Source organism: Elephas maximus, chromosome 7 (genome assembly GCF_024166365.1).
Source record: "Elephas maximus indicus isolate mEleMax1 chromosome 7, mEleMax1 primary haplotype, whole genome shotgun sequence".
NCBI lineage: Eukaryota > Metazoa > Chordata > Mammalia > Proboscidea > Elephantidae > Elephas > Elephas maximus.
Window position 1 is genome coordinate 117019944 of NC_064825.1, and position 60948 is coordinate 117080891.

At 37.7% G+C, this 60948-nt stretch overlaps 1 protein-coding gene and 2 pseudogenes across 2 annotated transcripts; all 3 read left to right on the forward strand.

Moving 5' to 3' along the window:
- Positions 1–7925: 7925 nt before the first annotated feature.
- LOC126079255 (olfactory receptor 8J3-like) lies at positions 7926–8872 on the forward strand (annotated as a pseudogene).
- Positions 8873–38917: 30045 nt separating this feature from the next.
- On the forward strand, positions 38918–48917 carry LOC126079301 (olfactory receptor 8J3-like). 2 transcript variants are annotated; one of them, XM_049890226.1, is made up of 2 exons: positions 38918–39805; positions 48852–48917. In XM_049890226.1, the coding sequence occupies exons 1-2, from the start codon at positions 38918–38920 to the stop codon at positions 48915–48917; spliced, it is 954 nt and encodes a 317-aa protein (XP_049746183.1). The 2 variants fall into 2 exon arrangements, with proteins under 2 accessions (XP_049746183.1, XP_049746184.1); XM_049890227.1 differs by lacking the exon at positions 48852–48917 and having other exon boundaries at positions 38918–39865.
- A 4448-nt stretch (positions 48918–53365) lies between these two features.
- LOC126079041 (phospholipase A-2-activating protein-like) lies at positions 53366–55749 on the forward strand (annotated as a pseudogene).
- The last annotated feature ends 5199 nt before the right edge of the window (positions 55750–60948 follow it).

Sequence of the window (60948 nt, forward strand, 5' to 3'; positions counted from 1 at the left end):
TCCTATTTAACATTGTGCTGAAAGTCTTAGATGGAACAATAAGGTAAGAAATAGAAATAAGAACATCTAAATTGTAAGGAGGAAGTAAAACTGTCCCTATTCACAGATGATATAATACTACACATAGAGAACCCTAAAGACTCCACAAGAAAACTACCAGAACTAATAGAAAGATTCAGGAGAGTAGAAGGACACAAGATAAATGAATCCAAAAATCAGGTAGATTTCTATACACCAAAAAAGAACTATGAAAAGGAAGTCAAGAAAGGAATACCATATATAAAACCAAAACAAATCCCATTGCCATCAAGTCGATTCCCATTCATTGAGACCTTATAGAACAGAGTAGAACTGCCTCATACAAGGAGCACCTTGTGGATTAGAAATGCCAACCTTTTGGCTAGCAGCAGTAGCTTTTAGCTCTTAACCACTGTATCACCAGGGCTTCACTTCTAAGGGCTTCTTTCCTTTCCATATAAAGTTGGTGATTAGTTTTTTTTAAAATGCTACAGATGATAACCAAAAGATTGGCAGTTCGAACCTACCAGGTGCTTTTTGGAAACTGTATTTAATTTAGGGGCTATTATAAATTAAATACCATTTATAATAGACCGTGAAAAAATAAAATACTTAGGAGTAAATCTAACTAGGGATGTAAAAGACCTATAGAAAGAAAACAACAAAACACTACTGCAAGAAATCAGAAGAGAGTTACATAAAATTGAAAAACATATCATGAATAGGAAAATGCAACATTGTGAAAATGTAAATTCTATTCAAAGCAATCTATCAGTACCATGCAAACTGGACTCAACTACCAACAGCATTATTTAATGAGATGAAAAAAACTAATTACCAACTTCATATGGAAAGTAAAGAGACCTTGAGAAGTGAAGCATTATTGAAGAAAACAAAAAAAGTAGAAGGCCTTGTGTTACCTAACCTCAGAACCTACTATACAGCTACAGTAGTCAAAAAAACTTGGACCTGGTACAACAACAGACACATTGACCAAAAAATTTAAATCCATCTACCTATGGCCACCTGACCTTTGAAAAAGGCCCAAAGTCCATGAAATGGGGAAAAGACAGTCTTTTTAACAAATGGTACCAGCAAAACTGGATATCCATCTGTAAAAAATTGAAACAGGACCCATACCTCACACTATATACAAAAACTAATTCAAAATGGATCAAAGACCTAAATATAAAACCAAAAACTATAATAATCATGGAAGAAAAATTAGGGTCAACATTAAAAAAACCCAACAACAACAACAACAAAAATTAGGGTCAACATTAGGGGCCCTTATATGCTGGGTAAACAGCATACAAACCATAATTAACAATACACAAATACCAGAATATGAGGTAGATAAATAGGATCTCCTAAAAATTAAACACTTATGCTCCCCAAAAGACTTCACCAAAAGGATAAAAAGAGAATCTACACAATGGGAAAATTTTTTAGCTATTAAATATCAGATAAAGTCTAATCTCTCAAAATCTATAGGAAAATCTAACACCTCTACAATAAAAAGACAAATGATTCAACTAAATAATGGGAAAAGAATATGAGCAGACACTTCATCAAAGAAGACACTCAGGTGACTAACGGGCACATAAGGAGATCCTCATGATCACTGGCCGTTAGAGAAATGCAAATCAAAACTGACATTGTTGTCATGAATCAAAAAAACAGAAAATAAAAAATTTTGAAGAGGCTGCAGGTTATTGGAATTCCTATGGACTGCTGGTGGGAATGCAAAATGGTACACCATTTTGGAAAACGATATGGTGCTTCCTTAAAAACCTACAAATAGAAATATTACATGATCCAGCAATCCCACTCCCAGAAATATAACCCAGAGAAATAAGAGCTGTCACATGAATAGACATATGCCTGCCCACATTCATTGCAGCATTATTCACAATAGCCAAAAATGGGAACAACCTAAGTGCCCATCAAGCGATGAGTGGATAAACAAAATATGGTACATACACACAATGGAATACTACGCAATGATACAGAACAATGATGAATGTGCAAAACATCTCACAACATGGATGAATCTGGAGGGCATTATACTGAGTGAAATGCCAATCACAAAATTATAGGTGCTATTTGAGACCACTATTATAAAAGCACATGTGTGCAAGGAAAAACACTAGCTAGATGGTAGATAAGTTGTAATGTTGGTGAAGGGTAAGACAGTACACAATACTGGGGAAGTCAGTACAACTTGACCAGGTCAAAGTCATAACAGGTTCACAGACATATCCAAATGCCCTGAGTTCAGGGCTGGGGACCATGGTCTCGGGGGACATCTGGCTCAATTGGCATAACAGAGTCTATAAACAAAATGCTCAACATCCAACTGATGTGAGTGGAGACTAGGGTCTTAAAAGCTTGAGAGCAGCCATCAAATATACAGCTACCGGTCCCATCCCAGCTGGAGCAAAGGAGAATGAAAAAGACCTAAGACACAAGGGAAAGATGAGTCCAAAAGACTAAAGAACCACAACTGCCATAACCTTACCAGACTGAGCCCAGAAGTAGATAACTCTCTGTTACCACCACCAACTGCTCCGGAAGGGATCACAACAGAGGGTCTCGGACAGAGCAGAGAAAAATGTAGAACAAAATTCAAATTCTAATTAAAAAAAAAAAAAAAAAGACATGCTCTGCGTGTTTGACAGATACTGGAGAAACACCAAGAGTATGGCCCCAGGACACCCTTTTAACTCAGTACCGAATTCACTCCTGAGGTTCATCCTTCAGCCAAAGCTTAGGGCCAAATGTGTCTGTCAGTTTGTGGTACTGCTGTGGCTTTTATGTTGCTGTGATGCTGGAAGCTTTGCCACTGGTATTTCAAACACTAGCAGGGACACACTTGGTGGGCAGTTTTCAGCTGACCTTCCAGACTAAGACAGACTAGGAAGAAGGACTTGACAGTCTACTTTTGAAGTGGCCAGTGAAAACCTTTTGAATGGCATATTTCATACTTCGTCTCTCATACTTTAAGCATGTTATCAGGAGGGACCAGTCCCTGGAAAAGGAGATCATATTTGCAGAGTTTCAGGGAAAAAAAGGAAGACCCTCAAAGAGATGGATTGACACAGTAGCCGCAACAATGAGCTCAAGCATAACAACAATTGTGAGGATGGCACAGCACCGGGCAGTGTTTCATTCTGTTGTACATAGGGCAACAATAAGTTGGAACTGGCTACATGGCACCTAACAATAATGACAACATAGGGCCAACAATAAGACACATGAGGGGCACGCTTCATAGTTTAATCATGTATGTGAGACTAATGGGCACACCAGCCCCAAAACAAAGAGAAGGCAGGAAGGGACAGGAAAACAGGACTAATGGAAAAAGAGAACCTAGGGTGGAGAAGGGGAAAGTGTTGACACATCACTGGGTTGGCATCCAGTGTCACAAAACAATTTGTGTACTACTTAATGAGAAACTAATTTGCTTTGTAAAATTTCACCTAAATCACAATTAGAAAAATAAATACCAACAAGTTATACCTTAATAAAGTTGTTTTAAAATAGAAAATTGTAGCTTGATCATCTGAATAATATTTTTATTTTGTTTCTCAGAAACTTTGTCCAAATTTCTAAACAATCTAAACAAACAGAAAAAAAAACCCTGCTGCCATTGAGTCAATTCTGACTAAAAGCGACCCTATACAACAGAGTAGAACTGCCCCATAGGGTTTCCAAGGACAGCCTGGTGGGTTCAAACTGCTGACCTTCTGTTAGCAGCTGTAGCTCTTAACCACTACGCTACCAGGATTTCCAATCTGTATAAAATTTTAAAGACTATATAACGTATATATGTTCATAATTTACTTAATAAGTTTCTATGGTATATAGTTAATATTTTCCCAGTATTTCACTATATTGAACCATGATCTTGTACAGGTTTCTATTTGTATATTTTAGTAACTCGTATTACTTCTGCAAAGCAGATTTCTAGAAGTGGATTTTATATGCTAATGAAGATACACATTTTTTCAACTGTTTTTGGACCTTAGGCAAAAGGTTTAGAATGACTATGTTCCTCAGTTCATGGCACGTTTTCATTATTAGTCCAGGCAATGCCCCTTATGCCTCTCCCTCCTTTATTTTTAATCCCACTTCAACATTATTCCTTTATCCAGTTATTTCTGCCACTACCAAGTAAACATCCCAATTACATTAAGATGGTTGTGTTTGTTTTCTTACTAAATGAACATTACTGTTCTCTTGCACATGAATTTATACTTTATATAAATGGCACAATGCCATATATCTTACCTTCCAGTTTTAAATTTAAAGCCTGCAGTGTCACAAGTGGACAATCTCATGATAAATAAAAAAAAAAAGGAATTATTGTTGTTCAGAAGACTTAAGCCAAGAAAAGAGAATTGTCTCAGTAACAATTCTATTCTCCATAATTCTATTAGCCATGACAGCAATAAAATATATTTAAAATCTTCAGTGTTAAAAAAAAAAAAAAATGAGTATCTCCAGAAATTTAATACTCAAACAGAAGAAAAAAACTTCAATTTTAAATACTGCATTTTACTCTTCTCCAGTAGTTATCTTCTGGATAACTACCTTTTTCTCACCTGAAATACAAGAGTAAAGAAAAAAGAATATTTTTATTAAATTAAGGTTGTTTTTTGGAGATTGTTTCCTCTACTTTAGTTCATTTCTTAAATTAATGATTATGATAATTGTGTTCTTTTAGGTAAAAGAGGGGCAGAAAAATAACATGGAGTGACATAATGAAAATATTATTGGTGTCAGACTGACTACATAGGTATACAGATTAAAAACAAACAAACACATCATCTTTGAGTCATTTCCAACTCATAGCAACCCTGTAGAACAGAGTATAACTGCCCCACAGCATTTCCAAAGAGCAGCTGGTAGATCTGAACTGCCCACCATTTGGTGAGCAGGGCACTATGCCACCAGGGCTCCAACATAGTGTGTTAAAACTTGACTGCTAGACCTTTCATTCCTAGACCTTCTGCACCCGATGTTTGCAATAGTCAATCTCTGAATTCAAATGAGTTACTTTGGGAAATAGACTTTAATCACTGTGTCCCTTAGATGCCATGGAGTTTCACTCACTCAATAATGTAGGCCCAGGCTACCTTTGGGGCCACTTTGTTGCAGGTCTTGTTAAGGAACCAGTCCCTGGTGGTCCCTTCCCCCAAGGAGATCTGAACATTACCTGTGCTTCAGAGATAAGGTCTCAAAGCTTATGCCCACCACTTCTCACTAAGAACCATAAGCAGGTTTTCCATTAGAGGTGGGTAGAAAATATTTATCTCATTTACACATAATGGGCTTTAAAATATCCAAAGCCTATATCTTAACATGAACCTTTTCAATTCACTTTTTGGAAAACACTGGGTATTAAGTATAATTCAATAATATAGTGTTTAAAGTAAGGTTTGTTTCCAGGCTGTGTAACTCTTCTGGGATCATAGGCTGTCAGATATGATACAGGAATACTAAAATCTCAAAAACAAAGGATTGACCCTCAGTGAAAAAGCCTTCGGATTGGTGGAAGAACATATTAGGAATTTTTGGCTATATATAACAAAAATCAAAACTTGAGATAAATGATTAAAAAAATACTGTATCATCACTGTTTTGGATTGAATTACGTCCCCCCAAAGTATGCGTACCCTAGCTGCATAGTGGTTAAGTATGTGTTGTAAAGCCTAATCTCTGTGCCTGTGGTTCTAATCCCATTGGAAATGGGTTGCCTTTGCTACTTAATGAGGCAGCATTAGTGTAATGTGTGTCTTGAGTCAATGTCTTACAAAATAAAAAAGAAGCAGATTAGCAAGCAGAAATGGGGGAAGATAGATGCCAAGGTACAGGGAGATCTCCAAGGAACCAGGCAATAAAAGATGAAGAGACAAGGATCTTCCCCCAGAGCCAATACAGAGAGAGAAAGCCCACCCCTAGAGCCAGGACCTTGAATTCGGACTTCTCAACACCTAAACTGTGAGAAAATAAATTTCTGTTTGTTACAAACTTCCACTTATGGTATTTCCGTTATAGCAGTACTAAATAACTTAGACAATGACATAGATTTAAGTTTCTAAATTATCTACAGTCTAACCACACCTGTGCACTTAAATATTAGCTTCCCTAAATGGTTGCTTGAATGTCTCATAGGCACCCAAAATGTAACATGCTTTTCATTTTGATCAACTTCACCTTAAACCAGTTTTTTCTAATATTCAGAATGTATCATGGCCATTCATCTAGTTGCAAAAGCCAAAAACACAAAAGTCTTCCTTAATCTATCCCCATCTCTCATTCCTTCATATGTCTCTCATATAATTCACTGTATGAATTATGGTAAAGAGGACGTCTTGTTTTTATGCTTCTCTGTCTGTCAAATTTACCTCCTTCTTGCTGTCATCAGCTCATCCACTTTGAACCAAGACAACACTCTTGTTGACCAGCAATCTCATAGCAGTGTCTTGCCTCTTTTTTTTCTCCAAACCTATTATCTTCCTAACTGCCAAAATAATACAGTAAAACCTGCGAAAGTCGAAACGTGTAAGGCGGAAACCTGTCAGAGAAGAAAAACTCAACACCAAAACGAGGTAAAGATTCTTAATAGAGAGCAATGCTAAGCACCCTGTCAAAGGCAGAAACCTCCAAGTCCCAGAAAAATAAGACAGTCCTTCGAGTTCTGGCTTTTGCAAGTTTTACTGTATTACTAAAACTTAAAGCTGATCATTTCACTCACCGAAATTAGAACTTAATTTTAATCATTAGGTAAGAAGGTATGGTGGGACTTCTTTGAGTCTGGTTATCACCTCTGGAACTCTCAATTGTGACTGGGAAGGGACTCTAATTGCCTTAGTTAGGGCAGGTGACCATCCCTGAAATCCACAACTCTAGGAAAGTATTTAGGGTATTATAATAACATGCTGCTTCTTCGGCACATATACGTCATGTGTGAAAAAAAGATCAAGATGCTAAAAATTAAGTTTATTCTTCATATTCATCACACTATGTTTTTATTCCTAATCACTAAATAAAAATAGCAATCCAAAATAAAAAAATAGTGGCAAAAATATAAGAAATTGCATAAACTTGAGAGCAAGAAAAAGGTCATGAAAGAGAAGGAAAAAGTAATGTTACACAGTAAACGACAATGCAAGCTTTACAGAAGTGATTTTAAAAAATTGATAGTTATCATTAAAAAATAAAACTAAGGACAGTATAAGTGATCTGAAAAATAAATCTGAAGACATACCTCCATATATTTTTGTCAGAGGTAATGAAATAAAAAATGAGAAAAAAAAAAAAACATACCATCTATGCATAACAGAATTAGCAAGATCAACATAAATCTAATAGAAATTATAAAAAGATGAAAGACTACAGAGGATGGGTCAGGGTAGTGGTTAGAGTTGTCTATTCTTAGCAAACAGCAGGAAAACTTAGATTAAACATCACAAGGAACCATTAAATTATTTGGAGATAATTTCTCAACCCTTTCTTATATACCATTGGGAGAAATATTAATCGTAGTTTAAAACATTTGCAAGTAAGTAAAATATTCAAATTTTAGTAATAGTGCATGAGTTTGGATCATCTGTTTAATTTCCCATACTAGTAGTTTCTCTGTCCCAAATGATTATGAAAAAGTATAGGATAAAAATAAGTTTATGGTCCATGGGAGAGTAAAGTTGAAACAATGCCTAGATTGTTTTTTATCAGAACTAGAGTCTTGAATTTAGTAACTGACAGAATAATACATGATTGAAGAAAATCTCAGCAAGGAATTATCCTAGCCATCTAACAACAGTCACAGAAAATAATTCCTTGAAGTTTTAACTCCTTTTCCTTTCATTCTTCCAACAGGTGAATTTCCACACTCTTACATGGCTCCTGAAAATCTCACCGGGGTGACGGAATTCATTCTCATGGGAGTCTCAGACCGTCCTGAACTTCAGCTCCCTCTTTTCTTTGTCTTTCTTGTAATCTATGGGCTGACTGTGGTAGGCAACCTGGGCATCATCACCCTCACCAGTGTGGACTCTCGCCTTCAAACCCCCATGTACTTTTTTCTCCGACAGTTGGCTATCATCAATTTTGGCAATTCTACCGTCATTGCCCCTAAAATGCTGACCAATTTCTTAGTAAAGAAGAAAACCACTTTTTATTATGAATGTGCCACCCAAATGGGTGGGTTCTTGTTTTTCATTGTAGCTGAGGTTTTCGTGCTAGCTGTGATGGCCTATGACCGCTATGTGGCCATTTGTAACCCCCTGCTCTACATGGTGGTGGTATCTCGACAGATCTGTCTTCTGCTGGTATCCATAGCATATGTCTATGGCTTTTCTACAGCTATCGTGGTTCCTTCTTGTGTATTCGCTATGTCTTACTGTTCTTCCAATGTTATCAACCATTTTTACTGTGACATGTTCCCCTGTTAGCATTGTCCTGTTCTGATACTTATTTCCCAGAAACAGTAGTCTTTATTTCTGCAGCTATAAATTTGGTTCTCTCTGTGATTATAGTTCTAATATCCTATTTCAACATTATCTTGTCCATTCTCAGGATACATTCATCAGAAGGAAGGAAAAAAGCCTTCTCCACCTGTGCTTCACATATGATGGCGGTCACAGTGTTCTATGGAATGCTGCTATTCATGTATTTGCAGCCTAAAACTGACCATTCATTAGATTCTGATAAAATGGCTTCAGTGTTCTATACACTAGTGATCCCTATGCTGAATCCTATGATCTACAGCTTGAGGAATAAGGATGTGATAGCTGCCTTCAAGAGATTCCTGTCAAACCCATGCTATTCCTTTAAACCAATGTAATTTTAGACTATTTTAGTAAATGATAAAATGTTAATGGAGGTTGCAGGTTATTAGCATAATGGAAATTTTCGTATAAATTGAATCATACAATAATAGTCATTTGTGTCTGGTTTCTTTCATTCATTTTATTTATTTTGTTGCATTTCGTTCATGTTGTAACATGTATCAGAATTTTGCTCCTTTTTAATTTTAATGGATGTACTACATTTTTATTTATTTATTTAGCATTAAATCAACACTTGGATCATTTCCAATTTTTAGCAATTAATGCTGCTCTGAACCTTTGAGTAGCAGTCTTATGTGATTATATAATTTTTCATTTTGCTTAGGTAGATACCTAGAAGCAGAATTGCTAGGAAATTGGTAAGTTTATATTAATTCTTTTAAGAATACACCAGAATATTTTCCAAAGATTCCCCCCAGCATATATGAGGGTTTCAGTGTCTTCACATATTTGTCAACCTGATATTGTTAGTTGTTTTGGTTACAGCCATTTGATTTGGTGTGTAATGATAGCTTGTTGTGGTTTTAATTTGCATTTTGCTGGTGGCTAATGATTTTTTGCATCATTTTAGGTGTTTATTAGTTATGTGCATATCTTCTTTGGTAACATATCTATTCAAATATTCTACTCTTTTCAATTGGACTATTTGTCTTCTTATTACTGAGTTGTAAATGTTCTTTACATATTCTGGATACCAGGCCTTTATCAGATATATGATTTGCTAATGCTTTCTCCCATTCTGTGACTTCTCTTTTAATTTTCTAAGTAATATTTTTGAAAATCAAAAATCTTTAATGTTGATGATGTGCAATTTTTTTTTAATATGGATACTTTTTGGCATTATATCTATAAACTCTTTGCCCAACTGAGGTCATAAAAATTTCTCTCTCACATTTACTTCTAGAAGATTTATAGTTTCAATACTTAATGTTTATGCCTATAAGCATTTTGATTAAAATTATCTGTAAAGTGAAGGCCAAGGCTTTTTTTTTTTTTTTTTTTTGCCTTTGAGTATCCAATTACCACAGGACCGTCTGATGCAAAGACTAAAAATTCCCCACAGAATTTCCTTGCCATTTCTGTCAAAAAGAAACTGCTTATAAATAGAAGGCTTTATTTCTTGACTCTCAGTTCAGTTCCCCTGATCTATTCATCTGTGTTTATGCCAATGACATGTTGTCTTATCTATTCTAATTTCATAAAAAAATTTCATAGCACATTTTAAAACAGAACAGGGTAAATTCCCTCACTTTGGTGAGGTTTACCAAGTTCGTCACCGAGTCATTCTGGAAGTACTACCTTTCCCCGCTCTGGGATATAATTAAAGTTGCCCTTCATAGGACCTTGATACTGCTACTTGAGTGGATTGTTTCCCTTTCCAGTCCTCCCTCCTTACCATCTCCATGATTGTTTTGGGAAAAATTTCTAATAAATTGCTTACACACAAATTTTTGTGTTTGGGGCCCCTGACTAGAGAACCCAAATTAAACATTATTATAATTTCTATATACTATATTATTTTATATTTTCTTGAATATGATGTTGTGATAAAAAATTTAATTCAAAGCATTAAAATATTTTATTGAACACCTGTGAGAATGGCTAAAAGCTGAAAACAAAACAATATCAATTAGTGGTGAGGATGTGGCGCAACAGGAACAATCATTCATTGCTGGCAGGAATACACGTTCATACAGCATCTTTGGAAAACAAATTGGCAGATTCTCTTAAAGCTGAACATAATCTTACTATACCCACTGCCATCAAGTTGATTCCCACTCATAGCAACCCTGCAGGACAGAGTAGAACTGCCCCGTAGAGTTTCGAAGGAGGGCCTGGTGGATTTGAAATGCTGACCTCTTGGTTAGCAGCCATAGCACTTAACCACTACGCCGCCAGGGTTTCCAGTCTTACTATACCATCCAGCAATCACACTCCTAGGTATTCACTCAATTGATTTGAAAACTATTTCCACACAAAAACCTATATGCTAATATTTATAGCAGCTTTATTCATACTTGTTAAAACACTAGAAGCAATCAAAATGTCCTCCAACAGGTGAATGAATAATCAACTGTGACACATCCATAAATGGAATACTATTCAGTGATTTTTTTTAAAAAAAAGAGCTATCAGACCATGCAAAGACATGAATAAGTCTTAAATGTATATTGATAAGTGAAAGAAGCCACACTGAAAAGGGTACATACTCTGTGATTCCTACTACATGACATTCTGGAAATGCCAAAACTAGAGAGACAATAAATTAATCAGTGTTGCCATGGGTGGTGGAAGGGAAAGGTCAAATATACGAAGCAAGAAGGATGTTTTAGGGCAGTGAATCTATTCTGCATAATACTTTCATGATGGATACGTGACACTACGCATTTGACCAAAACCCACAGAATTTTACAGCACAAAGAGTAAATCTTAATGAATTCAAACTTTTAAATAAATCATTTAGAAGGTCAGGGAATCTCAAAATGGAATGCAGAATATGACAAGAGAATCTCACTGTATTATAAACGCATGGACCAATCTCAATGAATTGGGTGGGTGAAAAGATACTGACCAAAGTAAATTTGGAAAGAAGCAGAGTATGTTAAGACTAAAGTCAAAAGTAATTGCATATAATATTGTATTCTATTTTATAAAGTTGTTTCTCATGCAGGTAGAGGTTAACAATTCTGAAACCATTATACATGTATGCTGAAATTTAATGATGAAGTAAGTGGATGGCAGAGGGTGGGGGCCAGGTTTGTCACTGTTAGAATTCTGCCTGTACTAGCTACCAATTAGTTTGAATCATGATTGCTTTGACTCTCTTGTAGGCATAAGCTTTCAGTGTTTCGGGGTGGCAAGGTTTTTTTAACATGGTTATTCTAACTTAATATTTACATATAATATCCTTTTATTCCTCACAACAACCCTTTAAGACATGTACTAGCACATTTTATAGATGGGGAGACTGAGAACTGAATATAGAACTCACCAGGGTCTAGGATTAACATAGCTAGAAAGTAATAGAAACAAATTCAATTCCTAAAGCACACTATTAATCAAGGTCTTTCTACTATGTTCTTCTTACTTTAATTTCCAATGTAGATTTGAAATTTGAGTTTTATATTTATATCCATAATTGTGTCTATATCTATCTATACAAACAGATAGATGTACATCTCTTTGCGATGAGATTGACCTTCACAGAAATGCATCTCATCCTACTAATGCCATTGCAACTATATGATTTTTGTCTACACAGAGCAGATAGGCCTAGACTTAGTCTCATGGTGTATAACAAGCTGCTTTACTCCATGTCTGGCTTGAGTTCTGTTTCCGTATTCTGGAGGCAAAAGACTCGGAATAGCCAAAGCAATCTTGAAAAAGAATAATATTAAAAACCATTTGCCATGGAGTTGATTCCAAATATATTAACCCTTTAGGAGAAAGTAGAACTGCCTCACAGAGTTTTCAAGGAATAGCTGGTGGATTCAAACTGCTGATCTTTTAGTTAGTAGCCATAGTTCTTAACTACTGAGCCACCAGTGCACCATGTATCTGTATATGCCAGGTTTAAAAGTTGCAAGATGGTACAGTTGTAAAAACAGCATGGGAGCAGTATCTGACCTCTTCTCACTTCCCAAGGGAAAAGGAGAATGACGACAAAGAACCCAAGACTGATTTCTATGAAACGGTGGTCAAACATGCCCCCTTTCTCCACCAGCCTTACAAATTCTGACAACAACCTTTCCTCCCATGGCACTTTCTGCTTTTCCAGCTGGATTTGATAATTCATTGCAATGGCCGCACAGAACTTACAGACCATTCTCATGATTATGGGGTTTTTAGGGAAGTAACATGCTACATTTCAAGCTCAGGAATACACAGGATACAGTTTTTCCATCTGGATAGCCTCTTTTCAGTTGTGCTCACAGGTGTTCCTTTCCCTGCTGTCTTATGCTGGATTCTCTAAAGAAGCAAAACTAGTAAAGTGTATAAATATGTGTACAGAGAGATTCATATCACAGAAACAGATCACACGATTGTAGGTGTTGGAATGTCCCAAGTCCATGGATCAGAACAGAGGCTTTTCCCAATTCACAGAGCTGCAGAAGCTGGTGAATGCAAGATCAGCAGGTCAGACAGGGTTCCCACTCACCGGCTGTGAAGGGTGAGGAATCCCAAGGTTGTCAGGCAAGACTGCAGGGTTTCTCCTGATTCATGTAGCTGCAGGGGCTGGTGAACCCAAAACTGGCAGATTATGGAGCAGATCTCTTGCTCGCAGGCTGTGAAGATCATCGAATCCCAGAATAGACAGGTAAGCTGCTAGCTCAAGTCCCAAGAACCAGAGGTCAGACAAGAGGCAGCTGCTGGATGCAGAACAAGCCAACAACTTTCGGAAGGTGAGCAGGAAGTGAGTAGGTGGCAGAAGGCAGGGAGAGGCTGCTGCATGCCTTGCCCCACTGGTACCACTCAGCAGATTCCATCATGGGAATTATCACATATCAAATTTCAGCAAGGAAGTGATCACAACATTGTACAACCGCCACAACCTGAGAATCATGGCCTAGCCAAGTTGACACACAATCTTAACCATCACACTGGCCCTCTGCCTCTGCCCAAAGCCACTCAGCTTTCTCTCTCTGTGGGCTGGGAAGTCTACCATGCAATCTCCTGCTGCCAGATCTCTGCTGCCACTTTTTACTGCCTTTAGTGTTACAGTTCTCTCTCTCTGACTGCTGGTTCCAGGAGCTTCTCAGCACAGGAATCCCAGGTCCAAAGGACACACTGGCTGTTTTTCCTTGTTGGTGGTGGTGTCTTCTCTTTATTGCCTCTGGGATGGCTCATTTGAAGCCCAGTATGATGGCAAAGCTGACCAATCCCCTTAGTGGGCTACCATTAACCTATCACACAGTCTGCCTAATCACTTGGATGGGAGTTTTAAGACCATGCATAAAAAAGGGCACACAGAAGTGACCCATCACCATGCAGGCCACCCCTGGCTTTTCTAGGCATGCTTCTTTAGTATTTGGAGGATAACTTCTCCCAATAGTTTTACCAGTCCAAAACAGTCATCAACAATTAGTCCTGCAGTGGGGCAAAGTATCCCAAGGGTGAGATTACCCAGGTACCAGCATTTAGGTCTGCTTCGGGTTTCCAACTGATCTGGTCAGGTTCTGCAAAAATCATCTTGTCTTCACTCTTTCTGTCCTCTGATAAAATTTAGCTAGAGATTATTCCTTTTCTCGGAGGCTCACAAGGCATCACCATAGAAAAACCTTTAAGGGACTTTATGTTTGTCCATTGTACTCGAGTCCAGTAGTGCCTCTCCCTTAGTCTGCTCTTTCACACTTACAGCTTCAACAATTACAATTTTTATAATCACAATTAATCCTTTTAACAGCCAAACACTCACAACTGAATCATATAACCCTATCAACATCTTCCCCCACCCTCTTTTCCTCAGACCCATCAGGAAAAGAAAAATGTATTCAGTGAGGATCCTCTCTTGTCCCCCTCATTTAATGTAAGTACACCCACAAAATATGTAATTGAGCCTCTTCATGCCTTTATCTCCCATCTGAGATAGCCAATGTTTAAATTGCCCATCCTATCAAGCCAGGAGACAAGCATATTCCTTGGTCTTGAAGAATCTTCTGTTCCAGTTGGAATTTTAAACATCTGCTCCCATAATCAAAGTCCAGCCCAGAGCAAGCCATCAAATTGCAGCAATCTACACCATCTCACAGTGTCAAACATCTTTCTCTTCCTTTGGTAGGACTCTGGTCAGCTCATCCCAAGCTAGGTCACAATGAATAGCAACCTTAGGCTCAAGTGTTCACACACACCTCCCAGTGCTTCAGACAGCTCCTTCACACTCTATCATCCCTAGCCCCCTTGGGCTAGGTCAATGAGTTCAACCTGTAAACTTAGGAGTCCATACACAACTCCCTTTACTTCTGACCAGGCAGACCATTATCTCTCTCATTCCTAGCCTCCATGAGATAGGTCAATGTCTGCAAATGAAACATTTCCAAGCTCAGCCCCTCTCTTCGTTGCTGTACTTCCCCCACTCCCCCTCATTAGGTGGGCCCAGGTGGTCACCACAAGTGAGCAAAGCTATCTACTCACCAGCGCCTTTTAAATTCCAGTCCTGAAAGGGGTTCCTTCTGATGGGCACTGAATTTTCCTGCCTTGATGCATTCAACACAAATTCCTTGCTTAAAATTCAAAAAGCAAAACAGTTGCTTTTTTTTTTCTGTGCAGGTTTTCTATTCTCTCAGAAGTTCTGGGTGGTGTTGCATGTCTTTTCAAATGAAAATCTGGGTAGGGTTCAAGTTTTCAACCTAAGCCCCTACTCTATACACAAGACTACCACATTCAAATGGTATGTGTTTCCCTGGGGCAAATCCTAGATTCCCTCTTAGCATATCCAGTCAAGTATTGGCTGAAGGCAGAGCTACACAATCTTTGTATACCCCAATATTCATTTCTACCATACATTTAGGTCTGCCTTACAGCACTAGGTAGGAGAAAGATTCAGTAACTATAGTACATTCAGATAAACATATTACCTTTTTAAAACACTCCAGTTGCATCTTCTCCAACCCATGACTATCTTTCCACTTATATGCATATGGCCTTGGGCCTCTGGCTGAGTGGAACCAGTAGACCCTGGCCTCCACATCAATCATCCTGCTTATCTGGCCTGGGATGGGCCCCAGGCCACTCCAGGTGGGGTTTTTCTCCCCTCAGCTGCAGCATAACCTTTCCTTCAGCCGTTACAGGCAACAACACCAAAAAACCAACCAGGAATCAAAACTTTCACTTCTCAACCCTCTTCATTCTTTCTCTTACAAAATCCCATGCTTTCATGAGTCTGGGGCCATGACAAAGAATCTCACCCCAACTGCAAAAATAACATGGGGGCAGTGTCTGACCTCCTCTCACTTCACAAGTAGGGAGGAAAAACAAGTTCTACAGCCCAAGAATGATTTTTGTGAGGCAGAGGTCAAACATGGCCCCTTTCTCTGCCATCTTTACCAATTCTGACACCAACTGTCCCTCCTATGACACTCTCTACTGCTCTGCTGGGTTTGATAATGCATTGCAATGGCTACAACAAACTCACAGACCATACTCATGATTATGGAGTTTACTAGGTAAGTAACAGGTTACAGTTCTGGCTCAGGAACACTCAGGATACAGCTCTTCCATCAGGACAACCACTCTTCAGCTGTGCTCCCAGGCACACCTCTCCCTGCCCCTGTCTCTACCCAAAGGCACTCAGCTTTCTCTCTCCATAGGCTGGAAAGCCCACCACACCATCTCCTGCTGCCAGGTCTTTGCTGCTGGCTGTCTACTGCTGGGTCTCTGCTGTCGCTTCTCACTGCCTTTAGTGTTACAATTCTTTCTCTCTCTGTCTCCTGGTTCCAGAAGCTTCTCAGCACAAGGATCCCAAGTCCAAAGGACGTGCTGGCTCTTATTCCTTGTTGATGGTGGTATATTCTCTTTACCACCTCTAGGGTGGCTCATTTCAAGTCTGGCACGATGGCAAAACTGACCAACTCCCTTGGTGGGCCACAATTATCCTAATACACAGTCCACTCAATCACTTGAATGGGAGTTACAAGACCATGCTTAGAAAGGCTACAAAAAAAATGATCCCTTGAGGCGGGGGCAAGATGGCGGACTAGGTAGACGCTACCTCGGATCCCTCTTGCAACAAAGACTTGGAAAAACAAGTGAATCGATCACATACATAACAATCTACGAGCCCTGAACAACAAACACAGATTTAGAGATGGAAAATGAACAAATACGGGGAAGCAGCAACTGTTTTCGGAGCCTGGAGCCAGTGTCCCAGTAAGCGGAATTTTTGGAAAAACAAGTTTCCCAGTGATGGCTCGGAGACAGCAGTCAATATCAAACCACATAAAGAAGCAGACCATGACAGCTTCTACAACCCCCCAAACAAAAGAATCAAAATCTTTCCCAAATGAAGATACAATCCTGGAATTATCAGATACAGAATATAAAAAACTAATTTACAGACTGCTTCAAGACATCAGAAACGAAATAAGGCAAACTGCAGAAAAAGCCAAGGAACACACTGATAAAACAGTTGAAGAACTCAAAAAGATTATTCAAGAACACAGTGGAAAAATTAATAAGTTGCAAGAATCCATAGAGAGACAGCATGTAGAAATCCAAAAGATTAACAATTAAATCACAGAATTAGACAACACAATAGGAAGTCAGAGGAGCAGACTCGAGCAATTAGAATGCAGACTGAGACATCTGGAGGACCAGGGAATTAACACCGACATAGCTGAAAAAAAAATCAGATAAAAGAATTACAAAAAAAGAAGAAACCCTAAGAATCATGTGGGACTCTATCAAGAAGGATAACTTGCGTGTGATTGGAGTCCCAGAACAGGGAGGGAGGACAGAAAACACAGAGAAAATAGTTGAAGATCTGCTGACAGAAAACTTCCCTGACATCATGAAAGACGAAAGGATATCTATCCAAGATGCTCATCAAACCCCATTTAAGATTGATCCAAAAAGAAAAACACCAAGACATATTATCATCAAACTCGCCAAAACCAAAGATAAAGAGAAAATTTTAAAAGCAGCCAGAGAGAAAAGAAAGGTCTCCTTCAAGGGAGAATCAATAAGAATAAGTTCAGACTACTCAGCAGAAACCATGCGGGCAAGAAGGGAATGGGATGACGTATACAGAGCACTGAAGGAGAAAAACTGCCAGCCAAGGATCCTATCCAGCAAAACTCTCTCTGAAATATGAAGGCGAAATTAAGATATTTACAGATAAACACAAGTTTAGAGAATTTGCAAAAACCAAACCAAAGCTACAAGAAATACTAAAGGAAATTGTTTGGTCAGAAAACCAATAATATTAGATACCAGCACAACACAAGGTCACAAAAGAGAACATCCTGATATCTACTCAAACAGGGAAATCACAAAAACAAATTAAGATTAATTTAAAAAAAAAAATGCTCATAACACGGAATCACTGAAGTCAAAATGTAAAAGATCACAATAATCAAAAAGAGGGACTAAGTACAGGTGGCATAGAACTGCCATATAGAGAGTGATACAAGGTGATATAGAACAATACAAGTTAGGTTTTTACTTAGAAAAATAGGGGTAAATATTAAGGTAACCACAAAGAGGTATAACAACTCCATAACTCAAGATAAAAGCCAAGAAAAACATAACAACTCAACAAACATAAAGTCAAACACTACGAAAATCAGGATCTCACAATTTACTAAGAAAAACGTCTCAGCACAAAAAAAGTATGTGGAAAAATGAAATTGTCAACAACACACATAAAAAGGCATCAAAATGACAACACTAAACACTTATGTATCTATAATTACGCTGAATGTAAATGGACTAAATGCACCAATAAAGAGACAGAGTCTCGGACTGGATAAAGAAACACGATCCGTCTCTATGCAGCCTACAAGAGACACACCTTAGACTTAGAGACACAAACAAACTAAAACTCAAAGGATGGAAAAAAATATATCAAGCAAACAACAAGCAAAAAAGAAGAGGAGTAGCAATATTAATTTCTGACAAAATAGACTTTAGACTTAAATTCATCACAAAGGATAAAGAAGGACACTACATAATGATAAAAGGGACAATTGATCAGGAAGACATAACCATATTAAATATTTATGCACCCAATAACAGGGCTGCAAGATACATAAATCAAATTTTAACAGAACTGAAAAGTGAGATAGACACCTCCACAATTCTAGTAGGAGACTTCAACACACCACTTTCAGAGAAGGACAGGACATCCAGTAAGAAGCTCAATAGAGACACGGAAGACCTACTTACAACAATCAACCAACTTGACCTCATGGACTTATACAGAACTCTCCACCCAACTGCTGCAAAGTATACTTTTTTTTCTAGCGCACATGGAACATTCTCTAGAATAGACCACATATTAGGTCATAAAACAAACCTTTCCAGAATCCAAAACATCGAAATATTACAAAGCATCTTCTCAGACCACAAGGCAATGAAACTAGAAATCAATAACAGAAAAACGAGGGAAAAGAAATCAAATACTTGGAAACTGAACAATACCCTCCTGAAAAAAGACTGGGTTATGGAAGACATCAAGAAGGGAATAAGGAAATTCATAGAATGCAACGAGAATGAAAATACTTCCTATCAAAACCTCTGGAACACAGCAAAAGCAGTGCTCAGAGGCCAATTTACATCGATAAATGCACACATACAAAAAGAAGAAAGAGACAAAATCAGAGAACTGTCCCTACAACTTGAACAAATAGAAAGTGAGCAACAAAAGAACCCATCAGGCACCAGAAGAAAACAAATAATAAAAAATTAGAGCTGAACTAAATGAATTAAAAAGAACAGAAAAACAATTGAAAGAATTAACAAAGCCAAAAGCTGGTTCTTTGAAAAAATCAACAAAATTGATAAACCATTGGCTAGACTGACTAAAGAAATACAGGAAAGGAAACAAATAACCCGAATAAGAAACGAGAAGGAAAACATCACAACAGACCCAACTGAAATTAAAGGAATCATATCAGATTATTACGAAAAATTGTACTCTAACAAATTTGCAAACCTAGAAGAAATGGAAAAACACTACCTACCTAAACTAACACATTCAGAAGTAGAACAACTAAATAGACCCATAACAAAAAAAGAGATTGAAACGGTAATCAAAAAACTCCCAACAACAAGAAGCCCTGGCCCGGACGGCTTCACTGCAGAGTTCTACCAAACTTTCAGAAAAGAGTTAACACCACTACTACTAAAGGTATTTCAAAGCATAGAAAATGACGGAATACTACCCAACTCATTCTATGAAGCCACCATCTCCCTGATACCAAAACCAGGTAAAGACATTACAAAAAAAGAAAATTACAGACCTATATCCCTCATGAACATAGATGCAAAAATCCTCAACAAAATTCTAGCCAACAGAATTCAACAACATATCAAAAAAATAATTCACCACGATCAAGTGGGATTTATACCAGGTATGCAAGGCTGGTTTAATATCAGAAAAACCATTAATGTAATCCACCACATAAATAAAACAAAAGACAAAAACCACATGATCTTATCAATTGATGCAGAAAAGGCATTTGACAAAGTCCAACACCCTTTTATGATAAAAACTCTCACCAATGTAGGAATTGAAGGAAAATTCCTCAACATAATAAAGGACATCTATGCAAAGCCAACAGCCAACATCACTCTAAATGGAGAGAACCTGAAAGCATTTCCCTTGAGAACAGGAACCAGACAAGGATGCCCTTTATCACCGCTCTTATTCAACATCGTACTTGAAGTCCTAGCCAGGGCAATTAGGCTAGACAAAGAAATAAAGGGCATCCAGATTGGCAAGGAGGAAGTAAAGTTATCTCTATTTGCAGATGACATGATCTTATACACAGAAAACCCTAAGGAATCCTCCAGAAAACTACTGAAACTAATAGAAGAGTTTGGCAGAGTCTCAGGTTATAAGATAAACATACAAAAATCACTTGGATTCCTCTACATCAACAAAAAGAACATCGAAGAGGAAATAACCAAATCAATACCATTCACAGTAGCCCCCAAGAAGATAAAATACTTAGGAATAAATCTTACCAAGGATGTAAAAGACCTATACAAAGAAAACTACAAAGCTCTACTACAAGAAATTCAAAAGGACCTACTTAAGTGAAAAAACATACCTTGCTCATGGATAGGAAGACTTAACATAGTAAAAATGTCTATTCTACCAAAAGCCATCTATGCGTACAATGCACTTCCAATCCAAATTCCACTGTCATTTTTTAAGGTGATAGAGAAACAAATCACCAACTTCATATGGAAGGGAAAGAAGCCTTGGATAAGCAAAGCATTACTGAAGAAGAAGAAGAAAGTGGGAGGCCTCACTCTACCTGATTTCAGAACCTATTATACAGCCACAGTAGTCAAAACAGCCTGGTATTGGTACAACAACAGGCACATAGACCAGTGGAACAGAATTGAGAAGCCAGATATAAATCCAACCACATATGAGCAGCTGATATTTGACAAAGGCCCTGTGTCAGTTAATTGGGGAAAAGATAGTCTTTTTAACAAATGGTGCTGGCATAATTGGATATCCATTTGCAAAAAAATGAAACAGGACCCATACCTCACACCATGCACAAAAACTAACTCCAAGTGGATCAAAGACCTAAACATAAAAACTAAAACGATAAAAATCATGGAAGAAAAAATAGGGACAACCCTAGGAGCCCTAATACAGGGCATAAACAGAATACAAAACATTACCAAAAATGACAAAGAGAAACCAGATAACTGGGAGCTCCTAAAAATCAAACACCTATGCTCATCTAAAGACTTCACCAAAAGAGTAAAAAGACCACCTACAGACTGGGAAAGAATTTTCAGCTATGACATCTCCGACCAGCGCCTGATCTCTAAAATCTACATGATTCTGTCAAAACTCAACCACAAAAAGACAAACAACCCAATCAAGAAGTGGGCAAAGGAAATGAACACACACTTCACTAAAGAAGATATTCAGGCAGCTAACAGACATATGAGAAAATGTTCTCGATCATTAGCCATTAGAGAAATGCAAATTAAAACTACGATGAGATCCATCTCACTCCAACAAGGCTGGCATTAATCCAAAAAACACAAAATAATAAATGTTGGAGAGGCTGCGGAGAGATTGGAACTCTTATACACTGCTGGTGGGAATGTAAAATGGTACAACCACTTTGGAAATCTATCTGGCATTATCTTAAACAGTTAGAAATAGAACTACCATACAACCCAGAAATCCCACTCCTCGGAATATACCCTAGAGAAACAAGAGCCTTCACACAATCAGATATATGCACACCCATGTTTATTGCAGCACTGTTTACAATAGGAAAAAGCTGGAAGCAACCAAGGTGTTCATCAACGGGTGAATGGGTAAATAAACTGTGGTATATTCACACAATGGAATACTATGCATCGATAAAGAACGGTGACGAATCTGTGAAACATTTCATAACATGGAGGAACTTGGAAGGCATTATGCTGAGCGAAATGAGTCAGAGGCAAAAGGACAAATATTGTATAAGACCACTATTATAAGATCTTGAGAAATAGTATAAACTGAGGAGAACACATACTTTTGTGGTTATGAGGAGGGGAGGGAGGGAGGGTGGGAAAGGGTTTTTTACTGATTAATTAGTAGATAAGAACTGCTTTAGGTGAAGGGAAGGACAACACTCAATACATGGAAGGTCAGCCCAACTGGGCTGGACCTAAAGCAAAGAAGTTTCCAGGATAAAATGAATGCTTCAAAGGTCAGCGGAGCAAGGGTGGGGGTTTGGGAACCATGGTTTAAGGGGACTTCTAAGTCAATTGGCAAAATAATTCTGTTATGAAAACATTCTGCATCCCACTTTGAAATGTGGCGTCTGGGGTCTTAAATGCTAACAAGCGGCCATCTAAGATGCATCAATTGGTCTCAACCCACCTGGAGCAAAGGAAAATGAAGAACACCAAGGTCACACGACAACTAAGAGCCCAAGAGACCGAAAGGGCCACATGAACCAGAGATCTAAATTATCCTGAGACCAGAAGAACTAGTTGGTGGCCGGCCACAATCGATGACTGCCCTCACAGGGAGCACAATAGAGAACCCCTGAGGGAGCAGGAGGTCAGTGGGATGCAGACCCCAAATTCTCATAAAAATACCATACTTAATGGTCTGACTCTGAGTAGAGGAATCCCAGCGGGCATGGTCCCCACACCTTCTGTTGGCACAGGACAGGAACCATTCCCGAAGACAACTCATCAGACGTGAAAAGGACTGGACAGTGGGTAGGAGAGAGATGCTGAAGAAGAGTGAGCTAATTATATCAGGTGGACACTTGAGACTGTGTTGGCATCTCCTGTCTGGAGAGGGGATGGGAGGATAGAGAGAGTTGGAAGCTGGCAAAATTGTCACGAAAGGAGAGACTGGAAGGGCTGACTCATTAGGGGGAGAGCAAGTGGGAATAATGAGTAAGATGTATATAAACTTATATGTGACAGACTGACTTGATTTGTAAACGTTCACTTGAAGCTCAATAAAAGTTAATAAAAAAAAAAAAGAGGAAGTCACCAAATCAATATCATTTACAATAGCCCCCAAGAAGGCAAAATATTTAGGAATAAATCTAACCAGAGATGTAAAAGACCTGTACAAAGAAAACTGCAAGACAGTACTACAAGAAACTTAGAGACCTACATAAGTGGAAAAGCATAACTTGCTCATGGATAAGTAGACTCAACATTGTAAAAATATTTATTCTACCCAAAGCGATCTATAGATACAGCACAATTCTGATCCAAATTCCAATGACATTTTTTTTTATACTTTTTATTGTGCTTTAAGTGAAAGTTTACAAATCAGTTCAGTCTCTCACACAAAAACCCATACACACCTTTCTACACACTCCCAATTACTCTCCGCCTATTTTTTAATGAGACAGCCCGCTCTCTCCCTCCACTCTCTCTTTTTGTGTCCATTTTGCCAGCTTCTAACCACCTCCACCCTCTCATCTCCCCTCCAGCCAGGAGATGCCAACATAGTCTCAAGAGTCCACCTGATCTAAGAAGCTAACTCCTCACCAGCATTCCTCTGCAACCCACTGTCCAGTCCGATTTATGTCTGAAGAGTTGGCTTCAGGAATGGTTCCTGTCCTGGGCCAACAGAAGGTCTGAGGGCCATGACCACCACGGTCCTTCTAGTCTCAGTCAGACCATTAAATCTGGTCTTTTTACAAGAATTTGAGGTCTGCATCCCACTGCTCTCCTGCTCCCTCAGGGGTTCTCAGTTGTGTTCCCTGTCAGGGCAGTCATCGGTTGCAGCCGGGCACCGTCTAGTTCTTCTGGTCTCAGGATGATGTAGTTGTTGGTTCATGTGGCCCTTTCTGACTCTTGGGCTCGTAATTGCCTTGTGTCCTTGTGTGTTCTTCATTCTCCTTTGATCCAGGTGGGTTGAGACCAATTGATGCATCTTAGATGGCTGCTTGCTAGCGTTCAAAACCCCAGGCACCACTCTTCAAAATGGGATGCAGAATATTTTCTTAATAGATTTTATTATGCCAATTGACTTAGATGTCCCCTGAAACCATGGTCCACAGGCTCCTGCCCCTGCTACGCTGGCCTTCGAAGCATTCGGTTTATTCAGGAAACTGCTTTGCTTTTGGTTTAGTCCAGTTGTGCTGACCTCCCCTGTATTGTGTGCTGTCTTTCCCTTCACCTAAGGTAGTTCTTATCTAATATCTAATTAGTGAATACTCCTCTCCCACCCTCCCTCCCTCCCCCCTCTTGTAACCACAAAAGAATGTTTTCTTCTCAGTTTAAACTATTTCTCAAGTTTTTATAATAGTGGTCTTATACAATATTTGTCCTTTTGCAACTGACTAATTTAATTCAGCATAATGCCTTCCAGGTTCCTCCATGTTATGAAATGTTTCACAGATTCCTCACTGCTCTTTATTGATGCGTAGTATTCCATTGTGTGACTATACCATAATTTATTTATCCATTCATGCATTGATGAGCACCTTGGTTGCTTCCATTTTTTTGCTATTGTAAACAGTGCTGCAATAAACATGGGTGTGCATATATCTGTTCATGTAAAGGCTCTTACTTCTCTAGGATATATTCCAAGGAGTGGGATTGCTGGATCACATGGTAATTCTATCTCAAGCTTTTTAAGGAAGTGCCAAATCGATTTCCAAAGTGGTTGTACCATTTGATATTCCCACCAGCAGTGTAGAAGTGTTCCAATCTCTCCACAGCCTCTCCAACATTTATTATTTTGTGTTTTTTGGATTAATGCCAGCCTTGTTGGAGTGAGATGAAATCTCACTGTAGTTTTGATCTGCATTTCTCTAATTGCTAATGATCGTGAACATTTCCTCATGTATCTGTTAGCTTCCTGAATGTCTTCTTTACTGAAGTGTGTATTCATATTCTGCCCATTTTTTAATTGGGTTATTTGTCTTCATGCAGTTGAGTTTTTGCAGTACCATGTAGATTTTAGAGGGCAGGTACTGATCAGAAATGTCATAGCTAAAAACTTTTTCCCAGTCTGTAGTAGTCTTTTTAGTCTTTTGGTGAAGTCTTTCAATGACCATAGGTGTTTGCTTTTTAGGAGCTCCCAGTTATCTAGTTTTTCTTCTACATTCTTTATATGTTTTGTATACTGTTTATACCATGTATTAGGGCTCCTAACGTTGTCCCTATTTTTTCTTCCATGATCTCTATCGTTTTAGATTTGATATTTAGGTCTTTGATCCATTTTGAGTCAGTTTTTGTGCATGGGGTGAGGTATGGGTCTTGTTTCATTTTTTTGCACATGGATATCCAGTTATGCCAGCACCATTTGTTAAAAAGACTGTGTTTTCCCCATTTAACTATTTTGGGGCCTTTGTCAAATATCAACTGCTCATATGTGGATGGATTTATGTCTGGATTCTCAATTCTGTTCCATTGGCCCATGTATCTGTTGTTGGACCAGTACCAGGCTGTTTTGACTACTGTGGCAGTATAATAGCTTCTAAAATCAGGTAAAGTAAGGCCTCCCACTTTGTTCTTCTTTTTCAGTAATGTTTTATTTATCTGGGGCCTCTTTCCCTTCCATATGAAGTTGGTGATTTGTCTCTCCATCTCATTTAAGAATGTCGTTGGGATTTGGATCGGAATTGCGTTAAATGTATAGACCGCTTTTGGTAGAATAGACATTTTTACTATGTTAAGTCGTCCTATCCACGAGCAAGGCATGTCTCTTTTGGTTTCCTGCAGAAGTGTACTGCAGTTTTCTTTGTATAAGTCTTTTACAACTCTGGTAAGATTTATTCCTAAGTATTTTATCTTCTTGGGAGCTACTGTAAATGGCATTGACTTGGTGATTTTCTCTCTGATGTTCTTTTTGTTGGTGTAGAGGAATCCAACTGATTTTTGTATGTTTATCTTGTATCCCGATACTCTGCTGAAATCTTCTATTAGTTTCAGTAGTTTTCTGGTGGATTCCTTAGGGTTTTCTGTGTATAAGATCATGTCATCTGCAGATAGAGATACTTTCAATTCTTCCTAGCCAATCTGGATGCCCTTTATTTCTTTAACTAGCCTAATTGCTCTGGCTAGGACTTCCAGCACAATGTCGAATAAGAGCGGTGAAAAAGGGCATCCTTGTCTGGTTCCCGATCTCAGTGGGAATGTTTTCAGGCTCTCTCCATTTAGGGTGATGTTGGATGTTGGCTTTGTATAAATGCCTTTTATTATGTTGAGAAATTTTCCTTCTATTCCTATTTTGCTGGGAGTTTTTATCATGAATGAGTGTTGAACTTTGTCAAATGCCTTTTCTGCATCAATTGATAAAATCATGTGGTTCTTGTCTTTTGTTTTATTTATGTGGTGGATTACATTAATCGTTTCTCTAATGTTGAACCATCCCTGCATACCTGGTATGAATCCCACTTGGTCATGGTGAATTATTTTTTTGATATGTTGTTGAATTCTATTGGCTAGAATTTTGTTGAGGATTTTTGCATCTACAGTCATGAGGGATACAGGTCTATAATTTTCTTTTCTTGTGGTGTGTTCACCTGGTTTTGGTTACAGGGATACGCTGGCTTCATAGAATGAGTTTGGTAGTATTTTGTCCTTTTCTATGCTCTGAAATACCTTTAGTTGGAGTGGAGTTAACTCTTCTCTGAAAGTTTGGTAGAACTCTGCAGTGAAGCCGTCGGGACCAGGGCTTTTTTTGTTGGGAGTTTTTTGATTACCTTTTCAATCTCTTCTTTTGTTATGGGTCTATTTAGTTGTTCTACCTCTGTTTGTGTTAGTTTAGGTAGGTAGTGTGTTTCTAGGAATTCATCCATTTCTTCTAGGTTTTCAAACTTATTTGAGTATAGTTTTTCATAGTAATCCAATATCATTCTTTTAATTTCAGTTGGGTCTTTTGTAATATTGCCCATCTCATTTCTTATTTGGGTTATTTGCATGCTCTCCTGTTTTTCTTTTGTCAGTTTGGCCAGTGGTTTATCAATTTTGTTGATTTTTTTCAAAAAACCAGCTTTCAGTCTTGTTAATTCTTTCAATTGTTTTTCTATTTCATTCAGTTCAGCTCTAATTTTTATTATTTGTATTCTTCTGGTGCCTGTGGGTTTCTTTTGTTGCTCTCTTTCTATTTGTTCAAGTTGTAGGGATAATTCTTTGATTTTGGCCCTTTCTTCTTTTTGGATGTGTGCATTTATTGATATAAATTGGCCTCTGACCACCACTTTTGCTGTGTCCCAAAGGTTGTGATAGGAAGTGTTTTCATTCTCATTGGATTCTCTGAATTTCTTTATTCCATCCTTAATGTCTTCTATGATCCAGTCTTTTTCAGCAGGGTATTGTTCAGTTTCCAAGTGTTTGATTTCTTTTCCATGCTTTTCCTGTTATTAATTTCCACTTTTATGGCCTTATGGTCAGAGAAGATGCTTTGTAATATTTTGATATTTTGGATTCAGCTAAGGCTTGCTTTGTGACCTAATATGTGGTCTATTCTAGAGAATGTTGCATGTGCACTAGGAAGTACACTTGGTTGCTGTTGGGTAGAGTGTTCTGTGTATGTCTACGAGGCCACGTTGGTTGATTGTGGCATTTAGATCTTCGTGTCTATATTGGGCTTCTTTCTGAATGTTCTGTCCTTCACTGAAAGTGGTGTGTTGAAGTCTCCTGCTATTACTCTGGAGCTGTCTATCTCACTTTTCAATGCTGACAGAGTTTGTTTTATGTATCTTGCAGCCCTGTCATTGGGTGCAGAAATATTCAATATGGTAATATCTTCTTGGTGTATTCTCCCTTTAATCATTATATACTGTCCTTCCTTATCCTTTCTGATGGATTTAACTTTAAAGTCTACTTTGTCAGAAATTACTATTGCCACTCCTGCTCTTTTTTGACTGTTGTTTGCTTGATATATTTTTTTCTATCCTTTGAGTTTTGGTTTGTTTGTGTCTCTAAGTCTAAGGTGTGTCTCTTGTATGCAGCATATAGACGGATCTTCTTTTTTAATCCATTCTGCCACTCTCTGTCTCTTTATTGGTGCATTTAGTCCATTTACATTTGGGGTAATTATGGATAGGTATGAGTTTATTTTTTTTTTGATGAGTTTAGTGCTGTCATTTTGATGTGTTTTTTGTCTGCGTTGTTGACAGTTTCTTTTTCCCACTTGATTTTATGTGCTGAGTAGATTTTCTTTACATATTGTCCTTTCCTCATATTTGTTGTTGTCGATTTTGTTTCTGCTGAGTCTGTATTTTTCCCTTGTATTTTATTTTGATGAGTAGGATAGTTTGTCTCCTTTGTGGTTACCTTATTATTTACCACTATTTTTCTAAATTTAAAACTAACTTTTATTTCTTTGTATCACCGTACCTTCCTCTCCATATGGAAGGTGTATGATTACATTTCTTCTTCCCTCTTTATTATTTTAATGTTGCCTTCTTTTATATAATAACATTGCTGTTACCCTGTTTTGGGCTTTTTTTTTTTTATAATCTTGCTTTTTTTTTTTTGGATTTCCCTGCCTGGTTTGACGTCTGGCTGTTCTGCGCAGTGTTCTAGTCTTGGGATGATACATGATATTATTGATTTTCTAACCAAAGAACTCCTTTAGTATTTCTTGTAGTTTTGGTTTGTTTTTTACAAATTCCCTCAACTTGTGTTTATCTGGAAATGTCTTAATTTCACCTTCATATTTAAGAGAGAGTTTTGGTGCATATATGATTCTTGAAAGACATTTTTTTTTCCTTCAATTTTTTTAAATATGTCATCCCATTGCCTTCTTGCCTGCATGGTTTCTGCTCAGTAGTCCAATCTTATTCTTCTTGGCTCTCCTTTGTAGGTGACTTTTCATTTATCCCTTGCTGCTCTTATAATTCTGTCTTTGTCTTTGGTTTTGGCAAGCTTATTATATCTTGGTGACTGTCTTTTAAGATCTACCTTATGTGGAGTTCGATGAGCATCTTGGATAGATATCATCTCACGTTTCACAATATCACGGCAGCTTTCTGCCAACAAATCCTCAACAATTTTCTCTGTATTTTCTATTATCCCTCCCTCTTCTGGTACTCCAATCACTCATAGGTTATTTCTCTTGATAGAGTCCCACATGATTCTTAAGATTTCTTCATTTTTTTTAATTCTTTTATCTGATTTTTCTTCAAATGTATTAGTGCCAACTGATTTATCTTCAATTCAGAAATTCTAGCTTCTACTTGCTCAGTTCTGCTCTTCTGAATTTCTATTGAGTTATCTAATTCTGTAATTTTATTGTTAATCTTCTGAATTTCTGATTGTTGTCTGTCTATGGATTTTTCCAGCTTATTAAACTTTTCATTATGCTCCTGAATAATCTTTCTAATTTCTTCAATTGCTTTATCTGTGTGTTCCTTGGCTTGTTCTATGTATTGCCTCATTTCCTTCCTGATGTCTTGAAGAGTTCTGTATATTAAACTTTTGTATTCTTCATCTGGTAATTCCAGGAATGCACTTTCACCTAAAAGATCCCTGGATTCTTTGTTTTGAGAGCCTGTTGAGGTGATCATGGTCTGTTTCTTTACGTGACCTGATATTGACTGTTGTCTCCGAGCCATCTATAAGTTATTGTATTAGTTTATGCTTGCTTACTGTGTTGTAGCTGCTTGCTTTGTTTTGTTTTGGTATACCCCTATGGGTTGCTTGAGTGAGCTAGCTCAATTATTTTCACCTTTGGAGCTCTGCTGTCCTGTCCCCAGCTGGCTAGAGCTGTCATCAAGTATACCAATCTGGGTGTCCTTTCCGTTTTCTTGCATGAATTCAGCTCAGGTTTCCAGGTAGGTGATTGTCAAGTGTGTGGTACAGTCTCTGTCCTACAGACTTAGAGGGGCAGGGGTGACTGGCATATGTACCGGCATCTGACTGTAGCAGGGGGTCACACTCTGAACAAGGCAGGGGCCTGAGAACCGACCCCCAACTGTCTCCGAGGAAAATGCATCTCTGTTCCCTAGATCATGCTGGTGGATGGGTTCTGCAGAGGGACCATGGACACCCAAAGTTTTTGGTTGTAAGGACTGGGAGGTACCAGTTACCTTTCGACCCCTGTTGTGGGTGGCTGGGTGACCTGAGTGGAGCTACCAGCCCTTAGGTCCCTATGTGGGTAAGTGAGGACCTTGTTTAATAGGCAAAGCAATGGCAAAGGTCAAACACCCACCTCTCCACCGCACATCTGAAATGGTGTGACCCAACAAGGGCCTATTCTCCCGAAATAGGCCCACACAGGTCCACGCAGAAGGGAAAGGTGCTCAAGGTCCATGGATGGTTTATGCCTGGACAGGAGCCACTTCTGTCCTGAGCTCCCCCAGTTAATAGAGCTAGCAAATTATCTTTTCCCCCAGATGGCTCTAGGTGCTCACCAGTATCTATCTCAGGCCCAGGGATCCAGCCGCTGAAGCCTGCTTGGGGGTGGGGGGGGGCGCAGTAAAATATACGCAAGTACTTAGCTTTTGCCGAGAGCACCATTCCCTCAGGTTCCAGAGGTGTGTATAAGCTGTTTGGCTGGCTGATTCTCCCCGAGGAAACAGTGGTGAACATTAGTACCAGCCCACCGCTGCCACCACCACTGCTCCGGGAATGGTGCCTTAGGGGCTCCCCACGATTTGGTCTGGTAACTCATCCCCGCTTCTGAAGAGTCTCTTCCTCCCCCTGACCCTCAGTTCATTGTCTAATCTTGCCTTTGATGCTCAGGGCTCCCAGCTTGTCACAAATGTACTAGTTTTACTTGTTTTTTGGGGTCTTTGTTGTAAAGAAGGCTCACTGGAAGCATCTGTCTATTCCACCAACTTTGCTCCACCTCCCCAATGACATTTTTTAATGACTTGGAGAAGTAAATCACCAACTTCATATGGATGTGGAAGAGGCCCTAGATAAATGAAGCATTACTGAAAAGAAGAACAAAGTGGGAGGTCTCACATTATCTGATTTTAGAGCCTGTTATACCATCATGGCAGTCAAAACAGCCTCATACACATAGACCAATGGAACAGAATTGAGAATCCAGATATAAATTCATCCACCTATGGGCAGTTGATATTTGACAAAGGCCCAAAGTCTGTTAACTGGGGAGAAAAACAGTCTCTTTAACAAATGGTGCTGGCATAACTGGATATCCATCTGCAAAAAAATGAAAAAAGACCCATACCTCACACTATGCACAAAAGCTAACTGAAAATGGATCAAAGACCTAAATATAAAATCTGAAAGGATAAAGAACATGGAAGAAAAATAGGGACAACACTAGGAGCTATAATACATAGCATGAACAGAATACAAAACAATCCTAACAATTCATAAACACCAGAAGAGAAACTAGATAACTAGACCAAACCAAAAACCAAACCCAGGGCTGTTGAGTTGATTCCAACTCATAGCAACCCTATAGGACAGAGTAGAACTGCCCCATAGAGTTTCCAAGGTGCACCTGGCGGATTTGAACTGCTGACCCTTTGGTTAGCAGCCGTAGCACTTAACCACTACACCACCAGGGTTTCTATATAACTATAAGCTCCTAAAAATCAGCTACACTCATCAAAAGACTTCACCAAAAGAGTAAAAAGACAAACCAAAGGCTGGGAAAAAATTTTGGCAACAACATATCTGCTCAAGGTATAAACTCTAAAATCTACAAGGTACTGCAAAACTTCAACAACAAGAAGACAAATAACCCAATTAAAAAATGAGCAAAGAATATGAACAGTCACTTCACCAAAGAAGACATTCAGGTGACTATCAGATACATGAGGAAATCCTCAAAGTCATTATCCATTAAAAAGAGAAATGCAAATCAAAACTACAAAACTACAATGAGATACCATCTTACACCAACAAGGCTAGCATTAATCCAAAAACACAAAATAATAAATATTGGAGAGGTTGTGGAAAGACAGGAACAGTTATACACTGCTGATGGGAATGTAAAATGGTATAACCACTTTGGACATCAATTTGGCTTTTCCTTAAAAAGCTAGAAATAATACTACCACAGGATCCAGCAGTCCCACTCCTTGGTATACATCCTAGAGGAATAAGAGATATATGCACCTCCATGTTCATTGCAGCACTGTTCACAACAAAAAGATAGAAACAACCTAAATGCCCATCAGTGGATAAGTGGATAAACAAATTATGGTATATTCACCCAGTGGAATACTTAAACCCAAACACAACGATAAAAACACAGATGAATCTGCAAAACATCTCATAACATGGATGAATCTGGGAGGCATTATGCTGAGTGAAATTAGTCAGTGTCAAAATGACAAATATCACATGAGTCCACTATTATAAAAACTCAAGAAAAGGTTTAAACACAGAAGAAAACATTCTTTTGATGGTTATGGGGAGGGGAGAGGTACCCGGTAACTAGATAGTAGACAAAAGTTACCTTAGGTGAAGGGAAGGACAACACACCATAGAGGCGAAGCCAGCACAACTGGACTAAATCAAAAACTTAGAAGTTTCCTGAATACAACCAAACACTTCAAGGGACAAAGTGCAGGGGCTGGGGTTTGGGGACCATGGTTTCAGGGGACATCTAGATCAACTGGCATAATAAAATCTATTAAGAAAACTTTCTGCATCCCACTTTGGTGAGTGGCATCTGGAGTCTTAAAAGCTAGCAAGAAGCCATCTAAGATGCACCAATAGATCCCAACCCACCTGGAACAAAGAAGAATGAAGAACACCAAAGACACAGGGAAATCTTAGCCCAAGAGATAGAAAGGGCCACATAAACCAAAGACTTCATCAGCCTGAGACCGGAAGAACTAGATGGTGTCTGGATACCACCAATGACCGCCCTGACAGGGGATAAAACAGAGAGCCCCTGATGGAGCAGGAGAAAATTAGGGTGCAGAACTCAAATTCTAGTAAAAAGACCAGACTTAATGTTCTGACTGAGACTGGAGGAACCCCAGAAGACATGGCTCCTGGGCTCTCTGTTAACCAAGAACTAAAATCATCCCCAAAGGACAAAGATTAGACTGGACTGTAAGACATAAAATGATACTAGTGATGAGTGTGCCTCTCAGTCCAAGTAGATACAGGAGATTAAATGGGCAGCTCCTGTCTAGAGGTGAGATGAGAAGTAGGAAAGGTACAGGAGCTGGTTGAATGGACATGGGAAATCCAGGGTGGAAAGAGGGAGCGTGCTGTCACGTTACAGAGAGAGTAACTAGGGTTATATAACAATGTGTGATTAATTTTTGTATGAGAATCTAACTTGAGCTAAAATCTTTCACTTAAAACACATATCCACACACAAAAATTATCTCAGTAAAATGTACATAACAAAAAAAGATTACAGTCTAGGAAACCCTATGGGGCAGTTTACTCCATCACATGGGGTTGCTATGAGTGGAAATCTACACAAAAGCACCTAACAAAAACAACAGCAAATTATACTGCCATAAAGTTGTTTGAAAATAAACATTGTAGTGTCGACTTTTCTGTAATATTTTAATTTTGCTTCTCAGAACTTTTGCCCAAACTTCCATATAATCTATGTACACAAAATTTTAAAAGCAATAGGCAATGGGTTTGGTTTTGGGTTTTATATAACATGTAATTTCTTTAATACATTTTTTTTTTTTTATGATATTTAGTTAATTTTTTTCTGATATTTCACCATATTGAAGCATAATCTTGTGCAGATTTCCATTTATATATTTCAGTAACTTGTATTACTTCTGCAGGATAGATCTCTAGAAGCGGATTTTCTACAATAATGAAGATATACATGTTTTCAACTGTTTTTGTACCTAAGGCAGTAGGTTTAGAATGACTGTGCTCCTCAGTTCATGGCACATTTTCATTATTGGTCCAGGCAATGCCCCTTATCCTCCCCTGGCTTTTTTCTTAGTCCTACTTTGTCATTATTCCTTTATCCAGTTATTTCTGTCACTGCTGGGTAAGCATTCCATTTAATTTGATTGTGTTTGTTTTCCTTACAAAATGAACATTACTGTTCTCTGCACATGAATTTATACTTTATATAAATGGCACCCTGCCAGATACCTCAACTTCCAATTTTCAATTTAAGGCCTGTAGTGTTTCAAGTGGACAATCTTCTGATTAAAAAAAAGGAAGTATTGCTGTAAAGGAGACTTAAGGCCCATAGAAGAGAAATTTCTCAGTAACAATTCTTTCTAGATAATTCTATCACTCCTTACATGGAAAAAAAAAAATACATTTAAAACCTTCAATATTAAAAACAATGAATCTGTATCTCCAGAAATTTCACATTCAAATATAAGAAAAGAGCATGCCTTTTAAATACTGTATTTTACTCTTCTCCAGCAGCTATCTTCTAGATTAGCCACCTTTTTTTTTTTTTCCTAGCGTTTTCTCACCTACAAGAGTAAAGAGTAAAGAATATTTTTATTAAATTCAGGTTGTTTTTTGGAGGTTGCATCCTCCACTTTAACTCATTCCTTAAATTAATGACTATGCTAACTGTATTTTTTAGGTAAAGAGGGGTAAAAAAAACAGCAGATAGTGGCAAAACAAAAACATTGTTTACACCACACTCACAACTTAGCAATACACTGTGCTACCAGGGCTCAATAAAGATATAGTATGTTCTAATCTGACTGCTAGACCTTTGGTTCCTAGCCCTATCATGCTCCATATTTGCAATAATCAGTCTCTGAATGCAAATGAGCTACTTTGGGAGACAGACTTTAATCAGTGTCCCTTAGATGCCGTGGAGTTTAGCTCATTTCAAAAATATAGGCCCGGATTACCTTTGGGGCTACTATGTCATGGATCTTGTTAAGTACAAATCCCTGGTGGCCTCTTCCCTAAGGAGATAAAAGACAATTTGTTGATCTGAGCATCGCCTGTGCTGCAGAGATAAGGTCTCAAAGTATTATAGAGCCCACCACCTCTGACTATTGAAGTCATGGAGTGATGCTCACTAAGAACTAGAAGCAGATTTTCCATTAGAGGTGGGTAGAAAATATTTATTTCATTAATATATTAAAAAAAAATGTTTTGTCGAGTCCATTTTGACTCATAGTGACCCTATAGGAGAGAGTAGAACTGCCCCATAGGGTTTCCAAGGACTGCATGGTGGATTTCAACTGGTGACCTTTCGGTTAGAAGCCGTAGCTCTTAACCGCTATGCCACCAGGGTTTCCCATTAATATATACTGGGCTTTAAAAATCCAAAACCTATATTTTCAAATGAGCCATTCAATCTAATTTTTGGAAAACACTGGGAGTTCCATATAATCAAATAATATAATGCTTAACTAAAGTTTTTTTTAACTAAAGTTTGTTTCCAGATTTTATAGCTCTTTTGGGATCATACACTGTCAAATATGATACAGGAATGCTAGAATCTCAAAAATCAAGGGTTGATGGTCAGTGAAAAAGGCTTCAGATTGGTAAAGAACATACTAGGAATTTTTGGCTATATATATAGCAAAAATCAAAACTTGAGATAGATAGCCAAAAAACACTATATCCTCACCATTATGGGCTGAATTATGCCCCTCAACGATATGTGTCGTAAATCCTAAACTCTATGCCTGTGATTATAATCAAATTTGGGAATGAGTTGCCTTTGTTACAAAAAATGAGACAGGATTAGTGTAGGGTATGCCTTGAGTCAACCACCTGCAAAATCACGAATAGGAGGTTAAGCAAGCTGAGATGGGGGAAGATAGATTCCAAGCTACTGGGAGATCTCCAAGGGACCAGGAAACAGAAGATGAAGAGAAAAGTTCCTTCCCCCAGAGCTGATAGAGAAAGAAAGTCTTCCCCTAGAGCCAACATCCTGAATTTCGACCTCTAGCCTTCTAAACCGTAAGAAAATAATAGATTTCTGTTTGTTACAGCCATCCACTTATAGTATTTCTGTTATGGCAGCACTAAATAACTTAGGCAATCACCTAGATTGAAGTTTCTCAAATGTCTATAGCCTAACCACACCCATGTTCTCCAGACTTAAATATTAGCTTCCTTAAACGGTTGCTTAAATGTCTCCTAGGCATCCAAAACATGTTTATCATTTTGATCAACCCCACCTTCAACCAGTTTTTCTAATATTCAAAATATACCATGGCCATTCGTCCAATTACAAAAGCCAAAAACCCAAGTCTTTCTTATTCCACCCCCATCTGTCATTCCTTCATAGTCTTCGTATAATTCACTGCATGAATTATGTTAAAAAGGGCATCTTGTTTTTATGCCCATCTGTCTGTCAAATTTACCTTCTCTGTCTTCAGCTCACCCACTTTGAACCAAGACAATACTTTTGTTCACCAACAATCTTATAGCAATGTCTTGCCCCATTTCTTTAATCTTACAATTCATTCTCTTCATAACAGCCAAAAGAATATAGTAAAGCCTGTGAAAGTCAGAACTTGTATAAGGCAGAAACCTCTCAGATAAGAAAAACTCAACACTAAAATGGGGTAGAATTCTTAAAAGAGAATGACACTAAGCACCCGGCCAAAGGTAGAACTTTTGAGTCCCCCAAAAATAAGGCAATTCCCTTTAGTTCTGGCTTTGGCAGTTTTCACTGTATTTTTAAAACTTAAAACTGATCACTTTACTCCTGTAAATTAAAACTTTACAAGGGCTTGTAATTCACATAGAGTAAAATCTTTCATTTATTTGTGAAATATCTGTTGTTACTGTTAGATGTCATTGGGGTAGCCCCATCTTGGAAGGAAATGGTACCTGATCAGTTGGCATTTCAACCACTGTGATCCCTCTGGTTTTTACTGACTGTTTTTTAGAAGTAGATCACTAGGCCTTTCTTCCTAGAAAATCTTAGCTTGGAAGATCCCTTGAAATCTGATCACCATCACAACACCACACAAGCCTCCACTGACGGAAGGTTGGTGGCTATGCATGAGATCATTGGCTAGGGATCAAATTGTGATTTCCCATATGGAAGGGAAGAATTCTACCACTAAACCACCAATGCCTCGCTGCATCATCTGATCCTACTTTAGCTTTTTAGTTCTCTCAATATAATTCAGTTACCTCAAATATGTAACCATCTCCACAATGTGAAAAAAAAAAAAAATTCTACCACAGAAAATTTTTAAGAATGCACCCCTACTTTTTTTTTTCTAATTTCTTATATAGCTGGTTCCATCTCATTCTTGATTTCAGTTCAAAAGTCACCCTCTCAGAAACTCTTCGTATCACACATAAGTTGCCACAGATTCTCACAGTATATCTTCTTGTTTAATTAACTTATTGCACTATCATAGTCTTCCATTGTCCTGTTTATATATTTCCTTGCCAGCTTTATGTCTGTTGCTCAACATTGGAATGAAAGGTCTGTGAGGTGGGGAACAAGTGATTTATCTACATCTTGAACATTGCCTGTCACAGGGTAGAAACTCAACAAATATTTGATAAATACATGAAGGTGTTTCAAAGAAATCAAGTGAAAGAATGATGTCAAGTTTAAGAAACAGTTCTCAGGTACTTAAAGTATGAGATTTTTTTTTTTTTTTTTTTTGTCTTATTTCTTTTATCCCTTCACATGGCTTTTTCTGTCTTTCTCGCTTCAGAATTAATTTATGTCCAATCCTGTAGGTTGAGTCCTGCCTCACTACTACAACTTCCATCCATCCTCCCTCATTAACATCACAGAGGCAGAATTTATAAGATACAGGAAAATCACACAATACTGGGAATCATGGCCTAGCCCAATTGATAACATGCATTTTTTGGGAGACACAACTCAATCCATGACAAAGGTAATGAAATTAAAAAATGAGAAAAAAAAAATTAACACCTATGCATGATAGAATTAGCAAGATCAACATATATCTAATAGAAGTTATAAAAGAATAGACTACAGAGAATGGGTCTGGGTAGTGGCTAGGATTGTCTATTCTTAACAAACAATAGGAAAACTTAGATTAAAAATCACAAAGAGCCATTAAATTTATTGGGACAAAAATTTCTCACTTTTCTTCTATGCAGCTGGGAGACTTAAGATATCGATCATATCAAATGTTTGCAAGTATCTTAGTCATCTAGTGCTGATATAACAAAAATACCACAAGTGGTTGGCTTTAACCAAGAGAAATTTATTCTCTCACTATCTAGTCTAGTACACTACAAGTCCAAATTCAGGGAATCAGCTCCAGGAGAAGGCTTTCTCTGTCGGCTCTGGAGGAAGGTTCTTGTTGTCAGTCTTTCCTTGGTCTGAGGGCATCTCAGCGCAAGAACCTCAGGTCCAAAGGAAGCGCTCTGCTCCCAGCGCTGCTTTCTTGGTGGTATGAGATTCTCTTGTGTCTCTGCTCAATTCTCTCTTTTGTATTTCAAAAGAAGCTGGCTTAAGACACTATCTAATCTTGTAGACCTCATCAGTATAACTGCCACTAGTCCTTATTAATACATCATAGTGATAGGATTTAAAACATTTGGGGAAATTGCACCAGATGATAAAATGGTAGACAACCATACAAAGGAATCATGACCTAGCCAAACTGACATATTTTTTTTTTGGGGGGGGGGCACAATTCAACCCATGACAGCAAGTAAGTAAAATATTCAAGTTTTAATAATACTGTGAGGAAGTACACTTCTTCAAAACGGTGCATGATGTTGGATCATTTCTTTAATTTACCATACATATACTTTCTCTGTCCCAAATGATTGAGAAAAAGTATAGGCTAAGAATAAGGTTATATAGTTCATGGAAGAGTAAAGTTGAAAGAATACGTATGTTTTTTATCATAACTTGAGGCTTGGGTTCAATAACTGATTTAGAATAATACAGAATTCAAGAAAATCTCACCCAAGGAATTATCTTTGCCATCTAGAAAATAATTCCTTAAAGTCTTAACCCCTTTTCTGTTTATTCTCCAAACAGATGAATTTCAAACTCTTATATGGCTCCTGAAAATCTCACCTGGGTGACTGAGTTCATTTTCATGGGAGTCTCAGACCGTCCGGAGCTCCAGGTCCCCCTTTTCTTTGTCTTCCTGGTGATCTATGGGCTGACCGTGGTAGGAAACCTGGGCATCATCACCCTCACCAGCACGGACCCTCGTCTTCAAACCCCCATGTATTTTTTCTTCCGACATTTGGCTATCATTAATTTTGGCAATTCTACCGTCATTGCCCCTAAAATGCTGATTAATTTCTTAGTAAAGAAGAAAAATACCTTTTATTATGAATGTGCCACCCAAATGGGTGGGTTCTTGTTTTTCATTGTAGCTGAGGTTTTTGTGCTAGCTGTGATGGCCTATGACCGCTATGTGGCCATTTGTAACCCCCTGCTCTATATGGTGGTGGTATCTCAACAGATCTGCCTTCTGCTGGTATCCTTTGCATACAGCTATGGCTTTTCCACAGCTATTGTGGTTGCTTCTTCTGTATTCTCTATGTCTTATTGTTCTTCCAATATCATCAACCATTTCTACTGCGACACTGTTCCCCTGTTAGCATTGTCCTGCTCTGATACTTACTTTCCAGATACAGTAGTCTTTATTTCTGCAGCTATGAATTTGATTTTCTCCGTAATTATAGTTATAGTATCCTATTTCAACATCATCTTGTCCATTCTCAGGATACATTCATCAGAAGGAAGGAAAAAAGCCTTCTCCACCTGTGCCTCACATATGATGTCAGTCACAGTGTTCTGTGGAACGCTGCTATTCATGTATTTGCAGCCTAAAACTCACCATTCATTAGATTCTGATAAAATGGCTTCGGTGTTCTACACACTGGTGATCCCTATGCTGAATCCTATGATCTACAGCTTGAGGAATAAGGATGTGATAGCTGCCTTCAAGAGATTCCTGTTAAACCCATGCTATTCCTTTAAACCAATGTAATTTTAGTCCATTTTAGTAAATGATAAGATGGTTAATGTAGGCTGTAGGTTATTAGTGTAATGGGAGTTTTCATATAAGTTGAATCTTATAGCAGGTAGTAGTTTGTGTCTGGTTTCTTTCACTCATAATTGTGTGTGTGTGTGTGTATGTGCATTTCATTAATGTTGTAACACGTATCAGAATTTTGCCCCTTTTTAATTTAATTTAATTTAAATGGGTGTACTACAGGTCATCTACTTACTCTTTGGTCAGCAGTTGGATCACTTCCAATTTTTAGCAATTACAAATATTGCTGCTCTGAACCTTTGAGTAGCACTCTCATGTGATTATATAATTTTTCATTTCTCTTGGATAGATACCCAGAAGCTGAATTGCTGGGACAATTGGTAAGTCTGTACTAATCCTTTTATGAATATGCCTGAAAATTTTCCAAAATTTTTCCCCAGCTTATATGAGAGTTCCAGTGCCTTCACATACTTGCCATTCAGGCGTTGTCATTTGTTTTGATAAGACCCATTTGAGTGTGTGTGTACTAATACCTGTTCTGGTTTGAATTTGTATTTTCTCGGTGGCTAATGATTTTGTTCATCATTTTAGGTGTTTCGTTAGTTATTTGCATATCTTCTTTGGTAAAATATCTACTCAAATATTTTACTCTTTTTTAAATTGGGCTACTTGTCTTCTTGTTACCAAGTTATAAATCTTCTTTATATATTCTGGATACCATGCCTTTATCAGATACGTGATTTGCAAATTCTTTCTCCCACTCTGTGACTTTCCATTTTCTAAGTGGTATCTTTTAAAAACCAAAGTATTACTGATGATGTTCATTTTTTTTAATATGAGGCATTTCTGATATTATATCAATAGAACCTTTGCCTAAACTGAGTCATAAAAATTTTCTCTTATGAGTACTGACATGTCCTGGGGTTGGCAACCAATTTTACAAAACAGTATGTATATTAATTGTTTAATGAGAAGCTAATTTACTCTGCAAACATTCATATAAAGCACAATTAAATTTTTTTTTCCTGTGTTTACTTCTAGAAGTTTTGTAGCTTAAATACTTAATGTTTATGTCTATGATATTTTTTATTACATTTGTCTGTAAAGTGAAGGCCAGGGTCTAAGTCTTTTTTTTTGGCATACAAATATACAGTTGTCACAGGGCCAGCTGATGCAAAAGATTAAAAATTCCCCATAGAATTTCCTTGGCGTCTTTGTCAAAAAGAAATTGCCCCTAAATATAAAGCTTTATTTCTTGTGTCTAAATTCAGTTCCACTGATCTATATAACTATTTTTATGCCAAAGACCTGCTGACTCACTCATTCTAATTTTATAGTAAGTTGTAAAACAAGGAAAAGTAAATTCTCTCACTTTGGTGAGATTTGCCAAGTTCTTCACAGAATCATTCTGGAAGTACTACCTTTCTCCCCTCTAGGATGTAATCAAATTTACCCTTGAAAGGGCTTTGATCCTGCAACCAGCATGGACTATTTTCCTTTCCAGCCTTGCCTCTTAACCATCCTCATGATTGTTTAGTGGGAAAAAATCCTGATAAATTGCTTTCGCAAAAATTTTTGTCTTTGGGTTCCTGGATGGAGAACCCAACTTAAACAATGTTATAATTTCTACATGCTATATTTGTTTTCATATTTTTCCTGAATGTTGTTTCTTGTGATAAAAATTTATTTTAAAGCATTAAATATTTGATTTTACACCTATTAGAACATCTAATATTAAAAAAAACTGACAATATCAATTACTGGTGAGGATATGGAGCGACAGAAACAATCATTTATTGCTAGCAGGAATACACGTTGGTGCAGCATGTTTTAGAAGACAAATTGGCAGATTCTCTAAAATCTGAACATGATCTTACCATACAGTCCAGCAATCACACTCTTAGGTATTTACTCAACTGATTTGAAAACTATGTCCACACAAGAACCTGTATGCTAATATTTATAGTAGCTTTATTCATACTTGTGAAAACACTAGAAGCAATCTAGATGTCCTTCAACAGGTGAATGAATAATCAACTGTGACACATCCATAAATGGAATACCATTCAGTGATTAAAAAAAAAAAAAGAGCTATCAAACCATTCAAAGACATGAGTAGGTCTTAAATGTATATTGATAAGTGAAAGAAGCCACACCGAAAAGGGTACATACTCTGTGATTCCCATCACATGACATTCTGGAAATGCCAAAATTATAGAGATAATAAATTAATCAGTGTTGCCATGGGTAGTGGAAGGGAAAGGTCAAATATGTGAAGCCAAATGGATGTTTTAGGGCAGTGAATCTATTCTGCATGATACTTTCATGATGGATACATGATACTATGCATTTGGCAAAACCCACAGAATTTTACAGCATAAAGCATAAACTTCAACAAATGCAAACTTTAAAATAAGTCATTTAGGAGGTCAGGGGATCTCAAAATGGAATGCAGAATATGACAAGGCAATCTCACTGGATTATGAATGTATGGGCCAATCTTACTGAATTGGGTGGGGGAAAAGTTGCTGAGCAATGTAATCTCAGAAATGAGAGGAATGTGTTAAGACTAAATGCAAAAGTAATTGCGTATAATCTTGGTATTCTAGCTTATAAAGTTGTTTCTCACGAGGGTACAGGTTAACAATTCTGAAACCAGTATACAAGTGTGATGAAATTTAATGATTAAGTGGATGGCAGATGGTAAAGGCCAGGTTTCTCATTGTTAGAGTTCTACCTTCAGTGTTTTTGTTGTCAGGTGCCACTGAGTCAGCTCCAACTCATAGCAACCCTATGTACAACAGAATGAAACACTGCCCAGTCATGTTCCATCCTCACGATTGCTGTTATGCCACTATGTCAATCCATCTGGTTGAGGGTCTTCTTCTTTTTTCCTGGCCCTCTACTTTACCAAGCATGATATCCTTCTCCAGGGAGTGATCCCTTCTGATAACATGTGCAAAGTATGTGAGATGTAATCTTGCCATTCTTGCTTCTAAGGAGCATTTTGGTTGTACTTCTTCCACGACAGTTATGTTCATTCTTTTGGCAGTCCATGGTATTCTTTACCAACACCACAATTCAAAGGCATCAGTTTTTCTTCAGTCTTCCTTATTCATTGTTCAGCTTTCACATGCATATGAGGTGATTGAAAACACTATAACTTGGGTCAGGTGCACCTTATTCTTCAAGGTGACATCTTTGTTTTTCAACACGTTAAAGAGGTCTTTTGCAGCAGATTTGCTCAATGCAATGTGTCTTTTGATTTCAATAAAACACAGGTAAACATCTTTCTGGTATTCTCTGCTTTCAGCCAGGATTCATCCGACATCTGCATTTATATCCCTGGTTCCATGCCCTCTTCTGAATCTGGCTTGAGTTTCTGGCAGTTCCCTGTATATATACTGCTGCAGCCACTTTTGAATGATCTTCAGCAACATTTCACTTGTGTGTAATATTAATAATACTGTTCGATAATTTCCACATTTGGTTGCATCAACTTTCTTGGGATTAGGCAAAAATATGGATCTCTTTCGGTTGGATGGCCAGGTACCTGTCTTCCAAATTTCTTGGCATAGATGAGGGAGCACTTTTAGGGGCTGCTTCTGTTTGTTGAAACATCCCGATTGATATTCCATCAATTCTGAGAGTCGTGTTTTTTGCCAATGCCTTTAGTGCAGCTTGAACTTCTTCCTTCAGGACCATTGGTTCCTGACCATATGCTATCTCCTGAAATGGTTGAATGTTGACCAATTATTTTTGCTGTAGTGACTCTGTGTATTGCTTACATTTTCTTTTGATGCTTTCCGTGTTGTTTAATATTTTCCCACTAGAATCCTTCAATATTGAAATTCTAGGCTTGAATTTTTCTTCAGTTTTTTCAACTTGAGAAATGCAGAGTGTATTCTCCCCTTTCGGTTTTCTATTTCCAGGTCCTTGCACATGTCATTATGATACTTTACTTTGTCTTGTCTACCTGCCCTTTGAAATCTTCTGTTCAACTCTTTTACTTAATCATTTTTTCCTTTCCCTTTAGTTACTTGACACTCAAGAGCAAGTTTCAGAGTCTCTTCTGATATTCATTTTGGTCTTTTCTCCCTTTCCTAGCTTTTTAATTACCTCTTGCTTTCTTCATGTGTGATGTACTTGATCTCATTCCACAACTCATCTGGTCTTTGGTCATTAGTGTTCAACATGTACTGTTGGGTCTTCTGTGTTGCTGTGATGCTGGAGGCTATGCCACCAGTATTCAAAAACCAGCAAGGTCATCTATGGCTGACAGGTTTCAGCTCAGCTTCCATACTAACAGAGACTAGGAAGAACGATCTGGTGGTCTACTTCTGAAAAGAATTAGCCAGTGAAAACTTATGAATAGCAGCAGATCATTGTCTGATATATTGCCAGAAGATGAGCCCCTCAGGTTGGAAGGTATTCAAAAGACAACTGGGGAAGAGCTGCCTCCTCAAAGTAGAGTTGACTTTAATGACAAGGATGGAGTCAAGCTTTAAGGACCTTCACTTGTTGATGTGACATGACTCAAAATGAGAAGAAACAGCAGCAAACTCCTGTTAACATTCAGAACATGAAATGTAGGAAATATGAATCTAGAAAATTGGGAAATCATCAAGATGAAATGGAACACATAAACATCAATATCCTAGGCATTACTGAGCTAAAATGGATTGATATTGGCCATTTTGAGTTGAAAAATCATATGGTCTACTATGCTGGAAACAAAAACTTGAAGAGGAATGGCATTGCACTCATCAACAAAAAGGACATTTCAAGATCTATCCTGAAATATGATGCTGTCAAGGATAGGATAATATCCATATGCCTGCAAGGCAGTCAAGTTAATATGGCTATTATTCAAACTTGTGCACCAACCATTAAGGCCAAAGATGAAGAAACTGAAGATTTTTACCAGCTTCTGAAGTCTGAAATTGATCAAACATGCAATCAGGAGGAATTGATAATTACTGGTTTATGGAATGTGAAAGGTGGAGACAATACATAAGGATTGGTATTTTAAAAATATGGCCTTGGTGATAGAAATGATGGTGGAGATCAAATGATAGAATTTTTCAAGACCACGGACTTTTTCATTGCAAATACTTTTTGTCAACAACATAAACAGCAACTATACGCATGGACCTCTCCAGATAGAATATACAGAAATCGAATCATCTACATCTGGGGAAAGAGATGATGGAAAAGCTCAATATCATCAGTCAGAACAAGGCCAGGGACCAAATGTGGAACAGACCATGAATGGCTCATATGCAAGTTCAAGTTAAAACTGAAGAAAATTAGAACAAGTCCTTAGAGAGCCAAAGTATGACCTTTAGCATATCCCTGTTTGCACTAGATACCAATTAATTTGAATCATGGTTGCTTTGACTCTCTTGTAGACATAGCTTTCCTTGTATCAGGGTGGCAAGCTGTCTTTAATATGCTTATTCTAGCTTAATATTTACATGTATTGATATGTGATGTGTATAAGTAATATTCTTTTACTCCTCACAACAACCCTTTACCGTATGTACTCACTCATTTCATAGTTGGAGAGACAGAGAAACTGAATATGTAACTCATCAAGGTCTAGGATTAAATAGCTAGAAAGTGCTAGAAACAAATTCGATTCCTAAAGCATGCTATTAATCAAGGTCTTTCTACTATATTCTTCTTTCTTTAGTTCACAATAAAGATTTGAAACATGAGTTTTTTTTAATACATATTGCTCATTCCAAATGAGATTTTTTCACAGCAATGCATCTTGTCCTACTTATGCTATTTCCTCAAGTTTCTCTTTGATCTGTGAAGCAAAATGAAAAGTTTACAGAAGAGAGTATAGGACATCAGTATAACATTTCACAATTTGCAAATTAAGTGTAGTTTACAGTCTGTATTTCTCAGCCTAACTGTGCATGAAGGACTTCTTTTAATTTTCTATTCCAGCAAACAAGCTAAGGAAGATTGAATAATATGACAAAGGTTACTTAATTACTAACACATGACACTATGAGAACTCAAATTTTAAACCCCAAAACCAAACTTGTTGCCATCGAGTCTATCCCAAATCCTGGCAACTCCATGTGTTACAGAGTAGAACTTCTCCATTGGATTTTCTTGGCTGTAATCTCTACAAAAGCCGCTTGTCAGGGCTTTTTTCCATGGCACCAATAGGTGGGTTTAACCTGCCAACCTTTAGGTTGGTAGCTGAGCTCAAACAATTTGCGCCACTCTGGGATCTGAACTTAGACTTCATTTTCCTATTTCTTACACTATACCATTCTACTTCCTTTAACAAAAGATCCCCATTATTGTAATAACATAAAATATGTTAATATACTTGTACGTGCAGTTAATCACAATGTATGGACAGAATGTGGTGTAAAATTATAACACAGCATGAGAGAAAAGCATATCTACTAAATGCATGCCTTCATACTAGAAGTTCTGTTGGGAAAAAAGGCAAGCATCATATAAATTTACCCAAAGGATAATAAATTCCTTGTAGATAAAAATATATTTAATGATTTTAACAGAAATTTCATTATCTATCTGTAAGGATAAGGGAGAATAAACAGAGTTTTATGTTTTCTCTTAATAGATAAGTGCAATAAAAACCTTGGTATTGATCCTAAGTGTAAAAAAAGACAACTACACTTTGTGTCAGAAAAACAGTGAAGAAGATTTCATAGAGGATGGGAGAACTTGCTAGGAGATGGTTATAGGAAGTGGTAATTGAGTTTGTGTTTATGAAGATTTGGCTAGTCTAGAGTGGGGTTTCTTAAAATGTTCCTGTGAGTCATTAAAAAAAAAAAAAAAACAGTGCCATCAAGTAAGTTATTACTAGATCACAAATTAAATTTAGCAATTTTTAATCAGCATTTTTTTAGCACCTTGGCATTTCTGGTCTTAAATGTTCAAGTTTCCTTCAGTTCCATGTTGGACATGAAACACACAAAAAAATTTATCTTTTTCAGGGTTCCATGAGGAAATTTGACACATTTACTTGGGATAAAATTAAATTAAATTTATATTCTTTGAAAATTGTTACTTACCATGCAGTAATTGTTCAATAGACATGTTAATTGAAATAAGAAATCATAATCTACAACCTATTTTGAGACAAGTTGTAGTACAGAAGAGACTTTAGTGAATTTTTAACTCATATTTAATGTATACACTTTTTATTCATGGTTACTTTCAAAAGTTACAAAGAAATGTCTAAGTTTTCTTCAAAAAGATTTTTTAAATTTTTATGTATAAATAAGAAGTGATATTTAGAGAGAAGAGTCTGTCCATATGTGTTTCAATAGTAAGAATCCTTAATTCTATATCTGCTATATCATACTAAGTTAAAATGGTTGTGATTTTTAAATAAATAGTAGAGAAGTAACTGGAGCAACAATAACTGAAACAAATCTATTGGAAACAGTTCTATTTCAATCTAGAAATATATTTACAAAAACGTGAATATACATATTGCTTTCAATCCTATAATTTACACCTTGGAAAATGTGCATTTCATCAGTATGTCAAGCAAAATGTAGAAAAAACATAACTATCCAACAGCAGATTAAAGAGGATATATTGAGAGCAAAATGGTAAAAAATGCTGTACTCCTGAGTCAGAAAACCATGAATGTGTATATCAGCTTTACTGAAGACTAGATGTTTGACCTTGCTTCATCTGCTTACCCTGTTTGAGATTTTGCTTCTTCAACATAGTAATAATTTTATCTTAATGATGAGGTATTAGCGAGTATGAAATAAGGTAAATAAATGTCTAAAAAGCATTTGTCATTGTATCTTCCATGCAGTTATCCATTTTTAGGATTTATATTAACCTAATTTTGAAGAAAAATGTGACATCAGTATTGGAGGAAGACTCATTAACAACCTGCATTATGCAGATGGCACAATCTTTCTTGCTGAAAACCAAGAGAATGTGAAGCACTTACTGATGAAGATCAAAGATCACAGTCTTCAGTATAGATTACACCTCAACATAAAAAAAAAAAGAAAACAAAAATTCTCACAACTAGACCAATAAGCAACAGTATGATAAATGGAGAAAAGATTAAACTTGTCAAGGATTTCATTTCACTTGAATCCACAATCAAAATCCATGGAAGCAGTAGCCAAGAAATCAAAAGCATCACAGTGGGAAAATCTGCCGCAAAAGACATCTTTAAAATGCTAAAAAGTAGATGTCACCTTGAAGACTAAGGTGTGCTTGACCCAAGCCATGGTATTTTCAATCACCTCATATGCATGTGAAAGCTGGAAACTGAATAAGGAAGGCCAAGGAAGAGCAGACACCTTTGAACTTTGGTGTTGGTGAAGAATTTTGAATATACCATGGACTACCAAAGGAACAAACAAATCTGTCTCGGAAGAAGTACAATAAGAATGCTCCACAGAAACAAGGATGGGGAGACCAAGTCTCACATACTTTGGACATTTTATCAGGAGGGATCAGTTCTTGGAGAAGGACATCATGCTTGGTAAAGTAGAGGGCCAGTGAAAAAGAGAAAGCCCCTCAATAAGATGGATTGACACAGTGGCTGCTACAATGGGCTCAAGTATAACAACAATTGTGAGAATGACACAGGACCAGGCAGTGTTTCTTTCTTTTGTATATAGGGATGCTATGAGTTGGAACTGACTCAAGAGGACCTAACAACAACAACAGCTTCACATTCCTTCCTTCCCTTCTCATTGTATTTGTTTCCTACATGTTCATTATTTCTGCCACCCTGAGGAGGTGCTCTACTGAGGACAAATGCAAGGCCTTCTCCAAGTATGGTTCTCATATGCTGGCAGTCACCATTTTCGATGGAACTCTGATCTTTATCTACACACAGCCCAGCTCAAATCATTCCCTTGACATAAACAATATGGTCTCTGTCTTCTACACAGTAATCATTACCATGTTGAACCCCTTGATCTACAGCCTCTGGAACAAAGAGATGAAAGAAGCCCTGAAGAAATTCATAGTGAATAGAAAACAAGTCTTCATGAAAATGAGAAAATGACCTTCATAAGCCAAAAACAAACAAAGGGCAACAAAAACAACAAAAATATTCCTTCATTATCTATCTATCTATATTTACAATTAATGCAACTAGTAGATCATTAAATAACTGTTTATGATATAATAAAATGTATTTCTGGATTTTTTGTGATTTTAACTTATAATGAAATTTCACACATCGAAAGAAGGGACTTAAGAATTACAGCAATTCTCTCAATAACCTCTGAGTAATTGGAGTACCACAACTGGGAGGGGTAACAGAGAGAATTGTTGAAGATTTGTTGGCAGAAAACACCCCTGATATTGTGAAAGATGAGAAAATATCTACCCAATATGCTCATCAAATTCCACATAATGTAGATCTTAAAAGAAAGTCACTAAAACATATTATAATCGAACTTGCCAAAACCAAAGATCAAGAGAGAATTTTAAAAGCAGCTAGAGATAAATGAAAAGTTACCTACAGAGGAGAATCAATAAGCTTGGACTACTCAGCAGAAACCATGCAGGCAAGAAGGCAGTGGGATGACTTATATAGAGCACTGAAGGAAAAAAATTGCTAGCAAAGAATCATATATCCAGTAAAATTGTCTCTTAAAAATGAAGGTGAAATTAGGAGATTTTCAGATAAACAGAAGTTTAGGGAATTTGTAGAAAACACACCAAAACTAGAAGAAATACTAAAAAGAGTTCTCTGGTTAGAAAATCAGAGCATTGGACATCAACCCAGGACTAGAACACTGGACAGAGGAATCAGAAGTCAACCCTGATATGGAAATCACAAAAGTAAATCAAGACAACAAAACACTCAAAACAAGGAACCAGCAATGATATTATGTAAAAGAATACAACCTTAAAACAAAAAAAGAGGGCCTAAGAAATGTAGTCACAGGTCTTCATATGTAGAGGAAGACAAGGCCATATAAAGAAATTAAAGTTAGTTTTAAACTTAGAAAAATAGGGATAAATATTAAGTTAACCACAAAGGAGACTAACAATCCTACTCATCAAAATAAAAATACAAGAAAAAAATAGAGACTCAGCAGAAACAAAATGAACTGCAATGCATAAGAGGAAAAGGGAATATATAAACTAATGGCACAAAAAATTAAGTGGGAAAAAGAAACTGTCAACAATACACACAAAAAGACATCAAAATGACAGCACTAAACTCATAAAAAATTTTTTTTTTTAAACTCATAATTACCACAAATGTAAATGGACTAAATGCACCAATAGACAGAGAGTGGCCGAATGGATTAAAAAAACATGATCCGTCTATATGCCGCCTACAAGAGACACATCTTAGAGACACAAACAAAAACTCAAAGGATGGAAAAACAAAAACATACATCAAGCAGACAACAACCAAAAAAGAGCAGGAGTGGCAATATTAATTTCTGAAAACCAGACTTTAAAGTTAAATCTACCACAAAGGAAAAGGAAGGACACTATATAATCATTAAAGGGACAATACACTAGGAGGCTGTAACCATATTAAATATTTATGCACCCAACAATAGGGCTGCAAAGTACCTAAGACAAACTCTAACAGCATTGAAAAGTGAAATAGACAGCTCCACAATAACAGTAGGACACTTCAACACACCACTTTCAGGGAAGGAGAGAACATCCAGCAAGAAGCTCAATAAAGACACGGAAGATCTAAATGCCACAGTAAACCAACTTGACCTCACAGACATACACAGAACACTATACCCAAGAGCAGGCCAGTGTACTTTCTTTTCTAGTGAACATGGAACATTCTCTAGAATAGACCACATATGAGGTCATAAATCAAGCCTTAGCAGAATCCAAAACATCAAAATATTACAAAGCATCTTCCCTAACCATAAGGCCATAAATATAGAAATCAATAACAGAAAAAGCAGGGAAAAGAAATCAAACACTTGGAAACTGAACAACTCCCTGCTCAAAAAAAGACCAGGTTATAGATGACATAAAGGATGTAATAAAGAAATTCATAGAATCCAATGAGAATGAAAACACTTACTATCAGAACCTTTGGGACACAGCGAAAGCAGTGCTCATGGGTCAATTTATACCAAAAAATGGACACAGACAAAAAGAAGAAAGGGCCAAAATCAAAGAATTACCCCTACAACTTGAACAAATAGAAAGGGAGCAACAAAAGAAATCCTCAGGCAGCAGCAGAAAACAATAAAAATTAGAGCAGAATTACATGAAATAATCAGAAAAAAAAAATTGAAAGAGTTAATGAGACCAAAAGCTGGTTCTTTGAAAAAATTAACAAAATTGATAAACCATTATTCAAAATGACAAAAGGAAAACAGGAGAGGAAGCAAATAACGTGAATAAGAAATGATGTGGGTGATATTACAACAGACCCAAATGAAATTAAAAGAATCATATTGGATTACTACGAAAATTGTACTCTAACAAATTTGAAAATCTAGAAGAAATGGATGAAATTCTAAAAACACGCTACTTACCAAAACTAACGCAAGCAGAGTTAGAACAACTAAATAAGCCCAAAACAAAAGAAGAGATTGAAAAGGTGATCAAAAAACTCCCAACAAAAAAGAACCCTGGTCTGGACAGCTTTACTGCAGAGTTCTACCAAACTTTCTAACACCACTACTACTAAAGGTATTTCAGAGCATAGAAAAGGACGGAATACTCCCAAACTCATTCTATGAAGCCACCATAACCCTGATACGAAAACCAGGCAAAGACACCACAAAAAAAGAAAATCACAGACCAATATCCCTAATGAATTTAGACACAAAAATCCTCAACAAAATTCCAGCCAATAGAATTCAACAACATATCAAAAAAATAATTCACCATGACTGAGTTTTATACCAGGTATGCAAGGATGGCTCAACATTACAAGAACGATTAATGTAATCCATCATATAAATCAAACAAAAGACAAGAACCACATCCATTGATGCAGAAAAGGCATTTGAAAAAGCCCAACACCCATTCATGACGAAAACTCTCAGGAAAATAGGAATAGAAGGAAAATTCCTCAACATAATAAAGGGCATTATACAAAGCCAACAGCCAACATCATCCTAAATGGAGAGAGTCTGAAAGCATCCCCCCTGAGATTGGAAACCAGACAACTTTATCACCACTCTTATTCAACATTGTGCTGGAGGTCCTAGTCAGAGTAATTAGGCTAGATAAAGAAATAAAGAGCATCCAGATTGGCAAGGAAGAAGTGAAAGTATCTCTATTTGCAGATGACATGATCTTACAGAGAGAAAGCCCTAAAGAAACCTGAAGATAACTACTGAAACGAATAGAAGAGCTCAGCAGAGTATCAGGATACAAGATAAACATACAAAAATCAGCTGGATTCCTCTACACCGACAAAAAGAACATCGAAGAGGAAATGAACAAATCAATACCATTTACAATAGCCCCCAAGAAGATAAAATACTTACGAATAAATCTTACTAGAGATGTAAAAGACTTATACAAAGAAAATTACACAACACTACTGAAAGAAATGAAAAGAGACCTACATACATGGAAAAACAAACCTTGTTCATGGATAGGAAGACTTAACATTGTAAAAATGTCTATTCTACCAAAATCCATCTACACATACAATGCAATTCCAATACAAATTCCAACGCCATTCTTTAATGAGATGGAGAAACAAATCACCAGCTTCATATGGAAGTGAAAGAGGCTCCGGATAAGTAAAGCATTACTGAAAAAGAAGAACAAAGTGGGAGGCCTCACCCTACCTGATTTTAGAATCTATTATACTGCCATAGTAGTCAAAACAACCTGGTACTGGCACAACAACGAAAACACAGACCAATGGAACAGAAGTGAGAATCCAGACATAAATGTATCCACGTATGAGTAGCTGATATTTGACAAAGGCCCAAATTCAATTAAATAGGGAAAAGACAGTCTCTTCACAAATGGTGCTGGCATAACTGGATATCCATCTGCAAAAATAATGAAACAAGAGCCATACCTCACACCATGCACAAAAACTAACTCAAAATGGATCAAAGACCTAAATATAAAATCTAAAACAATAAAGATCGCAGAAGCAAAAATAGGGACAATACTAGGAGCCCTAAAACATGGCATAAGCATTATACAAAACATTACTAACATTGCGGAAGAGAAACTAGATAACTGGGAGCTTCTAAAAATCAAACACCTATGCTCATCCAAAGACTTCGCCAAAATAACCCAAATAAAAAATGGGGAAAAGATATGAACAGACAGTCACTAAAGAAGACATTCAGCACTCGGCCCGCTTGGCGCGCCCCTTCCCGGCCACCCTTCCGCACCGGTTTCGGGTTCTTCCGATCTCCCGGCGCCCTTCACCTGCAGATCCCGTCAGTACCGCGGCCTGGCGAACGCCTCCCGTCCCCTGCGGACAGACCTCGCGCGGTGTCCGGGTCCCGCAGCGCCGGACTGACGCGGGCCATGGCAAGCGGCGCCGCCAAGTACCGGCTGAGCTGCTCGCTCCCGGGCCACGAGCTGGACCTACCGGGCCTAGTGAGCTGTCTCTATCCGCCGGGGGCTTTTGTGTCCGTGTCCCGAGACCGCACCACTCGCCTCTGGGCCCCAGACAGCCCTAACAGGGGCTTTACAGAAATGCACTGTATAAGTGGCCAATCCAATTTTGTATCTTGTGTATGCATCATACCATCAAGTGACATCTACCCTCGTGGACTAATCGCCACTGGAGGAAATGACCACAATATCTGCGTTTTCTCACTGGACAGTCCAGCACCACTTTATATACTAAAAGGTCACAAAAACACTGTTTGTAGTCTTTCTTCTGGAAAATTTGGGACATTACTTAGTGGGTCATGGGACACCACTGCTAAAATCTGGCTGAATGACAAATGCATGATGACCTTGCAGGGTCGTACAGCTGCAGTATGGGCAGTAAAGATATTACCTGTACAGGGATTGATGTTGACTGGATCAGCAGACAAGACAATTAAACTGTGGAAGGCTGGAAGACGTGAGAGGAATTTCATGGGGCATGAAGACTGTGTAAGAGGTTTGGCAGTTTTAAGTGAAACAGAATTTCTTTCCTGTGCAAATGATGCTGGTATTAGAAGGTAGCAAATCACTGGCAAGTGTCTTGAAGTATATTATGACCATACCAACTATATTTATAGCAAATCTGTCTTTCCCAATTGTAAAGATTTTGTGACAACAGTAGAAGACAGATCTCTAAGAATCTGGAAACATGGGGAATGTGCTCAAACAATCCGGCTTCTGGCTCAGTCTATATGGTGCTGCTGTGTGCTAGGCGATGGTGATATTGTGGTTGGTGCGAGTGATGGTATCATTTGAGTTTTTACAGAATCAGAGGATCGGACAGCAAGTGCTGAGGAAATCAAGGCTTTTGAAAAAGAACTCTCTCAGGCAACCATTGATTCCAAAACTGGTGACCTAGGGGACATTAATGCTGAGCAGCTCCCTGGGAGGGAACATCTGAATGAACCTGGTACTAGAGATGGACAGACTTGTCTAATCAGAGATGGAGAGAAAGTCGAAGCCTATCAGTGGAGTGTTAGTGAAGGAAGGTGGATGAAAATTGGTGATGTTGTTGGCTCATCTGGTGCTAATCAGCAAACATCTGGAAAAGTTTTATATGAAGGAAAAGAATTTGATTATGTTTTCTCAATTGATGTCAATGAAGGTGGACCATCATATGAGTTGCCATATAATACCAGTGATGATCCCTGGTTAGCTGCATACAACTTCTTGCAAAAGAATGATTTGAATCCCATGTTTTTGGATACAAGTGGCTAAGTTTATTATTGATAACACAAAAGGTCAAGTGTTAGGCCTTGGAAACACCAGTTTTTCAGATCCGTTCACAGGTGGTGGTCGGTATGTTCCGGGCTCTTCATTGGGGCCTTCTAATGCTCTGCCTGCAGCAGAACCTTTCACAGGTGCTGGTCGTAATGTACCAGGTTTTACAAGTATGGGAACTCCTGTGGCTGGAGTTTATCCATTTACAAGGAATAGTGCGTACTGATCAGCTACATCTAAAATAGTGAATATTTACTTCCCCAAAAAAGAGGCTGTGACTTTTGACCAAGCTAACCCTACACAAATATTAGGTAAACTGAAGGAACTTAATGGAACTGCACCTGAAGAGAAGTTAACTGAGGATGACTTGATACTTCTTGAATGTCTCTAATATGTAATAATTCTTCAGAGAAACCTGCAGCCCAGCAACTTCAGATTTTGTGGAAAGCTACTAACTGGCCTGAAGATGTTGTCTTTCCTGCCCTTGATATTCTTCGTTTGTCCATTAAACATCCCAGCGTGAATGAGAACTTCTGCAATGAAAAGGAAGGAGCCCTGTTCATCAGTCATCTTCTCAATCTTCTGAACCCCAAAGGAAAGCCAGCAAACCAGCTGCTTGCCCTCAGGACTTTTTGCAATTGTCTCGTTGGCCAGGCAGGACAAAAGCTGATGATGTTGCAGAGGGAATCACTGATGTCCCAGGCAATAGAACTGAAATCAGGGAGCAATAAGAACATTCACACTGCTCTGGCCACACTGACCCTGAACTACTCTGTTTGTTTACATAAAGACCATAACATTGAAGGGAAAGCTCCATGCTTGTCAGTAATTAGCACGGTCTTGGAAGTTGGACACGACCTGGAAGCCACATTTAGACTTCTTGTGCCTCTTGGGACACTTATCAGTGATGATTCAAATGCTGTACAATTAGCCAAGTCCTTAGGCGTTGATGCTCAAATAAGAAAATACGCCTCAGTATTATCAGAACCAGCTAAAGTAAGTGAATGCGTAGACTTACACTAAACTTGCTGTAGCAGTGGGCGGGGGGCTGAGATTTTAAGTTAATTACTTTTTTCCCTCAGATTTTACATAACTGATAACAGATGGTAAAACAAAATACTGTGGATGAAGTAACATTTCAGATATTGTAAAGGGGGGAGGGGTGACAAAGGAAAAATAAAAAAAAATTTGCACTGATAAAAAAAAGAAGACATTCGGGTAGCTAACAGATACATGAGGAAATGCTCACAATCTTTAGCCATTAGAGAAATGCAAATCAAAACTACAATGAGATTCCATCTCACTCCAACAAGGCTGGCATTAATCCAAAAAACACAATAAATGTTGGAGAAGTTGTGGAGAGACTGGAACATTTATACACTGCTGGTGAAAATACAAAATGGTACACAACCACTTTGGAAATTAATTTGGCCCTTCCTTAAAAAGCTAGAAATAGAAGTACCATATGACCCAGCAATCCTTCTCCTTGGAATACATCCTAGAGAAATAAGAGCCTTTACACAAATAGATATATGCACACTCATGTTCATTGCAGCATTGTTTACAATAGCAAAAGGATGGAAGCAACCAAGGTGCCCATCAATGGATGAATGGATAAATAAATTATGGTATATTCACACAATGGAATACTGTGCATCGATAAAGAACAATGATGAATTCGTGAAACATTTCATAACATGGAAGAATCTGAAAGGCATTATGCTGAGTGAAATTAGTCAGTTGCAAAGGACAAATATTGTATGAGACCACTATTATAAGAAGTCAAAAAATAGTTTAAACAGAGAAGAAAATATTCTTTGAGGGTTACGACAGTGGGGAGGGAGGAAGGGAGAGGAGTTTTCACTAATTAGACAGTAGATAAGAACTATTTTAGGTGAAGGGAAAGATAACACACAATATAGGAGAGGTCAGCACACCTGGACTAAACCAAAAGTAAAGAAGTTTCCTGAATAACGTGAATGCTTCAGAGGCCAGCTTAGCAGGGGAGGGAGGGGGTTTAGGGACCATGGTTTCAGGGTACATATAAGTCAACTGGCATAATAAAATCTATTAAGAAAACATTCTGCAACCCACTTTGGAGGGTGGTGTCTGAGTTCTTAAATGCTAGCAAGTGGCCATATTAGATGCATCAACTAGTCTCAACCCATCTGGAGCAAAGGAGAATGAATAACACCAAAGGCACAAAGTAATTGTGAGCCCAAGAGACAGAAATTGCCACATAAACCAGAGAACTACATCAGCCTGAGACCAGAACTAGATGGTTCACGGCTATAAACAATGACTGCCCTGACTGGGAACACAATAGAGAAGCCCTGAGGGAGCAGGAGAGCAGTGGGATGCAGACCCCAAATTCTTGTAAAAAGACCAGACTTAATGGTCTGACTGAGACTAGAGGGGCCCCAGAGGTCATGGTCCCTAGACCTTCAGTTAGTCCAAGACAGGAACCATTCCCAAAGCCAACACCCCAGATAGGGATTAGACTGGACTATGGGAGAGAAAATGATACTGGTGAAGAGTGAGCATCTTGGATCAAGTAGATGCATAAGACCATGTGGGCAGCTCCTGTTTGGAGAAGAGAGGGCAGAGGGGGTGAGAAGCTGGCCAAATAGACACGAAAACAGAGAGTGGAGGGAAGGAGTGTGCTTTTTCTTTAGAGGGAGAGCAACTGGGAGTATATCGCAAGGTGTATGTAAATTTTTATATGAGAGACTGACTTGGTTTGCAAACTTTCAGGTAAAGCACACTAAAAAAGAAAAAAAAAAAAAAAAAGAATTACAGCAATTCCCTCATCTCTCAAATGGCCTGATAATTACATAACTAAGAACTGGCAGACCTCGGCATAAAAAAAAAAAAAAAAGTTCAGAAGTTTAGAGCCCTTACACCCCTGGTTTTGGATTTTAAAAAGGTGATGACACTATATCCCACAAAAAGGATATATATTTCCTGATTTATGTTAGATGTATAGTATCTTCTGTTTGTAGTCGTTAGGCGCCGTCTGGTCGGTTCCGACTCATAGTGACCCCATGCACAACAGAAGGAAACACTGCCTGGTCCTGCTCCATTTTAGTGGTTCTCTGTTTTCTCCTGTAGCATGTAGGTTCTATTCATCAAAAACTTAATATTAATGTTATTGAATTCATAATTGCTTGTCTTGTCAGCCTGACACATTCATTGTGCTGCAGCTATTCTTTTCAAGAGAATAGATTCCTTTCGGATCTCAAATCCAAAATGCAAATGCGGGGTCAAACTCTTGCTCAATGGAAATACCTCAGGAAGTGTATTCCATCTATGGGTACTCAACAGTATAAAGGAGAAAACAATATCAGCACAAAGTCTGATGTCACAACAACCAAGACAGAAAGTGAGTATAAAAGCATTTGTTTAACAGGAAAAAATCTTTAAAAGCATGTTATTAAAAATATATATACAAAAAGTGAAAATGCGGAACATGTAGAAAGCTATCTACTCAAACTAATAATTTGTGAATTTCAAACAAATATTAAAATAGAAAAAGTATATATTGGTAGGATTTATGCTCAAACTTCATTAACGGTTCTTCTGCAAATGGGTTGTATCCTTCCTGAGTATAAATTCATTCATGAGAAAAACTTTTCCGACTCATTGACCAAATGTGTCTGACTTTGATTATTTCAATGAAATGTCTCCAAAAAGTAGAATGGGAGGGCACAAAGTTACTCTTCTTCTTCTTCTTTTTTTTTTTTAGATGCAAATAATGGAGAATTCGGGCAGTTCTCATGATATACCACAGCATGAGGCCAGGTAGATGACCCTGCAAATCTTTTCGGGTTGGTTCCTCTGCCATGCCCACGTGTTGTTGGTGTTAGTTTCCAAGTCAGCTCTGACTCATGTCTACCCCTCGTGTGTGGAGTAGAGCTGCTGTCACAGGGTTTTCAAGCCTGTGCCCTTTCAGAAGCAGAGCTCCAGGACTATCTTCCAGGGCACCTCTGGGTGGGTCTGAACCACCAGCCTTTCAGCTAGTAGTTGAGTGCTTAACCACTTAATTCTTCAAAAAGCCTTGGCTCCTTTTATTGAAAAATAGTATTTAGAAACTAAAATCTGGATGTTAGATGTGTTTATTGATATTGAAATGCCAACATTTCTAACTCCTTTCAGCCAACATAACCAAGAATTATTGTATGTATACTAAGATATTTAAATACACAATTCTGTATTTCTGTATCTGTTTTTCTATGTCATGAATTTGAGTGCATATCGTTATCTCCAACTTTAACCCAGCATCACAGTGTTTATTCTAGTTTTCTCCGTTGCTTATCTTCAACATCTTTTTCTGACAGTGAAAAGCCCAGCTCTCTTCCCTACAATCTAATTACTGATCTGGTCAACTTGATGGCAAATAGTTTGAGAATTGCCAGTCTATAGTAACCTCCACGTAATTCAAATACAGCTCAAAATACCATCTTGGGACTGTGAAACCCAAAATATTCTATAATACCACCTAGTTTAGTAATTCTCTGACTTTAACTTCCTAAGGAGCATCCAGAAATTCTGCTTTGCCAATGTACTCTTTCTTACCAATACTGTCATTGACATATGACCCAGCCTCTCCCATCCTTAAAAAAGAAAAAATAAGACCTACTAACATTTCAAACTGAGGCAATTTTACCGACTACAGTGTCACTCATGAGAATGCAAGGTGCGTCAGGGCATGAGAAGCATTGCCAGTCAATCCTAAATCCGACACTCACAAAGGAAATGCTGACATATGGCAAAATTTGAGACCTAGACAGCTTATGTTTGTTGGATAAATGATTGTTCTAATAATTTTAAGAGAGTACATTTTATCTTTAATAATTTTCCTAGGGGAAAATTAGATTGTGACAGTTATTATGTGTGGGAGATTTCTTAAGTTATTGAGATGACATTGAATTCACTGGCAGAGTTGGGATATCAGGGATTCCATATCTATTACCATTATTATAAATTAGTTTTTCAGTATGAAGAAATCTCTAAACTGAATAATGTATTTACCTTGTTCGGATAGGCTTAGTCCCAAAGTTCTCACCTAACAATCCCATGTCAAATTCAGGAGGGACTGTGATATTATTAATAGCGTCCCTGTGGAATCTTCTCAGAGGAGATGGCATGCAAAGAATACCTTGCCACAAATATAACAATAAGTATCTCTGTTTGATTGCTTACTTTTTGTTTGATTGTTACAGAAGTTAAATCTATTTTTTAAAAAACCCAAATCTGTATTACTTTCACTCATATACCATACTGTTACAAGATTTTTGACAATTTTAGCATTTTGATGAAAAGAATACTTCATATTTTGAAGACTTTACCTATAAAACAGAGGTAATAATGATAACTACTTAAAAGTTAAAAAGACTTGGTGGTGCAATGGTTAGGTGCTAGGCTGCTAACTGAAAAGTTGGCAATTCAACTCATCCAGAGTCTCTGCAGGAGAAAGACCTGGCAATCTTATTCTGTAAAGATTACAGCCTAGAAAACCTTATGGGGCGGTTTTACTCAGTGTCTCGAGGTGGCTATGAGTTGGAATCAACTCAACAATATCTAACAACACACAAACATTATTAATAGAAAATAAAGATTGATAATTTATGTAAAACGATTAGCATACTGCTTGTATATTTGATAAACTTATTAAATGATTGTCATTACTAAAAAACTACTGCAATAAAAATCTTAATAATGATAATAATGTGGTATGGTTTCGGATGGTAAAATTAAACATCAAGCTTCATCTATACAAAGTAATTCTTAAAATCACAACGAATGATATTTACAATATCAATATAAAATATCAAATCTACTAGACAACACTGACCGTTGATTAAGCTTTATTATTTCTTAATCCAACAAAATTGCAAAACACAGGAGAGTATCCAGTTCAACAAAATGACCAGAGTCTACAGATAAATTTATATATCACATCTTTTCAAAAAATTGTAATATGTATTTAATTTGTGCAAGATAGTGTTCTAGGTCCTAAGAATACAACGATGAATCCAACAAATTTTTCTCCTCTTATAGAATTTCTATTCTAGTGGAAAGATTCGTAATAAATAAACAAGCATATAACAATACTATTAGATAGTGAGAAGCCCTTGTGACTATGGTGGAGAAGTGTTCCAGGAAGAGGAAATAGTAGATGCACAGACATTGAGGTTACAACACAATTGCCATGTTCTAGAAAATGCCAGAAT

Excerpts from the sequence above, each read along its gene's own strand:
- LOC126079301 (XM_049890226.1), top strand. The coding sequence starts at position 38,918 with ATGGCTCCTGAAAATCTCACCTGGGTGACTGAGTTCATTTTCATGGGA. Across the intron at positions 39,806-48,851 it reads ACAGCTTGAGGAATAAGGAT|ATGAAAGAAGCCCTGAAGAA; the intron begins GTGATAGCTGCC and ends TGGAACAAAGAG.